We start from the raw sequence: 70,159 nt of genomic DNA on the forward strand, positions 1-70,159 counted from the left end.
AGACAGCTAAACAGATATTTCTGATAGAGAATAGAAAAATAAGTTGCACAAATTACAGGAGAATAAACACATAACATTTTTTCTCTTTGTGGCCATGTGGCTTTTACCCATGTTATAAAAAAGGCTTTAAAAGTATTGGTTAAGGGAAAGCTGAAAAGTGCAGCTTCCACAGAGAACCCTCCTAAGACAGGTTGGCTGCAAAACCTGGCCCAAATATCAGAGATTTGCTTCAGATGTGCAGGTACATCCCAACATGGGTTCACACAAGCTCGGTGGGTGCATTGGGACACATTTGTTTCAGATCCCCAACAAAAAAATGACATCACGGTTTGCCAGTTCTAAAAAAAAACAAAAAAAGAGGTTTATAGTCACCATGATTTGTATCATTAATCTTTAATGGCAGCTAGAAGCTACAGGTTTATAAATATATATATATATATTTTTCATAATTGTGACAACCAGTGACTAGATGTGGTTTTGGGTGGAAAATCATCAGAAATACCGTAAGGCTGGGTAAGGTACAAGGCATTCTTAGAAAACATTGATTTTTGACTTCTGGTGACATCACATTATTGTTTTTGTTTTTCTTTTTACAAACGTTAGAAACAAACATTTTCTGGTGAAATATAAACATTGCAGAAGACGCTACAACCAAAAGTAATTTCCCAGTCAAGTAACATATTCTTTTAAAAACAAAGTTAAAGCAAAGAAACAGTATTAAAAACTTGCATGTGGAGTTCAGGTTTGTTCAGACCATTCCAAGGACAGCAATTCTCTGTCACAGCAGGATTTTCCTGGGTTACAGCGTGGATTCACACCCAGATGTTGGCAGGTTTTGCACCCAGGTGGAACTCGGTTTGGATCAACCTTAAAATACCTGAACTTCACATCTGGGTGCAGCTCCCTGAAGTCAGGACAGGAGGAGCACAAACGCTGGTTGTGCCACAGTTTGGAAACTGGATTTATGAGTAAAACCAAGTTCAGTTTTACTGCTTTTGATCAGCTTCAAAAACACCCACATTAGCTCCTCGAATTTAAAAGTATAATACAAATTGGCTTTTTTTTTTTTTTTTTAAGATACAGAAATACCAAAAAAAGTTTAAAACTCCCAACAGTAACACAACATTTTTGTCCTGGAAGGTGGCAGCGTGTAAGGTGTGAGCCACTTTGATGACATATTGTCTTGGTACTTCCACCCAGAGGAGTATTATTATGATTCAGTGAAGTCAGATGGGACAGGAAAAAAAAGCCTAAAGTTTAAGACACACAATTTCCTTAATGACACTTTGAACAGAATATTCTACACACAACAAACACACTGATAACATCAGCTACACCAGTCACCTAAAAAAACCAGGTGCACCATAGAATTGCATAGAAAGAAATCCCTGGCATTGATACACTTGCACTGCAGATTAGAACTTTCTCCCTGCCTGACAAGACCAAAGCACATATATTTTTTCTTTTTTATAAAAAAAGCACATCTCACACTGGACATTTTTCTTAGCTATACTCTTTGGAATCACTAGTGCATATGTTATTTCAAGCAATTTTCAGGCTGCATGCTACTGTTTTGTGTTATAAAACTAAAACTGCGAGGGAAACGAGTTTTCCTGCCTTCCCCCTCCGAAAAAATAATGTGAAATAATCTTCTTATGTGGCATAAAATTAAAAATCAGACCTCTCTCAACAGTAGAGCTGAATGAAGAGGATATTCCCATGAGATGGGGAAAGCTAGGGTCAAAAAATCCTCTCTATGAAGTAAAAAGTCATATTTTTAATAGGTTGGATAAAGAAAGAATCCGAGCAATAGCCAGTGGTTTTATAGCTCAGCATCCACTTTGATCATGGAAGACTTACATTCAAGTCCATACAGGGGGGCAGGGATGAAATCTTATTTATTTTGGGGCAATTCTCTCCTAATAAGCTGAACCTGAGAAAACCTTCCTTCGAATCAGGTGTGTTCTGAACAGGTTTCATTTTGAAATCTTCCACCACCTTCCATTTTAAACAAAACACTGACCAGCTCCACAGAAGGCTGAGGGATCCATTTTACAACAATATTGACTATATTGACTTCTTGCCTTAAGAAGAAAATCCTTCATTTCAGTGCTCAGGAATACCTTCATTCATTCAATAATATATTTTGTTATATTAACTGTAGTCACAGATGTTTTCTTTTAAATTAACCAGACAACTGTAGAGGTGTATCAGGAAGACATATTTCTGACTGACATTTCTTTCATTGTAATATGGGAAAATATAATCAAATTCTTCCAGCTGCTACAGATTCAGGATTTCTGGCACAGCTGAGAATGTGTCAGGAATTCAAGTAGATTCTTATATTTTAGTATAAATTTCATTTTAATGACAAAGCCCTTGTCGGACTTCTGGTGGGAGAGCAAAGGAACACATGAGATTTCTTCCTAGGAAATGCTGAAAGGCACATAAAAATTTTAATATATACTCAATAATACATTAAATATCAGATTCTGAGTGTTTCTGTAGACTACTTTTTATTAAAATTAGCAGCTGCTTGCCTGTTGGCTCTATGGAAAAACACTTCACGTCTGTAAAGGGGTGATGCTTCTGCATGAGCAGACATTTGTTCATTCAAGTGATCCATTTTCCTCCTCACATCTGCTGAAATGACAGAGTGTGCACCTATTCTATTGTTTTCTGAGATTCTGAGGCACACACATTCACAGCAAAGAGTTGTAAAAGCTAAAAAAAAAATAATTTACCTAAAATTATGTACAATTATTCAGTTTTTCTGCTCATAAATAATATGCTTAGCCCGCTGAAATTCCATTTACAGTCCATAGCTTTGATTCCTTTCAGGATCCTCCTCAAAGTCATTGTTTATGTAAATATTATATAAATATCGTTTGATATCTTCATTTCATCTCCATTTATCGCAGTGCTTCCCGCAAGCCACACGTAGGTGGCATCAGGTTGAAATCCAACGGGTTGGGAACTCTGTGAATGGACAAAACACTCAACCCAAAACACGTGGTTGGGAATCTGAGTAAGTCTTGCTTGGAAATAAATTCACCTGATAGAAGTGCACACATGGGATTGAAGTGGTGCAACTTGGGCAGACACCACTGATAATTTCTATTAAAACACCTCAATGTCCTCCCATGGACCTCACCAAGAGCATTCTCAAGTCAAAGCTGGCTGGTGCAGCCCCACCTTTCCAGCCTGGAAAAGGAGCTGTTCCTAAATGCTTCCAGGAGGCCATGGCTGTCACTGGACTTGAATGTGTTATCCATAATCTCTGCTCAAGTCCAAGCCCCTAAAGTTACTCACAGAATTCAGTTTAAGCCACAGGTGTTCGAAGGAGATTTTTTTTCAGACTTTTTTTAGAGACCTGCAGACGCTGCATAAATCAAATGACAATGAGAACTGCCGCTCACTGGGAAATAATTTTGGAGTTCTGGAATTCTTCACTGTTAAAAATGGTTTTAGCCCTGCTTTTGTTTCCAAAGCCATTGAAACAGTAAACAGAAATCTTGTTAAAACTTCATAAGCAAAGCTGCAGCATCAGTTGCTCTAAAATGCACAGAAACTGCTTTTTTCTCCCAGCATTTTCATCAGTCCAACCCATCCAGCTGTTGGTTCACTCTTTGGGTGAAAAAGGCCAAGCAAAAAGTGCTTTGGAAAGCTCTAACACATAAATAAAAGATGTTTTGCTGTAGTTCTACAGATTTCAAAGTGCTTTCAAATGGAGACAAGTCCTTTTCCTTCTCTCCACTATTAAGGCTCTTATAAAAAATATCATTTCAACTAAAAGACACTTGGGCTTTTTTTTTTTTTAAATCAAATACACCACTTAATATGATTAAGTCATGAGCATTTGAAGACCCTAATTGTGCAATCCTAGCTTTGTGTACGTGTTCTAGCAACTTACAGGATTACTGCATTGCAAGATGGGAATCTTAATATTCTAAAATGTGAAATGCCCAGGAGATGCTGACAGTACATTTCTCTTATGTTCTGTTTCACTAAAAACACAGGGATTAGAAAACTGCCTGGGAAATTAAAACCAAGTTACCAGTGCTACAGAAAGCAGTCCTGCTATTGCTTCCATTAAATCAAAGACAGCGATCCAGAGAAATTAAATTAAATACTCTCTTCCCATCAACTTCCCAGACCTCTTTTTTTTCCCCCGAATTCAAAAGTTTAATTATTCTGACTGAACCAAACCCTCAGGAGACAAAAGTGCTCTCAATTCCCACTGAAGTCAAAAGGTTCTGTGAGAACTCATTACTCCAGACATTGCTCAAGCTGCTTGGGACACTTAACTCTTTCAAAGAACATAAAAATGAAGTTAAAAATCACATTTCATTCATCAACAACGTACAGAAGATCCAAACCCTCAAAGGCCTGACCTCACAGCCATTCATAACCAGAAAATCTCACTGACATTGGTTTTGCCACTCTCAGAAGTCGTATTTGCAGAGGTCCCTCTCCTGCAAACACACCCCCGCCCTCAATCCTGGAAAATTAGCACCCAGATTTGGCACCAGCACAACCTGCCCTCAGCTGAACTCCCAAAAACCCAAGTTTAAAAAGGAAAATGCTACGTTTACTGCTAATACAATTCAAAAACATTTTTAAAGCATACCTTTGAAGGCAGAAGTCAGCCCGCTCTGAGATTTTTATTGATGTATTTTCCTATGGCAAGGTACAACTTGCTTCGATTTGGCTGACTAAACTTTGCCAGGTTTGTGAAATCTGCCACTTACTGAAAGTATTAGGAAAAATTTGGAGCACTTAATTTTTCAGAAAGGAGGTTCCTGCACTGATACACCTCAAGAAATCCAATTAAACCGTCAACAGGAATAAAAAGGAAAGTGTTGCTTGTGATGCAGACCAGAATTATGGATTCAATTCCTGTTGTCTCTCTGGTTCCCTCAGTGCAATCCCACGACTTTCCTGCTGACCTGAACACAAGCAGCTTTACGGGCCCAATCCTACAGATTTGACACCAGACCCTGCCAAACCTTTCCACCAACGTACCACACGAGTTCTAAACCAAAACGCTTTCTTTTTAAAGTCTCTCGGAGAGTTACGTTTTCCATTAGGCTGTGACACTGTTTTTTTTCTTTCTAAGTATGTTTAAATACACGAAACAGGGTTCAAAATTTAAAACAAACAAACAACAAAAAAAAATCCAACAAAAAACTTTGCTTTGAACCGAACATTTTTACAGCATGATGAAAAGCAGCTACACCTCGGGGCATCCCTGCTCTCGTCGTTTTGGGTTGCAAACAGTTCTCTGTCCCTCAGCCCTGCGCGGTCAGGCCCTTAACCCCAACACTGACTCGGGAGGGTGAGCGCGGCTCTGAGCGCGGCTCCTGCCCCTCGCCGGAGCCGGGCTTTGCTTGAGCAGGATTAGGCAAATAGGGCGGCTGGAGGGATGCCCTGTGACCCTGCCCTCCGTGTCACCTGCTGCGGCCACAGCCGCCCCTCCGGCACCTGGAAGCATGTGCATCCATGGATCCCTGGAAGCATGTGCGTCCACGGAGCCCGGTCCTGGCCGCTCAATCCCGCACGTCCCCCGAGCCCCCCCGGCAGATACTGCTTTGGGGTGCTGAGGGGAACCCGCCCGTGAGGCGAGCGAGGGTCCCCCGGCATCGCCAGCGAAAATCCAAATCAACCCGCTGTAAACGGAACTCGGGGAAAGCCCTCAGCGGCTCCCGGGGAGGCGGCGGGCGAGTCCCCCCGGCCCCTCGGCTCAGATGAAGTGGATCCAGGCGGAGCTGTCGGGGTCCTGCGGGAGGCCGGTGCCGGGCGGGACGCGCTGCCGGCCCCGCAGCCGGTAGTTCTTGCCCTCGTTGTTGTCCCAGTACTCGGCGCCGGCCACGCGGTACCGGACGGCGAACTCGAGCGTGGCCTCGGCGGCGGCAGCGCCCAAGGGCAGCAGGAAGGCGAAGCGGTCGGTGATGCCGTCGGGCGGCCCGGGCGGCTGGTACGCGGCGGGAGCGTCCGCGCAGCTGGCCCAGCCATTGAGCGTGTACCGCACCGACACCACCTTCTCGTAGGCGAGGTTGAGGACGCGCACGGCTCCGCGCAGCCCCGCGGGCTCCGCCCGCACCCACTCCAGCCTCACCTTGTGCTGCCGCACCCGCTCCACGAAGCCCGGGCTGGCTCCGGGCTGCGGCGGGAACAGCGGCTCCAGCAGCGGCGGCGGCGGCCCGAACAGCACCGGCTCCAGGTCCCCCAGCACCGGCGGCTTCCTGGTCTTGAGCAGGTCTGCGGGGCGCGGCGTGGGCGGCGCGGGCAGCGGCACCCGCGGCAGGTCGGCCTCGCAGAAGAGGTGCACGGAGGTGAGCTCCAGCCCCAGGGAGTCGGCGAACCGCACGGTCTTGCGGCGCGACGGGCTCTGCTGCAGCGCGGGGCGCAGGCTGCGGTCGCCGGGCGTGGGCAGTGACTTGGCGCGGCGGCGCTGCGTGGGGCTGGGGGGCACGGCGGGCAGCGTGGGCTCCCGGCCCCGCGCCTGCGGCGGCTTCTCGCCCGCCGCCTCCCGCACCACGGGCGTGGGCGCGGCGTCGCCGTCGGGGCTGCAGCCCGCCCGGCACTGCTCGGCCAGGCTGCCATAGAGGCAGGCGCTGCAGCTGAAGTTGCGCGGCAGGTACAGCCGGGGCGGCGGCGCGGGCACCGAGCTGTGCAGCGAGCCCGCCTTATCCATGGGGCACCCGCGGCTGCTCCTCCTCTCGTGCGGGTGGCGAGGCGGCTTCAGCGGCCGGTCCGCGGGCTCTGCCCGTCGCCCGGAGCCGGCGGGATCCCCTCGGCGCTGAGCAGGTCGCGGCCGGCCGCGGGGGATGCCGGCGGGCGCATCTGCGCGGGGGCGGCGGCGGGGCCGCGCTGCTCCGGCTGCTGCCGCTGCTGCCGTGCCGCGGTCAGGCAGCGACGCACGCCCCGAGCCATCCTTCCCTGCCCATGGCTCCCACCCCTGCCCGGATCACACCCCGCGGCTCCCCCTGCCCGCGCCCCCCAGTACCGCGGCTACGCCGTCCCTCTCCTCCTCTTCCTCCTCCGCCTCCTCGCTGCGTTCTGGGTCTTTCCTCGAGGATCTCATCCAAAAAGAGGAGGCGGGAGGGATTCCCCGGTGGAAACATTAAAATTCATAGCGGCGCTCTCGCTCGCCCGACCCGCTACAGAAATAGCCGAGGGAGGAAGAGGCAAAGCCGGGCTCGGGGAGATTACACGGGCCGATAAGAAACAGCTGGCTGGCAAGTTGGATCTCGCAGTGTACATTTAAAGGAAGAAATCCAGCTAATCTGCTGTAATGCGTTTACTGTACATCTGCCGAATAAAATACACCTGCCGCAGTCGTGCCGCGCATCGCCCCCGGCGCTCGAACACAGGGGGACGATCGTGACACACAAACCCCGGTGGGTCCTGTCAGAGGAGCGTTTGGCCATCGCCGAGCAATATTCAGCTGAATTACGGTCTAATGACGAGCAGACTCCGGTGTGGCCAGTTCAAGGCGCTAAACCACCATTTTAGTAAGCCGCTTCATTCCAGACTTTCCGTAATCTGGGACTCGTTTTTAATTAGTAAATTGCATTAAAAACAATGATCCACCCGTCCTGCCAGAGCCTGAGCCTGAACTGTGCTGACATGTGATTCTGATTTAGCTTCTGAGCAGGAGCTTTTTACACCTCGAGCATTTTATCTGCGGCACTGGGTGTTCCTTTGGCAGTGGAAATGCGGCTGACGAGATTAAGAACGGGACAAGTAAACCCGATAAGGACCAAGTGTTAAAAAGCCAGTAGAACACAGGGAAGAATTATTCGCTGCCTCATATTGGAACTATCAGCTTTAATTCCTTTATTATTAAGTAGGAAAATAAGTCCTAGATTATTGCTGCTGGGTTCCAAATCTTTCTAATGACAGATGGTTCATAAACAGGGAATAAAAAAAATTATGCTCATCAGTATTAAATTTGACACCATTAAGCTTTGTCCTGCCATTGTCTCACATTCATAGGCTGCTCATAGGTTTTGAAAAATCAAATAGTAATAACATAAATAATTACATCTGAATTAATTAGCCCAGGATCTTAAAATTGTCTCCTTTGTGCTTTAACACCATCCCTCACAGACATGAGTATTTCAGGAAAACAACAGAAACTCACCTACTCACACTAATTTGGGGGAGAAAAAGAACAGACCCAAATAATTGTTCAAACAGGTTTTCAGGCCACATCCTTCTGAATCATTTTTAGAGTAATATCTCTCTGTCGTAACATTTTCTAAGGAATTACCACTTGTTTTTGCTGATTTCACTTTAAAACGAGTAAAGAGTAAGAACTTTCTTTTTTACATGAATATGAAAAGCCTTGGCGTTTTTACACCATTGTGGAACTATCAGAACTAATAAACTAAATTGGTTTAAACCCAATTCCACACTCAGTCAGGTTTGGGTGTCTTTGTGGTATGGATGGGGACAAGACTTGGGAATAATTTCGTTTCTGCTGTGCTTTACACAACTGGGGTGCCTTAGTACTTAAAACTTCCCTCTTCTGGTAGTTGCCTAACTTCTTCTTGTGATAAATTTGTGTAATACTCCTGCTTTTTGGCTCTCCCAGGCCTCCTCTTTCCTCCCACAACCACAGTACTATTTCATGGAACTGAAAAACCCCAAATTCTTTCTTCACTGGTGATTGCAGGTGATGTAGTTCATGTAACCACGTTTAAAATACAGAGTCCTCAAAGGTCATAAAGGAAACAGTAGCATAAAAAAAAAAAATAAAAAAAGGAGAAAATACAGTGAAAAGAAAGGAAAAAAAACCCCAAAGCAACACAATAAGCTTTGGACTAGCCAGGTCAAGGCAACATGAGATGCAGATGGACAGCCACATAAACTGACTGACATGATGAGAACACAGGTCAGAAATGCCAGTGAGTTCTGCTCTTGCCATAGTCAGGTGAAAACCAACAGTTCTTTAACCTTGCAAGAGAATGAGAGCACTGTGTGTGTGGGAATAGTGGGGAAAAGGGTAGAAAGAGACTTGATATAAAGGCATGTCTGCTGTGAATAATTCCACAGGTGACCCTTGTGGAGTAAGAGTGGAACCAAGCCATTTATAGGTTTTAAAAATCAGAATTAAATGGTACTTAAAACATCCAGAACATCAACTCACCACCAGTCCTGGGGGTGCTCACATTTTCACCTGCTATTTCCTGCAGACACCTCAAGTTCTGGCACACACAGGGACACCCCAGCCTTGTCTCTGTTGAGCACTGTCACTGTGTAAATGCCACCAGAATCTGTAACAAAAGCTATTTCTCACTTTTTTTTCCTCTTGATCTAAACATTCCCAACATGTCCCACTGAATCTGGGGATGCAGCTGCTTTCTTTTTACTCCTGCTCACTTGCCCAGGGTGAAGCTGTTGGAACTCTTACCCACACCTTTCACTGCTGGGGATGTCCTTACTACTGGGCTGCTCTTCCCCCTCTGATGAATTTAAGACAGACACAGTAAATGAAAGTTTTGAGGACTGAAATTCAACAAATACACTCACGCCCCATTTGTAAAAGGAAGTCCTTTGGGGTTTGCCTCCTGTTAACAATTGTAGACAGCAAACCCTTCAATCTGTGGAAGCGAGCGAGCAGCACCACACACAGACTGGGGTTTAATGCAGCAGTGGCAGCAGCCTCACACCACCCCCTCTCCATCCTAATTTAGCTCCCAAAATTTCGAACACGCAAGTTTCGAAGTCTAATCTGTCTCTGCATTTATAGTGCTGTGTTAAGGACATCAGCCAAGGCTCTTTTCTAAATGGTACTGTCAGTGACAGAGCTGACACAGAAATCATTAGTACCAACCTAGCCACCCCCTTTAAAGAAATACCTATTATCTTCTCGCTGGAAAACAGTATTTTCATGACAAGATAATTTTGAAGGTTGCCAGCAGGAACAGAGACCTCATCATTTACATTCTAGAGCTAGTGCTGTTGCTCTATTGTCGGGTAAGAGGAGCAGAAGGTCTTAAATCACAATTAATGTTGACAGGCTCAGGAAATGGTGCCCAGGCATTGTTTTCATTCCTGCGGATTCCTCTCCCTTCGCAGGTTGGAACAGCACGGTCACAGGATAAAGGTTTGTCCTAATTAACACTGTCCTAATAACACTTTGGTGACCTGTCTGTGCATCTTCCAGCTGACATCAAAAATGTGAGAGGCAGCCTCTCGTTTGCCTCCGCACACCGAGTGCCCCCGACATTTGTGCAGTGCCAGACTGCACCTAAAAACCCGCCTGATGCCTGAGATTTTCCAGCTAACTGAGCTGAGACATTTGGTCCCTACTTCTGTTGAGATTTAAATTGTTTGCAAAGGAAAAGGCAAAGAACTGCAGCAGACAGTGAACCAGGAGCTTTTTTTTTTTTTTTCCTGCTGCATTTATGGATTGTCTGGAGTCCAGGTGATCCAGGAGAAAGCAAACACGGCCGCTGGGGAGCATCAGGCACAACCACGCTGGAACCATTAATAGGGCAGTGTCTGAGTGCTGGGGCTTATCCAAAGTGGCCACTGTCACATGTCCACTTTAACTTTCCAGAACAGGTTTATATTTAGCAGTGAGAACGGCAGGCAGATAAAATGGATGTAAAGGCGAAGTGCATTACGGTTACATCAGCTCGGAGGTGAAGTGGTGACTCAGTCAAGCATCGGAAAGGTCAAGCTCTACTCTCATTTGTATCTGTGCAGCTCCTCTGAAGCTGATGAACTGTGTAGGTGCTGCATGAGAATATCACCCCCAAATTCAATCATCTTATGTGACTGCATGAACCTGGCAATGGTATTTACACTGACAGTCTGTGAGCCTCGTGTCAGACAGCTGCTCTGCACACCCGTGATTTAAAAATACCTTCCCACACCATTTCACGTTGAAGATTAACTCAGACTTTACTTATTTCCCTAAGAAAGTATCTTAGTCACATCTCTAGAAGTGCCATATTAGAATTAGGTAATATGCCTGAGGTGTATATATATATATATATATAAATTAACTATGCAGTTGATGAACAATGGGATTGATTTCTGTATCAAATATTATCTCCCCCTAACCAGGTTATACACTCTTTATCTATTAAGATGAAAGTCGTGTGATTCACAGAGTTGCATCAAGGACATTTGATGTCACACAAAGATCAGTGATTAATTTCCAAAAGGGCTGCAAGTTCTGCTAAACTGAGATGTGACCCTTGGAAAAGGTGCCTTGTGGTTTTTGGTTTCTGGGGTTTTTGTTTTGTTGTTCTTTGCTTATTTTTGGTCGGGGATGCAAATGAAGGTACAGAGTGCACAAGAAAATAGAATTGGAAGAGTTTACCTGCGTTCCTGACCTTGTGAATCTGCCTTACACTGTGATGAAGCTCACACACAATTTATTGGTTAAGCATTAACTGTCTCTGTTGACTCTTAAGTGACTTCTGAAGAGCATAAGCTAAAAAAAAACAACCACCAAACAACAATTAACACAGTGGAAAAGAAAAACACCCAAAGAGATACATACTCTTCCAGTCCTAGAACTTCTGACACAGCTTTTCATGCAAATAATCGAATAAATGCACTTCAGGATGTCCCCAGATCCCATCTTCTGGTAAGAGTCCTTGTGGCTCAGTCTTCATGCCCTGTTATAAAATAACCATAGGGCTTTCTATCAACTGCAAATGGTCTCAGTAGTCCCAGTTAATTATTTTAGACATAAAAATATGCTTGTTGCATATTTGATTTTAATATTTTTTCACTGTTAAGCCCTATTGGTCAGGCAGTGATTCCCTGTGATTATTTAGATTCCTCCCAGAAATCCTTCAGGTTTGGGGATGTTTCCCCCATCACTTTTGCACCCCTGGTGAAGAGAAGGTGTGGAGGGCAGGAACAGTGCCCACAAGTGACCACACCAGAGGTCAGATTAACCTGATTACCTCGGGATAGACCTGATCCACCTGCCAGCTTCCAGCTGCAAAAACAAGGCTGAGCAGTGCCAGGCAAATGGAGCTCCCAACGAGGGCCGGGTTGGCTCAGACACGTTGCAATCTCCCGGCAACCACACGGGTCAAGGAGCCAAGAACACAGGAAATCAATCAAAACCCGATGGCAAGGAAAGTGTAGGTGGCAGAGCTGACACAGCTCCAGACCAGGGAGAGATTTCAACCCAGCCTGGGAAGTCTAAATGTTATCCCACAACACATGGCACTAACATGGAGCTACGCAACAACCTGCACTGTTCAAACCTTCCAGGGTGAAACAGGGAATGCACCGATAAAAACACTGCATGTGGAATCTTCCAGATGTGCAAAATCCAGCAGCTGTAAGGCAGAAAGAAATGAATGTGCTTGATCTGTTTGGTCCAAACCACCCTGAGACTTCAAGTCTTCAGGAAGTGCTCCCACCTGTGGAAGGTGCCACTCCCAAGGACACTTCAAACCCTCCTTGGAGGAACACAAAAGCTCTTCTCTCTCAGAAGATGCTCAGTGGTACTTCAGCTGAGATTGCTTCCTGCACTCAGTGCTGGAGCAGCAGAGCAGAAGAGTGAAGAAGGAGCTGGCATTGGGAATGGTGAAGGGACACAAAACAGAAATTCCTGAGCCACCGTTTCTCTCAGGCCACACCAAGGGCTCTCTCCTGCAGGAAGGTCCTGAGCAGTCCCACTGGCACCGTGCCCCCCCATCAGATTAAAGCAGTGCAGCTGTTTCTGATTGCTTTTATAAAGAACAGTCCTCATGCCTGGGTGCAGATTCTACATATAAATCAAAAACCAAGGTAAAAACATGGTGATATCCAGGACCTTTTCACTGATAAGGTCAGGAATGAATCAAAAATGTGGGAGGTTCCACTGCTCCCTGGGCTCCCTCCCTTCCCAGTCAGCCATGCTGGGGAGCTGCAGTGCTGTCTACACTGACCTAACATTTCTATATTTAATTTCATGCTGGTTTAAAGCTTGTTAGACCGTGAGAACACCAATAAAATTTCCTTGTGGGCATGGGGGATATCTGTAGTTTTGCAGATGCTATTAATAGGATTATAAGCTGATGAATGCCAACTACTTACATGTAGGTTTAGCTTCTTCCTGACCATAAGATAGATTCATTAGAGCTTTAAATAGCTTGTTCTGGGGATGAAGTGCAACCTCTTCCTTCAGATTCCCTCTGAAGGACACCATGGCTGGCCTAGCACAGTAATCAGGTGTTTGATGCTGCTGAGCACTGGAGCAGTGCCTAACTTTAGGAATATTCTTAAATCCATGCCTACTCTGCAAGGCATTTAATGACATTATAAACTTTAACACTGCTAAATCCTACTGAGCCTCAGATAAACATTTGCATGCATTCCTTGCTCATTTATCACCCAAAAGAAATGGAAATGACCTGCAAATCAGGCAGTGGTGGCACTGCCACGATCAGTTTTTCTTACTCATTCCAAGTAGATTCATTCTTTAAATCCTGTTAATGTGTTCTTTGCTTGCTTCTGTTTAATATGTATTCTGTGCATTCTGGTGGCCACTTATTCTCATTTCATCTCATACCAAATAAGGGACTTTCAGATCAAGTTCTCTTTTGCTTTCGTGTTAAACAAAACACAAAATAAACCAGCACTTTCCACAGACACACACAGGTAACTGCAGTTCAGCTCAGCATTCTGAATTCACTGCAAATGACTCTTCCCTTCTTGTGATGCTTTGATAAAAACTTGGGATAGGGGAAGATCACACCTGTGCAAAGCTCCTGATGGCACATGGCTTCCACTTTAAAACAGATGCAGGAATTCAACATCTTTTTAGATTTTTTTGCCAATAAATATGTGCATCAATGTAGTTTTTCAGTGTCAAATCAGACAGATTAGACAGAGGTTTTACTACGACCTGATGGAAGACAACATTCCTATGAACCACCCTCAGAGATTATTGCTACAGGACCTGTGGCAAAAGGCCAGAAAAGCTACTGAGTAAAAACCTAAGAACATAAAGAAACAAACCCACAACACTTCAATCATCTTAATCAAGTGGTGTGCCCTTGAACACACTGGGTTTTTCTAGCACAGGAAACAGCAGCTTCTTGTTTTTGTGTGAGTCCTCTCAGGAAAAACACCATTCCCGTTCAAGGAAAGGAAACAAAGCTAAGGGCTGGACCAGCCAGAAGTGCTTCCTGCATCCAAGGTGCCAAAACACAACAAGTGAACTGTTGACAACAATTAAAAATACAATGGTGCAACACCTGAAAATTAAATCAACATTTTTCTCCTATTGTTTTAAGGTCCAAACTTTAAAAGGACTAAATCCAGAGGACTCGCTGTCAAATCCTGGAGCCAGAAGGAAAATGTGCCTCTAATTCCATTGTTGTGAGAGGAAACAATCACCTTGCCAGCAGGCAATTTCTCCAAGTGAAGGAAATCCAGGAACTAAACCCAAACCAGGCAGGGACACTCTCACTGCCAGCAGAATAAATAATTCTCAGCAGCAGCAGGCAAGAAAATAGTTCATAAACACAAACTACAGCAGAAGCATCCCTGGGAGGGGAATACGGCTGTTAGTCCTAAAAGGATCTCACACATCTGACTGTTCCATAATTTTAAATGCTCTGAATAGGAATTTAGTTTCTAGATATTTATGTGCAAACACCTGAATGCTGCTGTGTGTAAATGCTTACCTTGGGGCACGACAGGACTGAACACAGCCTGCTGCTATCCATCTGGGAATGCTTCACTCATGGCTACAGCTGATGGAACAGTGCAGATGAACTTCCACTCAGTGAGCTACTGCTCATTCACCTCCTCTGACTCACATCCACAAGGTTTGCAGGGAACAAGAGAAATCAGCATTTTATATCCTGCAGCTAACAGAAAATGGTGGGATCATTGCTAAGCATGGGAACTGTACAGGAAGAAAAGGGACAAAGTATCACCCATATTCAAACCAAACAATATTCTGTTACATAAAACATGTTTCAAAATAACATAAGCCATTAGAGAGGACTGTAATTTTATAGGATACTTTGAAAACTAATCATGTCAATGCAGCTGAGTTTCTAGTTGATGTTATGACAATGGAGATCTTAAAAACTGCAGGAGGGGGGGACAGTAAGGCAAAGGAATCCTGTCCTGAGAGTGTTGTAGAGGTGAGGCACCTGGCAGAGAGCTAAAACTGCAGAGGTTTTCATTCCACTGCACACACAAGGCAATTAAAGATTGCATTTTGCACATGCAAAATGAGGTTTGAGATGGGAGAACCTTTTTGCCACCTCTAGAGATCAAGGACTGACGTTGTAATAGCTTTAATTTACAAAACCTCTACCAATTCAAAAGATGTCAAGGAGCAATGGGTGCTACTTGCCAACAGGCACTGAATCCCCCCAGGCCTCTGCAGGCAGGAGACCATGGCCATTAAAACAGAAGGCAAAAACTGATTGAAGTTAACTTTATTCCAAAATATGTATAATTTACAGGACTAAATAAGTGCTTCATTTGTGAACAAAACGTTTCAATACCTGTGAATAACTTACTCGTAGCTTTGTGTAACACTTCAGTTTCCAACAGAGGGAAATATGAAACAGTATTTTGGCACAAGGTTTTCTCTGCATGCAATAACATACTTAAAAGTTTCACAGTTACTAGGACAACATTCCTTCTTTGGGATTGTCACTTGTAAAATAGGTCTAAGAAATGAATGCTTGACTTTGCTCATTGCAAGTTTACTGGCTTAAACAGCAAGAATTACACGTGAACATCCTTTGGAAACTAAATTTGTCCACTAAATAAAAAAATCCCACTGGTGATGAAAAGAAAAATATTTTAAGGACATTTCTCAGCCTTGCTGAGATCAGCTCACACATGCTTGGGGAAGGACTCACCCATGAGGTTTATTACTCATCCATTCAAAACAATCCCAAGTTTCAGCAAGATCCTAATCAGCTGCTGAATTCTTTAAGCTGTAGAAATATGGCTTTCATATCTAGCTTTGTCACAGATGCACTTGCAAGTACCTGCAGATGGAAGTGCTGCCGCTGTAGCTCTGCATGCAGGTGCTGGAGCCAGGCCTGTAAGGCACTGGCTGTTGTGAAATGCACAGTTTGCATCAGCACAAGTCATCTGTTATCTGGCTGAAGGTTCTGTAAAGCCAGCATGTGAGAAAGGATCCCAAATACAGGGATTTCTGTTATTTAGCTCGGCAGTTCCTTCAGGAGCTCCCGGCGATCCGGGCCGTTCGCTGCCGTCCGCGCTCGAGGGGAAGAGCCACTCACACAGACACAACCATTCCCTCACTCATTCACCTCCCTGGCTTCTGGTCATTGCACAGCAATGGCATTTTAAACAGGAGAATTCAGGCATGTCCTAAAGCAGCCAAGTCCTTCCAGCACACACTGAAAAAAACCACACCAGCTCTTAAAAAAAACCCAACAAAACAAACGGAGGATGCACGTTTGCACCTTGCACTGCAGATTGCTACCACTCAACATCCTCCTAGTGTTCACAGGAGGCCCAGTTCTACCAGGACACATCATAGCAGCACCTTAAACCAAAAAAAGGAATGAGAAAAGCTTGCAAGGCCCAGAATGTTACCAACGTTTTGGTGTGAATGTATTTGGAGCAGTGAATTGTACATTAAGATCATGTTTAAAAAACCAGCACAAGTCAGAAATGTATTAAAGCAAAGGAAGCTGTACAACCTTAACAACAAAGGCAAGTACATTTGGTTCACCAAAGCTGTCATTTCAGGAACATGTTTCTTTTGCAAGTTGAGCACCCTCTGTTGATTCAGTATCAGTTCTATTGACTTACCCTACATCTGAAAGGATACTGAAAAAATAAATAAATAAAATCTCCTAACCCTTTAAGATCCCAATCCTGCCAACACTCACATTTCTACCCAACCTCTCAGGAAAATCAATCAGCCATGAGCAGGTGCCAGCAGCAGAAGGACTGAGCACAGGGGAAGGCATTCTTTGTTCTCTTGCCCCTCACACACAATCAAGGTCCGTGTGACAAACAGGGAAATTCAGCCTCTTGTTGTCAACAGAAAAAAAATGGCTGTGTTTGAGCCTTGGAATAAAAATCTGTAAGCAGTTACTTACATTAAGTTACAGACACTGGCTGGATTGTTCAGAACTAGACGAGGTCTCACAAGGCTTGTTTTCCAGCTGTTTAATTTCCAGCTGCAGGTATATATACATTTTTTTAAATGCTGTCATACCCTTTGGAAGTTAACAATTTCTAGAAACAAGCAGCTTTGCATAGCTAAGAATGGGTAGCATTAGCAAACTCTGACTTGAAACTACCAATTTTTCTAGGCCAACACAAAGAGTTGGGGGTGGGGACTCCCTCCCTACCCCCAGCAGAAAGTATTTATAAGTGTATTAGCAGAAACAGATGGAAATAAAGCCACAAGCAGAAGAAACATCTCCTGTCATCCAAACTTTTAGCATTGTGACAAACAAATATTCAGTTTTAGAACAGTGTTACACAGGCACCCAGGTCAAGATGCAGCAATCCCAATGGGATTGAGCAGGAAATGCACAGAGCAAGCACAAGGAACATTTGCATCCCTTCCAGATACACAATTGTGCTAAAAAGGCTGTGGAGAATCTGATGTTGCTTTCTGAAGAGCAGCTCTAAGGGCAGCAGAGGATACAGAAGAGAGTAAGTAAAGGAGTCACTGCTGAGCAATCCTTACAACAGAGACAGTGCCTCGAAAACCAAATCAGAGACAAACTGCAGAGGAAGGGAGATAAATATCATTTTAGCTCTACCAAGAAACACTTCTGACTGAAGTTTATTTTTAACAATAATGGTGAAAATAGAAAATCGGCCCTTTCCAAGAACTTGTTCAGATGGGAGGAAATCACAATATTCAGCATTTCAGATCAGGTTTCACGGCGTTTACCGTGGGAGTCACCAAACTGTGAAGTCTGGTGGCAGTCTCCACATTTTCACAAAAATACTTCATAAACCCAAACTGAGTGACTTAGGCCAGCAACACAGGATCCAGACCTGTTTCTGACTGCTATGAATAACTTATGGAGAACCAAATCTGCGAAGAAAAACGTTAATTTTGGTCAGAATGAGCCACTTCCCTAAGATAGTGCAGACAGATTTAATTACTTCTTAGTACTGCAGTTTCAGTAAATGGTTTCATGTTGTAGCACTGTGTTCACCAATTTAAAGTTCAAATTATTTTAAACCCATAGGATGAGTGACACCATTCTGATGTGCATGTTCTAGTAAAACACACAAAGCTCATAAATACTTATAAAGAATTACAAAGTACAATAATTGGGTAATGATTACATTGTAAAGTTGTCCACATAAACCTGTATTTTTTTTTCTGGAGGTCCCCAATGTTAAGAATTATGAACTATGGCTTTCACCATAAGAACATGGCAATTATCACTCTAATTTGTAAATTAGTTTCAAAGTACTTTAAATGCCAGCTGGTCTCTCAGATGGCTACAACTCAAACCTCTCTGCAGTTCTGCTCTTCAGCACCTCAGATTCCTTCTCTTGCAGAAAAGAAGACTGATTTTCTAAATCCAGAGCTAAAGAAGTTCCTCATTCTTGCCAGTTGAGGAAAATACCCTTTTCCCCAATCAGATTCATAGTAACTCCTTCTCTTTCCTCCATTTCTGTGGGAAACATAGAAAGAAGTGTTCTCTGGTATTCCATCCAGGGGAAGAAAGGAGTAGGAAAACCACTTTGAAATGTAGAGATGCAACAGAAAAAACCCACAAAATAAATTAACCTAATTTTGTTATCTTATTTCCCAATTTCAGAGTAGGCAGGTAAATATAAAACAGTCATACCTTCAGAACAAACAAAATTACAAGTGATCCCTTCCTTTTTTTTAATATATCCCACCTTTCAGCTCAGAACTCAGGGAAACCTGGGGGGGACTTTTCCCCCAGCAGAATTACTGTGCTCCTGGGGAACTGCAAGATTCCTTTCTCCAGTTCCTCCAGCCAAAGCCTGGAAGTGCCTGAACTCGTACCTAGAAATGCTGAAAAATTAAACAGGCAACACAGCTGGGATTTCAGGAGGAAAAATGTGAGTTTCAGGGTTAATCTAAAGAAATGATTTCCAGTAAGGGTAGAAATGCTCACCATATTAGCATGTTAACTATGGCAATTTAAAGCATGTTAGGAAGAGACAAAAAATAGGAAAGAAGAAAGGTATTGCTCATTTTCAACCAAAACAAGCTGCCTGCAATGGATGAGTAACTCAACTCCCACATCCTCGAGTTGAGAATGTGCAGCACAAAGCATTGTGAGTCCTCAGAACCTAAGGCTTGGACATCCATCTGCTGATGGGCTGCACAGCAAAAACACAGCCAGCATTTCTCCCCTGACAGCGGAGGAGTAAACTCTGTTACAGGCCCAGGGATTTGACACGAAGAGGTTTCTCTTTCCTTTAAGGTTACAGAAGCTAAAACCTGTCCAGGACAAAACCTGAGGCCTACATTTCACAGATATTGTAATAAAAACTACTTAAGGCCAAGTTCCAACATACATTCACGAGTTATGCATTCTCACACGAACGGAAAACACCGCAAACAGTGGCATGAGGGGCAACATAAACATTAAAAAAAGGATTCCGAGAGGTTTTTATGTTTCTCTGACAAATCAGGTTGTGTGAATTTGGCTACACTCTACAAGCTGCAGGAACTGAGGGCTGCAAATCAACGTGCAAAAAGCAAGATAGAGCTGTTCTGAAAGGGCTTCCGTGAGCTGATTTCCCAGCTCTGCCGTGTGGATTCCAATTGTTTTTGGAAGCAGGAAGTCCAAAAACAGGAGTCGAGGTGAGTGGGTGTTTTAAGGAATTTAATTTCCCATTTTTAAAGATTTCTGTGAAGGTAATAAGAGGTATAAACCACTGTAACATTTCTCAACTTGTATCTCAGTAAAGCTAAGAGAACTTCAGCGAAAACAAATGATTCCAGTCTCTGAGGCACACACATTGTAACATTTGTATCTTACAGACAGAAATAATTTAAGCAAATCCTCCCCTGGAGACTCTAAAAAAAAGTTAGTCCCATTTATTACCTCAGCTAAAAGGACAACAGACTAATTATTTTCCCTAGAACTACGAACTCCAAGTTCTTTTCCTACCCTTCAAAGGGCATCAGTGCCACTCAGGGAGAGAAAAAAAGACAAAAAAAAAAAAGTACTGCTTTCTAGATATTTTAAATAATAAATATGTTCAAAGATTCGAGAATCTCTCTGTGTCTAATGTGTAGGACAGGTATTTGGGAAGTGCCAGCTTATGCAGGAGAAAGAGCTGTGGAGGCAGAAAGTAAAAGAAGACAATACGGCTTACTATGTTCACACCGGATTTAAAACACAAGCTCCTAAAAAAAGTAAACAGAAGTAGCTTACACTAAAAATAGAATCCTCCCCCGTAAGTTCAGGGAAGCATCTCAACTGAACAGGTCAGGGTTTTGGTCCAGCACATGGGAACCCTGCATGTAAGCCAGGAATAGAGAGAGAGGGAGATAGAGAGAACAACTTGAAAAAGTTCTTCCATTTAAATGAAAGCAGTAACAGCTTTGTAAAGAAGTTTGAGGAGAAAACATAGGCACCACATAATTTTTAAGGTTCAAATGTACATCGACATGTTACAGCCCCCTCCCTCCCCTCCCCCCCCATTTATACACACATAGTTTATGTAAAGTTACATATTCAATGAGTACCTTCAGCATGAAAAGTCTCTTAGGTCAACTGCTCGTGACAACTACATTCAATAATGCAAAGTGGATCACTTGGTAAAGCCATTCTCTCCCACCCCAATAACTTAAATTCAAACCATCACGTAGCACTCAGTGGCTGGGCTTGTCAGAGCTCTGGAACAAGGAGCACAGCTCTTCACAGGTCTGGGTCTCCACGGAGCTGAACTGGGACTCCATGGTGTTCCAGGCTAAGTCAGCCAGCAGGAAATCATCCATTGCTGTCTGTGTCTCATTGCTGGTGAGGAACAAACTGCCCAGGTTCTCGAAGCAGCTGTCCATAGTCTGTGTCTCAGCACTGCTGAGCTGGACTTTGCTTTCCATGTTCTGAGCAGGTGTGGTTTTAGTAGCCATCATATACACTTCTGTCTGGGTCTCTGTATCAGATGAGTCAGTGCTCATGGAGAAACTGGACTGCTTCAGAATGCTTCCTAAAGGCAGGTGGGTAGTGCTGTCCAAAAAGAAATTCAGGTCTGTCTGGGTCTGCGTGTCAAACATCTCCAAACCTAGGAAGTTAGAACTGCCTCGGCAGTTGTAGGATTGAGTGGCACTATCTGAGAACAAGAAATCAGTCTGAGTTTCAATGTCCAGTGACTCCAAAACCGGCTCAGAGTTCAGGGTACCAAGCTCACTCTCTTCAGTCTGAGTTTGGATATTGGATGCTGAAAAGAACTCTTCAATGTCGAAGTCTATGCCCGTGCTCTGGGAGGGAGCAGATGGCAGATGTGTGTCAGCATTAGAACTTGTCTCGGACAAAAGGCCACGATTATCCAGTGTCTGGCCAGACATGTTTCCTGAAAAGATGTTTTCCAGATCACTTAGCAGGTCCATGGTTTGGGTTTGATTATCTGTTGTATTTTGAGGTGGAAGTATATTAGTCTGTGAATTGAAGCCGATCAGGGATTCGGACTTCACCGTGTCCTGATTCAGGCTCTTGCAATTAGTTCTTTGCAGCAAGGTTTGATCTATATTTGCAGGCATTAAATTGTTTTCTGGAAGTTCAATGTGAGTAGAAACATTGTATGACGGAGGAACATTGTCAAAGATGTCACTGCACGTGACAGCCTGGTCCATCTGAACTCTTCCATCAATACAGTCCTGTGACCTACTGGTTTGAGTCTCTCTGGAAATGCCACACGTTGGGAAGCACCCCTGACTGAAAGCATCAGTCTGAGCAGCTATGGATGAAGTCAGTTTGGAAGCAGGCAGCAGTGTCTGTGTCTGCACACTGATGGGCAAGGAAACCTGGGAACTGAAGGACAGATCTGTCTGAGAGCAAGAGGACACACAAGAGTTGGGAGTCCAGGCTGCAGCTGGGACAAAGTTCTGGGAAATATAAGATAAGTCAGTCTGTATATTTATGGAAGAAATTTTGTTCTTGTGACAAACGTTGCCCATCTCTTGCCCTGTGTTACTGGATGGAACCTTGTCCAGCTCCACCTGCACACCAGTACTCACCGGCTCCCGACCACCAGCACCTGTCACTTTGGAAACAGGCATACTGTCTTTGAACACCAGGGTTTCTGCCTCCAGGGCTGGAATCAGAATTCCTATAGACTGAGGCAACAGGTGAACAGTACTTACAACTGAACCTCGATTATCCACAGCCACCACAGCAGGTTTGACAGAAGGGTCCGTTGCAGACACATAAACAGGCAGGTGAGCAACCTGCATCACGGGCACTTTAACCAAAGCCACCTTGGGCTTGGGCAAAAGCATCTTCGGGGTGCACTTGGGCTGCATTTGGTTTGTGAAGCTGGAGCTGTGGGAGCCTTCAAGAGAGGCCACTGCTTTCACTTCAGAGGACTCCAGTTCCTGAGCGCCAGGAGCAGCACTGTGAGTACTGAGGAACGCCTCGTTTGCTTTCTCTGCCAGCTGCTGATTATGAGCAGAGGTTTCCATTTTCCTTTTCTTACTGGGAGGGTCCCTGTGAACAGGAGATCAATTATTTATACTTCTTTCAAGCACAGAACATCTGCCTTCCATTCTTTTGCGTCACTGCACTGAAAATACAACCTCAAGTCACAGATGAGGGTGGATATGAGAAGACAACCATGAAGTTCAGTTTTGTTAAATGTCATCCCTCACTCATTTAAAGAAAAGAAAAAAGGAGACCTATTTCTAAATGGAGGTGGAGGGTTTAGATGGTTTCTTGCCTCTTGCACATTAAGCACTCTGAGTTGAAGATTTAATGTGTTACTTTGATGATAACTCAGACTGAGCATTGAAGGGACAGGGCTCTTAAAATCAGTGTACAGGTAAAGGTCTGGAAACTGCACATACAATTAGCACTCCTTCACACAAAACTTAATTTTGCAGCAGCTGAACCTCCAAGAAAGACAGTCCAGGCCTCAGAAAGCAGAGTGCCCTTTATGAAATATATACACATGTTAAAACAACTGTGAAACTAAACATACAAAGAGAGGTGGTAAAAAAAGGAATCCACTAATAATTGCAAAGACAACTAAACTATAAAAGAAAACAACCTGAATTGCATTCCACCCCTTGTTTACCATAGAAACACTTACAAATCATCTCTACTCCCAAGGAACTGCAAAAGCAGATGCAACAAGTGCCATCAGCACTCACGCCAGGCAGTGCAGTGTCATCAGTGCTTTTTGTCTGATACACAGGGAAACCTGATCTTACTGATTGCACAGATCACCACTGCCTTCAGCAAAGCACCCACTCCTAAAAGCAGCAGAACAAACTGCAAACTGCTCCCCAGCTGAACACACTGTGAGCCATTTTCCATGGGACCAAGGGGAAGGAGACAAAAAGGCAGGACGTGGGAGACGCAGGACATGGTGAGGAACGTGACCGTGACAGAACTGCTTCACTGTTACCTGTGCTCTGCAGGGATTTCGTGGCCAGTTCTGTAAATGTGAGACAGCAGCGCTGTTCTGCTGGCATAGGGGCACCCACAGGTACACTGGAAAGTCTTGCCACAGACCTCGATGTGGCGTTTCAAATACCACTCTGTACCGTAGGAGTTACTGCATTTGTCACATTTGTGCTTCTTCTCGGCGTGCATTTTCATAAAGTGCTAGAACACACAAGGGAAAGCAAACATCAGGTGCAGGGAAGATTAAAAAAAAAAGAAAATCACGTTCAGTTGTAATTTTTTAGTTGTTCAGCAACACTGAAGAGTAGCAATCTTCTTTAAAGTCTTACTATTAATAAGTTACAAGTTTAAAGAAAACTACAGAAAGAATTAAAAGTTGGCTCATCTGCTTGTCCTAGATGTATCTTAAACTTATAAATATTTAACCCTCTTAAATCCACTGAAAGCTTCCTGTGGAAATAGATTAATAAATCTGTAGATCAATCTTGCAGCAGAGCACAGCCACTCAAACCCTCCAGTCTCCTCAGCTCATCTCTGGTATCAGCAGCACCAGCTCTTTTTGCTCACTCACTCAGAAAACAAACCTTACACATTTCCTGAAACAGGTAACCAATAAACAAATGCATTTTGATAATAAAGCAGAAAGAAACTCTTCGTTTGTGACCACTTGAAAAAGCAGTTAAAAGCATCAGCCACATTTGAAACCTTTATTGGTTGCTACTGTGATTCCTCCCCCCCTTTTTGATCTTTCTCCATCTATTTTAATTTGGGGGCAGGGGTTGTCTTCCAGTTCAGCAGAACATACTGGCAGCTGCCTGATCAAAAGGCTCAACTCCTCTAATACCAACATGCAAACATGCAAATCCATTAACCATATGAACATTAGGAGTTCTCTAACTTCTGCAGAGATGCTGAGAGGCTCTGATGATATCTGAGTGCAAAAGCAGAGTAGAGACAGTCAGGACTAAACCAGTGTGAAAATAGTTCAGGAAACAGGAATACCTGTTTGACAAGAGAAAACTGGGAAAATGGTCTGTTTGGTCCTCTAGGGCAGCCTTCAATAGGACAGCAGTAGAATTTCTGTGACGTTTTCAAACCCTTCCTTATTGGTGCATTAAGTTTTCCATCCTGAAAAAGAAGCAGGTGAGAAGTTGACGATTCTAGGGGTTTGGATTTTACAGACAATATTCAGAACACACATCAGCTGTGGCTGAGTTCACACACCTCAGGGAGCTGAAGGCACTTTCCCAAGCTGTTTGAAAGTTCACATGCAGCTTTTCCCCTGTGGTTGCCACTCTGCAAATATCCCACCCAAAGTACCAAGTGCAATTACAACAAGCTCTAAGGAGTGGTGGTTCTGTAGTGCTCACTTTTACCAAGACACACTCACTGCTCCAAGCCAATGAAACCCACATTTTGTATTTTTTTGATCCCCAAAAAGTTTTCCATACAGATACTACACTAGACTGGTGTTACTTGTTAGTAGCACAGTAGTTGAAGCTCCACTGTGTAACACAACACTTCTGTGATGTTGGAATTCTGTTGCCACTACTCACAGTAACAAAATGAAAATAAAATGCAAAATGCCAAGTATGTTTGGCATTAAATTAAAATGCCAAAATGCCATTTAATTTACATCATAAACCAAATGTCACTAACACCTGTGAAACAACTGGTATGCAAATTCTGAACCTCCAAACACTAAGGGACCGCTCCACCTGGGGTTTCCATGTGATCTGTCTCACTGATCCTCACATGCACACAACAGAAGAAAGCAACATAACTTGCTCAGAGGACCTCAAAAATACATATAAAAAGGACATATTAATGTCCAGAACCTCTTGCCACTGAGGTCACAGCTGTGGAAAGCAGACAAGGTGTGAACCTCTAGACACACCCTATCTGAAAGGGTCTCAGTGGAAGCACCAGGTATCTGTGTGTCTAAGCACAAAATTAAAAAGATCAATTTAAAAGATCAGTCCAAACCCAACCACGCTGTTCTGAGTCACTTCATTCACATTCCGAAAGCTGAGGAGGGGGATATTTCAATGATTATTTGGTTTTCCCCTAAATCCCTCTGTTTACTCAGTGTAAAATGTAATCCCTTCAAGGAATATTTCAGTTGTGTCTCCACACTCCCAACACTGCTATTGCTGCCACTGCTGCATGTTCATTGTTGGTAGTGCCAGCCCATACTCATGGAAGCAATGATTAGAGAGCCTCTCCACCAAAATAATCAGCTGCCATTTCATCAAGAAAACGTGGAATAAGGCTCTAAAAAGGGAGTTTTCCTGTAACATTTTAACCTTCTAAGCATCTTTATGCACAGCAGTTTTCCCCACGGACAGCCCATTCATAACCAGGCCTGTTTTATCTCTGCTGAATCATCACTGTGATTGTTGTTGTGCCTCCCACAGCCACTGCCCAAAACAGGATCATGACTCAAACAAATCTCGTTGTTCCAGCCCCAATTACACTTTTTAACCCTGAGTTTACCCAGAAACACTTTGATTCCATGTCAGGCTTGAAGTCTTCAGGAGAAAAAAACCATTTGCCTTTAAGTCAAAGCTATGTTTGGCCTCTCCCACTGCAGATGAAATCAATACACCAAGTGGCAACTGGAGTTACTTATTCCTAAGTAAAAAGTTATTCATTGTGTTACATTTAATGTCACAACCCAACAAACGACAGGGCAGTATGGCAAACATGTTCAGGCACTTAACAGCTCAACCACAGTCAGGTTATTTAAAACTCCTGAAATATCAAATCACAGAATAATAAGTGTTTAAAAGCTTTATAAACATCAGTGAGGTGCTTTTTTTAACAGCTGGAACACACTTCAGTGGCACAGACCACAACAAATTTGTGGTGGCAAGTTGAGAGATGCTCTACATTTATAAGAAACCCTATATGGACAGTAATCTTGTTTTGACCTCTCCCAAATCCTCCTGGACTGATGATTAATCTTGCACCTTCTCAACCCCCACCTGGTCAGTCATATTTCAGACATTCTCTTCTCAGTTCACCACTGACTCCAACCTTCCTGCTATCCCAAGAATCCACAGAATCCTCACCTTTACATCAACTCTTCTAGCTTCATTTAAACTACACAGAAGTCTTCCCCTTCTCCCCATAAAATAATACAGACAAAAGACCAACAAATTAAAATGAAAAAGTCAAGTCTAATATAGTGCATCATTTTATACCCAGTGCTCTCATTTATTTTTTTTAATTGGCTTAATTAAGTCACAAAACCAGAAAATAGAAACTTAGATATCAACACTTCATCATATCTTCTTTTGTTAGGCCGAGCAAGCCAAATTCTCCTATTTCCCCTTTGTCAGACACACTTGTGCCATTCATCAGCCTGAGCAATTCTTTTCTACACCTTTTCTGGCTTCATTTTAACTTATTTAAATCAGATATTTACTCTCCAGCACTGACAGAGAACATCCCTCTGACGTGTTTTGGGACTGCCCCTCTCACAGCAGCACTACCCCAAAAGCTCATCCCTGTATGACCAAATTGCTTTTGAAACTTTTCCCCATCGAAAGTTATTTCTGTTACAAACCAGGACCATTCAAATTCTTTGTTATCACCTCCCAAGACTATAATCTTGTACTGCTGCACTTGACTCTGTTCTTACAGGGTAATCTTACCCTCCTACATAAATGTCCTTCCTCTGCCATGGCAACCCCTCGTGGTTTTTGGTGTCAAAAAAATCCTACTGGTGCTGCTTTTATCCATGAAAACTAACTAAGCCAGCCTGCCTTCTCCTCAGCAGTACCACCTCCTCTCCTTCCCCAAGAGCTTCTTAGCCTCTCCTTTGCCAAGTTGCCTCCTCACTAATTTCATGTGTCACTAACAAATGCAATCCACTAAATTCTTTTTTGTCTGGGGAATCAGTTCTCTCTTGAAAGGAAATACCAATACTAAAATATTTAGCCTCAACAACATTTTTACTCTGAATTACGATGCTCTTGGAACAAATCAAGAAGTTCTTGAGAATCTGCATCCATGTTTCAGTATTTATTCCAAGCTGCCCCAAGATCCAGTAATGAGGTGTATGAAGCAGGCTGTGATTCCACAGGGCACAGGAGCTGGGGAACAGAGGCTGGGTGAGAAAGCAGCGTCTCCTCACCCGTCATCCCCTGGGTTATGTAACCCACCAGCTGCACTGCACTGCCAGAGCATCAGCTCACCACCAAAATGCCCCTGCTGACCTCAGAGAACACTTTCAACTCCTGCTGCACCTCCCCTGACACCGACACATAACCCACACCGAAAGCTGTCAGTGCATGGCAGCAAACGTTTCAGAAATGAAAACATCTCACAGATAGCAGCCAGCAAGTGCTGCTTCCTCTGCTTCATCACCCACCAGCACCAGGAGCCCTCCCTTGGCCCTGCCACTCCTCATCTCACACCACCAGGCTGTTCATTGTTCCCTGCCCAGGCTGCACTTTCAGGATGCAGCCACCAATGCCACAGTCAAAGATTTCCAGCAGCAGGATCTGTCCTGGCAGGCTTGACACTGTGATTTTGGGAAGAGCAAGGATATCCTTCTGGAATCTGTGCCTGCTGAGCTGTGGCTCTCCTCCCCCACGAGCACATGCTGTGTTTTCTCAGGAGTATTATGGAAATGAGGGCTTCTTTCCAAAATGGCATCCATCTGTGTTGTTTTGGTGGTTTTTTTTTTTTTTTTGGCTCAGACATTTTTAAAAAAACAAACAAAAACTCCACCTAAGAGCCCTGGGCGCTGGGATGAAGGTGGATTGCCAGCTGATAAGGGTAGGAAATGCTGCCTGTTTGCACAGCACCTCATAAACGGTGCTGTAAAGTCTTAGTGCAGAAAGATAAGGGATAAGCAAGTGAAACAACAGAAGCTGAGCCCTGAAGAACTTTTAACTGCCTGTGATATGTTTATAAAAATGCTTAAAATTCGTTATTTTCTGTAAGTAATTTCAGAGGAATCCTCAACACGACTGGTCAGGCCGTGCACACACACACACAGACACCTGCAGGGGCCTTTCCCACGGGGGAGATTTAAACGGGAGACAACGAGAAACACTTTGTTATTCCCATTTGGAATCACAGAATGGTTTGGTTTGGAAGGGATCTCAAAGACCATCTCATTCCACCCCCTGCCATGGGCAGGGACACCTTCCACTAGCCCAGGTTGCTCCAAGCCCTGTCCAACCTGGCCTTGGACACTTCCAGGGATGGGGCAGCCACAGCTTCTCTGGGCAACCTGTGCCAGTGCCTCACCACACTCACAGGGAAGGATTTTTTCCTGATATTTAATCAAAGCCTACTCTCAGTTTGAACCCATTGCCCTTGTCCTGTCACTCCATGCTCCTGTAAACAGTCGTGCCCCATCTTTCCTCCAAGTTCCCTCCAGGTAGTGGAAGGCCCAATTAGGTCACCGCAAACCCTCCTGTTCTCCAGGTTGAACAATCCCAGTTCTCCTCAGGGTGGGGAATCTCTCCCCCCCCGAGTCTCACTGCGAACCAAACCCCGGCACAGCCACAGCCACCGCCGCCCCCCGGACCCACCCCCGGGCCGGCCGCAGGCCGCGGGGCCGCCCCCGGCGCTGAGGGAGCCGCGCAGCCAGGCCGAGGGGCGGCCCCGCGGGTGCCGAGCGGGCGGGGGCGGCGCGGCCTCCCGGCGGTACCTGCAGCGGGTGCGCCTTGCAGAGGTGCATGTTGAGGGCCGGGCTGTTGGGCAGCACCTTCCCGCAGCCCGGCACGGTGCACAGGATGTTGGTCCGCACTTGGGACAGCTCGGTGACCGAGGGCCGCACCAGCTCGGCGGCGGGCGGCCCGTCCCGCCCGGGCGCGGGGGGCCGCCCCAAGCCCCCGCCACGCCGCCCGGCCGCCGCCGCCGCCATGTTGCTGTCACCGCTCGGCCCCCCGCGCCCCTTCCGGGGCCCGCGGCCAATCAGCGCCGCCGATGCAGAATATTCATGAGGCACGTGGCGCGGCCCCGCCCCCAGCTCGTCAGCGCCTCCCGGCGGCGGCTGCGGGCAAGGGGGGGGCCCTGAGGGGAGAACACGGCGAGCGGGAACACAGCGAGACAAACACAGGGAAACACAGGGAAAACCGCGCGTGCCCGGCCTCGGAACGGCACTGCCCACGCGCACACCCGGCTGGGGCATCCCCGCTGCACCACGGAGGGGCTGCGGGTGTTGGGGTGCACCGGGAAGCGGAGGGGCAGGCACTGATCCCCCCTCTGGCACTCGGATCCCAGGGAAGGGCCGGGAGGTGTGTCAGGGAAGGTTGAGGTGGATATTAGGTAAAGGTTCTTCCCCCAGAGGGTGGTCGGGCACTGAACAGGCTCCCCAGGGCAGTGGGCACAGCCCCACGGCTGACAGAGCTCAAAGAGAGCTTGGACAATGCTCTGAGGCACAGGGTGGGATTCTTGGGCATGTGATCCTTGTGGGTCCCCCCCCAACCAGACTATTCTATGATTCACTGATGTTGGAACCAATGACACAACACTGTGGTTTTCCCCCTGTAATTTGTCAAGTTAAAGGACAAATTAAAGTTAAAATGTGCACCATTTACTGGGGAAGGGTTGTGCCATACAGAGCTCCCAGGCTGTGCGTCCATCCCACAGCCCCTGTCCCCACAGCTGCACGTGGTTCTGCTGCTTGGGATTATCCCAGAACAGAGGTCATCTAGTCCAACCCCAAACTTCCAACTTATTGGAAGAGACCCAGCTGGAGTGAGGAAGACAAGTTTGGTCTCCACATTCCCCCCTTGCCTTACCTTCTCCACAGGGACACCTGCTCAGCAAGAAGGAACGCAGGAGTTGCAGACATGTTTTCTGAAAAATTAATAAATACTCATCTGCTTGCCTGGAAGTGCTGCATTAGTTCCTGTAATATCCCTGCTTACAGAAAGTTAGAGATAAAACACATCTCTGAAAATCAGAGATACCAATGTTTTGGTTGTTAAAAAGGGGATGGAGCTTGCCTTTCCCAGAAACAAGAGGCAAGCACAGGCTGTAGGCCAGGCACTCACAGTGTTTTGGAGCATTTGGGAACTTAACCTTTATGGTAAATCATTGTCATCTCAGGCATTTAAGTTATTTGGGAGAGAGCATTAGGAAGAACAAGTTGTAGAGAGTGAAATGCACACTGGAGTCTTAATGGACTTGAATCCTGGAAGGCTCTGGGAGGGTGAGAGAGACACATTAATGGCCAGCTCTTAACGTCTATCACACAAACCCTGGAAATCTTTCAGAATCCTAACATGAAGTACTTTGTCAAACTAAGATTTAAATCACGCAGGTGGAATTCCTAAAAAACCCTATCACAAGCAGAGAGTCCTAAACTAAGCTCTTTTAAAGAGTGAGTTACAGAGAAAAAACCAAACCAAACATCAGTATGTGAGAAGTCATATTTTTAAGTGAGGCCAAACAAACTTTTATGAGAAGACTTAATTTACACGTTTATTTACAGTTTGAAAACAAAAACACGCCCATACAACCTCTCAAAATAAGGCTGCCTCTGAGCACTGAGGTATCCAAAGTGAATTGGAAATTCCACATTACACAAAGTACACACAAAACTGTCCAGGTAACAGAATTAAAGAGAAACACTTGGACTCAAGAACTGAATCTTGGGATCAACTTCATCTCAAAAAAACCAATGCAGCAACTATCTATACAATTCCCAAAGTTTACCAACTCCAAGGAACTCCAGTGCAAGGCTGTTTGCCTTAGTGACTGTTGCCATCTTGATCCTGCAATCTTTGTCCCCAAGCACAAAAAAGTGGCAACATGCAAGGATTTCAGAAGGATCAAATATTAATTGAAATGAGTCTAAAGAAAATATTGCCTGTTTCATTGTATTCCTCCAAGACAAAGTTTCCTAAGACATTAATAGCAAAGATAGATTTTTCCTTCTTAAGTATTTACTGGCATCCACATTCCAAGAGTCCCTTCCTCCCTGTGCCCTGTATTGGTCTTGGAATACAAACTTGCCCTGCTTGGATAAAAAGCTGCCTGACCTGCAGGCAGGGAGTCCCACCCATCTGAATGGGACATTCTCAACTGGAGCCACAAGAAGAAGGGCCACCAAAAATATTGGAGTCACCTGCAGCTCTGAGAGCAAACTGAGCAGCTACAGCTCTGTTATTGCATCTTCATTAAGCTTTAACTTCACAAATGCTGTTAAAAATACAGTTAGGAGCAGTCATTACATTTACATTTACAATAACCACGATCTCTCTGTTGAAACTTTGTGATTGAGTTTTTTATTAGTTAAGGGAAGGGCTCATTTCTGTCAAAGGCAACTGTGGGGAGAATAATTCAAAGAAGCCATAACTTGGAAAAAAATGTAAGGTATTACCAAAGAATAAGTTATTTTCTTAAGGTCTGTTTTAAAGTTTATGATGATTGAGATTAATACCGGTAATACAAAAATTGCATTTTTCTCTATGACTCGGTTCTCCGTTAAGGGCTTACCAAACTTTCTGGAGATAAACCCCTTTTCTCTCTTACTCTAAAATAATTCCTAGCTTTTTGTGGTATACATGTAAGGAGTGGTGAAAGTGGTGCATCAGCCATACCTGGAGAGAAAGACACAAATGATTACAGCTTGTACTCAGCTATTATTTACCTTTCACAAGTGTTACAAAACTAAACCACAAAACTAAACCCACAGCTTGAGTCTCCATAGACAAACCAGTCATTTTAAGAATGAACTGTTATGTATTTAGATCTAAGTTTTTAAAGTGGTAACATTTTTGTTCTACTACACTTCTATCAGTTTCCAAACAAATCATGAGGTTTTTCTCCCTTATGCAAGATATTTAAATTAAAAACAAAACAAAACAAAAACACAACCACAAAAAGCCAAACTGAATTTTCCCTCCATTTTATAGAGTTGGGACACTTACCTGCTGGTGCCAAGGATTTCAGTGATTCTAAAAGATGTGGACTAGAAAACTTGACCAGACATCTGAATGGTTCTCTTTTATCCAAAACATCCATTTGAGGACTACTTTTAAACATTGTCTCAAGCTGTTAAACACAAAATTTTAGCAGGGAGTATAAGCAATGAATATATTTCATTTATATGTTCTTAGTTGCATGTAATATGCAATTAAGACTGTTTCTCATTTGTAATGAACATAATTCCAGCTGGAGGAATGTTGTAATAAAATCAGAGGGTGCCACCCTGTGGCAGTTTTCTGCTGAAAGGCAAGAGGCAGCTTGTTCAGTAACACTGTGAAACATGAAGTATCTCTTCAAATTGTCAATATATCTGATCACCAGCTAAAACTCAAGTTAATGATGGTGTTATATGGAGAATGAGCTTTGCATGTGCTTCAGATAACCCTCACTGCTCCTGCTCCAACACACTGCTGGTCCAAGTCTACCTTTGTTCCAAAAACAAGTCAAAATGCTGAGTTCACCAGGCTGAAACGTGAGCTAAGACTGACCAAATCTCAATGCAAATCTGTTTGTTAGAGAGACCTTTAACTAATTTATGTTAAAGTGTCTTCCTTAAAGTTTAAAAAAGCATAGTATTTCTTCAATTTGAAATTTAGCTTAACTACCTGCTACATGAAAATTATAATTAAAAAATCCAAATTGGTTGCTTTTATTACCTTGTATTGTGCAAACTGGAGTATTGGTTGGGGACCATCACCAAAAGCTTCCTGGTTCAGTCTGTGTATTCTTTCTTTCTCACTTCTGTTTTCATTAATTATCCTTAAATCCACTGCAGGGCAAATGAGTAGGGAAGAGAAAACAGAAAGGCAACTTTGGCAGCTGCTGCAATGCTGTTCTTCTGATCAGATCACCCCAGGGAAAAGCTGAAGATAATAACTTTCACAAATTCATCACCATCTTTTTTTTTTTTTTTTTGAATAAGGTAGTTATCAAATAATTACATTTTCAGTGCTTGCCAAGAGAAAATCACAATCTAATGTGAGCTACTGGGCACTGAGTGTTTTTGGTTTCCTGTGCCCAGTGCCAGTCATGGGGAATTGCTGACCTCTCCCAGTGCAGCCAGTTATGGAACAAGGAATGGATAATGGAGTGGGAATGTGAGACTTGTAAATTTCCTCTTACAGATCTCATGGCACAAGCCAGCAACAATGACACTTCAAATATACTTACCATTTTCTGGTTCTACAGCCCTTTCTTGGAGAGGTTTTGGACAATAAGTTTGGAAGTTCTAAATGGAGAGAAAAAAATATATTTTAAGTTCACTTTTAGAAGCTGTAGCTGAAAAGAACTTTATAGATTTCTTTTTGCTTCTCAAAGTGAGTATTCCTCCTGTTTTTGACCAGGACTAGAAGTCAGAAAGCCGACCTAATTTTGAGGAAAAAAAAAAGTCTGTCCTATGATATTTGTGAACAGTTCTCTATTTAAATAAAGTTTTACATGGACAAGCAGACTAAGTGCCCATTTTAACAGCCTTCAACTCCTGGCTCTAAGAAGCCCAGGGAATGATGCTAAAAAATCCTAAACCTGAATTGCTCCTATAATTTTTAGCCATCAGGAATAACAATAATGAAGAGCAGGTGGGATACCAAGTGATCACACGCCCAATGTTACCTTGGAGAAAGGCTGTCCACCTCAGTAGTTCAATATTATTTTAACTTGATGGTCTCTTGGAAAAGGTGAATTTTCCCCCCTTCTAAGGGGTGAGAACTAGGCCTGAAACAAAAAGCAAGACTTATCTTAGGGTTTACTTGTGAAGTGGCTCACCTGGCTATATCTCTTAAACACAATATCTTTAAGGGAGTTTAAAGAATGACTTCGAAGCTCCATTTCACGGATGTCATGGTAATTGGAAGCAACAATCAGGGCCTTTAAATAAAAATTGAAATTGGTTTAACATCATTCTTAATCACCACTGTGCTTATAATATGTCAAAAATACAGTATTTCTAGACATTATGATGTTCTTGTTTCAAGGGAAGAAACTGCCCCTCAAACAGCAGGATGCTCATATCTGAAAAAATCTTGCATAGACTCTTATTAAGCTCAGGTTAATATTTAAAAGCATTCCCAGGATTAACAAGATAAGCCCCATAGCCTTATCAGATGAAAAATAAACAAGCAGAGTAATAAAATATTTAGATTACTACTGCAGAAGTTTGCTGAATAGAAGAAAAAAAAAAGACTACCAACACTGATCACAAGTTAACAGAAAACATGGTTTAAAACTAATCAAGAGCATTCCCTGGTGAGCTCATGTGTTTAGTTCTTCAACTTAACCCTGTTGATGTAATATTCTTCAACTTCTATGAGACAATTTAATCAAATACTGCCTTACACTTTGCTAAGAAATCAGAACAATTCAGGATCAGTAAAAATCCCCATGAACTGAATTTATTCATGAGGTGCCGATCCAAAGATTTGGGGTTTGCCCCATTTTTATCAGGAGGGATTAAAAAAAAAAATAAATACATAATGTAGTAAATTGTGTTCAGTGAGGAATCTGTCCCCATCCTCTTGGAAGCTCACAGAGCTCTGGCTGGCCATGGTGAAATCAGGGTCCCAGCAGCTCTGCTGTGTACCTGGCACAGCAGGGGCAGGTTGCTCTTGAGCACCGAGGCAGAGATGAACACGTAGGGAGTCTGCGAGTGGTACACGACGTAGCTGGGCTTGTACTGGTTGGGCTGCCTGTAGGGTGTGCCCCAGGCAACTCGAATCCAGATGGCATTGTCCTCATATTCCCTGAAGGTGATGGTGACCTGAGAGGAAAAGGAAAGCTTTGATTTACCCTCATGTTTCAGTGTCCACAAAGATTTGGTTATCTCTTAACCCCAACCACCATTTAGTGCCCCACTGCTTGAAGAAGAAACAAAACCCACTAAGTGTGGTCAGGGTTGTATTTGAATCGAATTTCCACTGAAAAACAGTGGCCTCACCAGCTGGGATAAGAAGAACAATCACCTTTTGAACTCTAATATTACTTTTCTTCCTGTCAATGCACATTTTCTTGTGAAGGGTGACAATAAAACCAGCTTATTACAAAAGCCTTGATTTCTCCTTTGGGAAAATATCAACACACAAAGATGTCTGTTTAGATGGAGGGTTGGTGGCAAAATTCCAATATGTCCATTTTTGGAGAAACTAAACTTTTGATCAACTTGTGATTTTAGACCCAAATATAATATTTATCACTGCTCAAGAATTCACAATCAGAAGGCTGAAGATTCCCTTTGTTATTCTTGTAGATTTGCTCCTTTTTTACTTCTTTTTACCTTGACTCAATCTGGGTGACTTTGGAGTGGAAAAACTTCCTTTAAAAACAAACAAACAAAACAACAACTCACTTTTTGTCTGAGGCACAAGTAGGGCATAAACTGTTGAAATTGCTGGGCCAACAATACTTCTCGAAGGCTTTGAGAAACCTTCTTTTTTAAGAACAAAAATGTTGCAGGCTTTTCTTATAAGAGAGTGATGTGAAGTGGGAGCCTGATTTGTGTTTGCTGTCAGTGGGAATGCACTGGGTGTCAGTGAGTGACATAGGGAATTAGCCAGAGGCATTTTCTATTATCTGGCCTAAATGAAGCTGGTGAACTAAAGGAAGAAAAGGCTTCTGCAAATTCCTTAGTAAAAAAGTGAAATGAGAGTATTCCCTTCCAATTTTTATCTTAGCACGCTCATTTCTGCACTTTAGAAACCGCTGCTTGCTATTGACAGTGCTTTTTGCAGTCATTTTGTAAAGAAACACCAGAGCCAAGTTCTCAGAGCCATCACAAAATGCCATTTCAAAGCCAGAACTGAAAGAAAATGAATACAATGTTGTTACTAATCTAAATGTACTCCTTTGTCCTGCTTAATGGCTACTTCAAACTCCCTCCATCCTGTTTGATAAGATTTTTGTTGTGTGTTGTTACTGAGTAACAGGCAAAGAAATCCCAACTTACTGTGCACTCAAATACAGCAAGATTTGATAAGAAGACACCACCACTTTCTTGAAGTCAGTCCCATTTTAAGACAAATTCACAATTTTAATCCCCTCCAGCATAACTGTGAAGTTGCTAGAACAGATATGCAGTACATTTTTGCTATTTCACATGCAGTTCCTACCATTCCCAAATGAATAACTCCACTTAATTTTTGACACCAACTGTGAGGAAAGGTTATGAAAACAACATATTGACACCAGAGCTGTGCAACAAAACTTAGAATGGATTCATTCTTACGTTTTTCAAGGTTGACCGAAGTCTCCTTTTAAATTTCTTTTTGAAATCTGTTAAGTCAAAATATTCCAGTTCTTCTCCTGTTACATGAGGGGAAAAGTCAATCCAGAAATTAGAATTGTCTGTAAAAGAACTAGTTCAGAGTTGGTTTTAGTTTTGCTGCAAGAAAATTAAGCAGAAAAGGCTGAAGTTGCATAACCTTATACAAAGAGTGTGCTAAGTCTGACTCTCATTATTGCCATATACAGAAAAGGTTAATATTTAATTAGTAGTCACTAATTTCTAATAATTGCTTGAGAACTCAACAGAAAGTATTGTAAAAACAATAAAGATATCTCCATTGAAAAATTCATACTAAACTGCAGTAAAATATTCAAAATCTCTCTACAGAAGAAATCCATGTGAGACTATATTTATATTTAAAATGTAGGATATGAGGCAGCACAGCACTAAGTTGCTGAGAACTGTGAAAAGGAAGGAAAGGAAGCAAGGAAAGACATTTTACCTGTTTTTCTCATCTGGTAAACACTCCACATTCTCTTATTTTGGTAGATGTGGTTGTCTAGAAAAGGCAGAATTGCTCAATAACATAATGTATTGTCAAACAGTAATTAAAGGAACAAAGAATTTTACAATACTTTTACAGGCAGGTTACTTTAAAAAAAGATTACTCCTGCTAATGCAATGTAATTTATTCAGCATTTTTAAACTACTGCTCATAGCAAATATAAACCAGTTTTTTTATGAAAAGAGATGGGAATTAATACTGGAGTTAAGAGTTCCAACTGGAGCATTTGCTGATAGGTTTGCCTGTCACTCCCTGTTGGAGCTTGGAATTATTTGCTTTAGTGCACACTGGAGACAAACCTGTATCTCTGTTTATAATTGTGTGCTGGATGTGGGTTCCAACACTTTCCATCTATTGAGGCCTCAGGAGAAGCAAAAATGCTTTTGTTGATTTTGAGCTTTTCTTAAACAAGGTCACCTCCAATAAGATTCATCTCAAATGTGATCTGCTTACACCAAGTGCTGCCCCACAGTAATCACTATGTAATTAAGGGCATTATCAAGTTACTAAAAAAAAAAAAAAAAAAAGAAAGAAAGCTATTTTAATTAATTTTTTACTTACAAATTATGTCTAGGACAGCTGCTTGCTTTATGTCTGCAGAATTCTCCTAGAAAGAACAGTGCATGGTGAACTGCAGGTCCACGATGCTCAATCACACTGCTCAGCACGTGAAAACTCTGAGTATTGGGGGTTTAAATTCCACTGCTACTGGAGCCCCCAGCACGTCCACTCTGCTCAAAGACACCACCCCTGGTCCCAGAGTGCACACATTTTTCAAAGGTGTAACACTCTGAGCTTTTGTCTAACTTGTGTAATTTAGAGCTTAAAATATGTATTTTCATACTTAGCATGGGGCAGTTCTACACTCCCATAAACCAGACAAAACTAATGGTATTACCAGCTCAGCTTTGCATTTTCTAGACTACAAACTGCCATTTGATGCTGTTTTAGGGCCAAAGATGATTTTTTTTGATGGTGCTTCACTGTGCATCCTGTCTGTCACTGACAGTTCCCAAAGGGGAGGATTTACCTCACAGAGCTGAACAACTTCTTGGGAAATGTTATCCTTTAGCTGATGGAAGTTGAGGGTCTGCAGCTGTTCCTCAGAGAGAAAGCCCCACTTCTGCAGCATCATCTTGATTTCATCCCGGGGGATTTTCAGCACAGTCCTGCGGATATACTCAGCCACAGTTTCGTCCATGATGGAGCCACCTGGAAAGCTGAAAGGTTAAGGAAGTTAAAGACCAAGGCATTGGCAGGCTCGGGGGATTTGATCCCTCTGAAGGTGCACAAAGCTGACCTTGGCACGAGTGGCAACAGGTTGGTGTGAGTCCTAAACGTGGCACTACCACAGACTCAGGCAGACACCACCAACAGCGAGTTAAAACGCTTCTGCAACAACTTTCACAGAACCGCTGAACCAGAGAACATTCTGAGTTGGAAAGGACCCACAAAGCTCATCGAGTCCAACTCCTGTCCCTGCACGGGACACCCCAAGGACTGTACTGAGTGCCCGAGAGCGTTGTCCAAGCTCTCCTGGAGCTCTGTCAGGGTTGGTGCTGTGATCACTGCCCTGGGGAATCTGTTCAGTGCCCGACCACCCTCTGAGGGAAGAACCTTTTCCTGGCATCCAACCTAAACTTCTGACACAGCTCCAGCCATTCCCTCGGGTCTGTCACAGGTCACCACAAAGCAGAGATCAGTGCCTGCCCCTCCCGAGGAAGGTGCAAACCGCGATGAGCTTCCCCCTCTGAGCAAACCAAGTGCCCTCACTCCCGCCCTCAGAAGTTCCCCTTCCTGCCCGAGGCCTTGTGTGAGGTGAGAGGCGGGGCACTGGGACTCACCCAGGGCTGTTCCTGCCTGTCTGGTCCGGTGAGTGCCCTCAGACAGCGGGCACGGGCGCGCAGAGAGCCCCAGGCCGAGCAGAGCAGCAGAACTGAGAGGAGCGGTCGAAGCAGCGGGAGCGGCGGGACCGAGCGGAGCGGCGAGAACAGCAGAACGGAGCGGAGCGGTCAAACCGAGCGGAGCGGCGAGAAGAGCAGAACGGAGCGGAGCAGAGAGAAGAGCAGAACGGAGCGGAGCAGAGAGAACAGCAGAACGGAGCGGAGCGGCGGGACCGAAGGGAGCAGCCGCCCCTCAGCGCTCCCGCCCTGCGGGTCCGGGCCGGGCCGGGCCGCGCCGCGCGCCGCCCGCCTTTCGAACCAGCCAATCAGAGACCGCGCCGGGCCCCGGCCGCCCAATCACAGCGCCGCCCGCCCCGGCGCTGCGCGCGCCCTCCTGGCTGAGGCGGCTTCCGGCCGGGGCCGCCCGACACAGCGCGCCTGCCCCTGTGCCTGCCCCGCGCCGCGGGCAGAGAGTGAGGGGCGGCCTCGGGCGGGGCCTCGGGGAACCCTGAGGGGAAAGAAGGTGTGTAGGGAAATCCTCCTTCCTTCTTTCCTTCCCCTTGTCGCGTTCTTCCCTTCCCCACCGCCTGACCTTGGGGGGTCCGCGTTCTGGGACCCTCCGCTCGCCGCGCGTCTCCCCGCGGGGCTCAGGGAGGGCTCTGGAAGGGCGGCTCTGAGGGGGGCGCGGGTCTCGCCGCTGTGGGTGCCGCCAGCCGCTGTCCCTGTGTCCGTGTGTTGTGTCCCGCCGCTGGGTGAAGGCCTGCAGGAGCAGTGAGGAGCTGCGGACAGCGCGGGTTCGAGGGGACCCCCCGCCTTCCCCTGGTAACAGAGCCGGCCCCTCGCAGCCACCCCGTGGCACAGCCGTGTCACTCGGACAGTGTTTAACCTTCTGCCTTTCGTCAGGGGCTCTGGCTGCCCGAGGGGTCTGTTTTCCAGCAGGGAAGTGTGATCCTCTTGCTCCCTTCCCCAGCTGTTTCACAGTAAGCGGGGAGATCCTGCTGGCAGCACTGGGGTTATGGCGCTCTTTGGGAAATCCGTGAAACAGGGATGAAACGAAGCCCGGTCTGGTGGGTGCAGCCAAAGTACAAGAGCAGCTGGCAAAACAGGACTTGGGTGACAGCACCTTGTGCTTACAGGATCATAGAATGGTTTGTGATGGAAGGGACCTTAGAGATCATCTCATTCCAACCCCCTGCCATGGACAGGGACACCTCTCACTGGATAACGCTTTTCTTTTATGGTGGCTGGGTCTTGTCATTCTTGACTGCATATTGTTGTCTTCACAGGCATAGCAGGAATAGGAAGAGACACCTTCAGTCATCTGTGATACAGTGTTATATTGTGCAGTGGCACTGGCTGTATGTCAGAATAATTGTCCTGTAATTATGCTGATGTTTGTTATGTGAACACAACCTTAATGCCCTCTTGTGCTTTACTAAGTCCCTTCATCTTAGAAATAAAACTGTAGAAATGGATTGATATTCAAGCTGGTGTTCAACCTGCTTTATTCATTAGGACCAACACCTTCTTGCTTTACTAGGTGTGAAATCAGGTATGATGTAGTTTGATCAGACACTTATTACTAAAAGTGGCAGGTGAGCTCATTCTGCTGCTGTCAGGGATGTTGAAATGGTAGCAGAACGTGGTATGAACCTCATTTTTCAAAGTTTTTAAAAAATACTGGGTTTTAGAGTAGTTTTAGAGACCAAAATTCAAGAGGTTATGACTAATTTTTGTAAGACTTGGGTAAAAGTGTTTTATTAAAGAGATCCCTTCCGTTTTGAGATTGTGTGCATCAGCTGTGATTTCTCGTTTCACTGAATGACTGATCCAAGTATTCAAAGCTTGTCACCAAAAATCCTTTGCGTATAAAAGGTAACACTGGGAATGCAAAAGTTCTGCTGAAGTGACATCAATGATACCTTTGGGTGTGGAGCTGAACCCTTTTTTATGCTAAAACTTTGTACAGTCTCACAGAAAACACCAAGGATTTGAATAAACAGAGTCGTTTGGATTGTAAGTATTTTTTTCCCAATGCCAAACAGAACAATGCTACATAACTGAGAATTTAAGACCCCAAATGTTTGGTTTTGCTCAAGTTAGACAGTGACATGAAGTGCAAAAATAAATGTTAAACGTGGAGAGTGGCTCTTTAGAGGAATTCCAGGTTTGTTCCCCAGTCCCTGCTGCGAGTCCACGTTCTGCTGTGCTCGGTTCTGCTGCCGCCTGGTGGGTGTTGTTTGAGTGTTCGCAGCAATGTTTGTGTTCTGTGGCACCGCGCAAAGCAAAGCTGGGCCCTTTGATTTGTAGCTTCTGTCCTACAAGAGGGGCCACTGGAAGATGCTTTTGAGTTGTTGGAAGGTTTTCATTGCTGAAGTGCACACCTCACCAAGTCTTTCCTTCAAGTGCTCCGTTTGACTTTCTGGCCTGTGCTGATGTGCATATTCCCTGTTTCCCTGGGATGCTGCTCCTGCTGCCTCCCTCCCAGACAGCCCCCTGGGGTGGCTCTTTGAGGAGGCTGAATGATGAAGAGCTTTAATAATCATCTGGGTTCACACGTGTTCCAGTAAAGCAACAGCCACTGAGCAGGTCACCCTCCCCAGGGAGCACTAACTCCAGTGCTATCAGAAACCTCCACTGATAAATTTAAAACATATTGACTTTGTGTGGCATGCAATCAAAAGCTGGTGGCAATAACACAGCAGGGTTCTTAATCACTTTGCTGTTCCAGTCGTGCTCCTGCTGTCATATTTCCAAAGGTTCATTTGTTAATTTGTCAGATAGAATGCTTAAGGAACTTGTACAGTCTCCAACAACTTCTGTGCCAGGAGTAAGTGTGGTGTAATATTAGACTTCCAGATAGGATGGGGGAAGATTTTTGGAAGAAATCACTACATATGTTCACAACACTCTGTGGAACGTGATTCTCGTGGTTCTCAAGAGGCTTTTAAGTGTTTGGAATGTTAAAATTTAGTTTGCTTGTGGGAATCTTAACTCTTGTTAAGCTGAGCACATGATGGGAAGTACTGGGTACTTTAGTGTATGTACCTCTCCAGGCTGAACATATTTCCTTGAGCATCCTAAAAACAGCAGTGTGGATTATTGCTGCCAGCACTGCAGCTGAATTGGGGGGATTTTGCAATTGTAGAATCTGACCACTGGCTATTTGTATTTGCCTGGTCTGTTCAGGTGGAGGTTTAAGACAGTGATGGCTGTTCAGTACAAGCTGTAGTGGTGTTTGCCTGATGTACTGCAGCAGGAAAGGTGATCTCCTTGGGAGAAGAGGGAATGACAAAATATTAAGCAAACAAACAACATGGAGTTGCAAGAAGGGACATTCCAATTATGTGTAATTAAAAAAAAATCATTACTCTTTTGATGAAGTGATTAATTACTGGTTTTTAAAACATCACCAGTGTTTGGATTAGGACTTATTAAAAAGCCTGTAGATAAAAAAGGTGGCAGTTCTCAGAGTGCTGTAATGAAAGTGCATTGTGCTTCCTGTTCTACTTCAACTCTGTAGAAGGTAGAAAGAAAATCACATTCACTTCACTTTCTTAAAGCAAGAAAGCAGAAAATTGAAGTAGGAAAGTGAAAAGATAATCTGCAGTTCAAGAAAGATTAATGCTGCTGGAGAGTCCCTGAAAATGAAAATCCCAACTGTGTGCTTGTGTCCATGATAGCCAAGATTATCAACTTCTAGTTGACTTTTAACATTTGGGCTGTGTGGAAGATCAGACATGTGCTGGGTTTAATAACTTTAACTGTGTAATATAAATTATACATATTAAGCTGCATTTTGATCTAAAATACATTTTGTTAAAATACTGCTGATAATATGTGTTAAATCAAGCTTTCTAGTTATACTTTCCCATTTTAGTGTTGGCAGGTGGAAATTTTCTCGGGTTCTTGTCCCCTGTGCTACTGAAATCATCCCTAACTAAAGATGCATCCAGACCTGTCTCCTCATCTGCACACTGAAGAGTGTAACCTAATTATCAGTCTGCTCAAGAAGTGTCACAAGGAGGTAAGGAGTGCTGAGCAGAGAAAAGAGTGGGTGGGTTGGGGAAACGAGTGTCAGATAAATTAGTGAGAATATTACATGATCATAAAGAGCAAACCCTCCTCTAGGCAGAACAGCCATGAAATGGAGCTGGAGTGTTTTCACTGAGGAGGGATCTGATGACTGTGTGTAAAACCTTGCCAGGGTTTTTTTTTACAACATACCTTAAAATTTCCTGTGCTCCAGCTTGATACATAGGGACCTACTTTAAGGGCTGAAATAACTTCTGCACCTTTTAGTACTGTGTGCCCCTCAAAAAAACTGTAATAAAAGCAACTTCACGTGCCCTCTTTTTGTAGGGTCGTGGCACTTCCATATTCCAGCTGTCCCTGGGGCAGATGTTTCAGTCTGTTCTAAGCAGATGTGTTGATGGGGATCCCAACATGCCTGGAGAGCTAATTGGGAATTACTGTTGGATTTCCATCTTCTTAATAGGCACCTACCCAAGGGTCTGAAATGCTGAATTGTCTGCAGGCTCTTCATTGCTTTGAGATGGTGGAATCTTCCCCTCACTTGTTTAAAAGCCTCTTCTTTTAGGATCTGCTCTGTAGTAAATCTGTAGATGTAGAAAACTCATCCCCAGCAATGAAATCTTTCTGCAGCATTACTGCAATGGTGTTATTTTCCCAGTATACTCTAAATGGATGTTCTGAACAGATACCTTGTTGTACTAGTGCATGCAAAAGTTAAATTTCATAGCTGCTACTGACACCAAACTGAAGTGTTGACTATGAATGTGAAAAGTGATTTACACCAATCCTTACACACAATCTAAAATATTTTCACCTCCATGTTCAGATATGATGTTGATAGTTTTTTCTAATGCAGTGATCCATAAATTCTAAGGTTTTGATTTGCCTAAAAATGCTTTAAGATAATTTGAGAGATTGTAGAGGCTTTTTCTTTCCTTTTTTAGTTTTTTTTTGTAACAACATTAATGTTGTAGTGTAGTAAAAGTGGAATTCAGTGAGAAGACCCTTCTTGTACATTTGCTTTAAATGCATGTCAAGATGCAAGTATCATGGGCTTGTTGTGTTATGTAGCTGATCAGCCTGCCTTGAGAACAGAACTTGTTCTGGGGGCACTTGAATTCCTTGGCAGCAGGTGTTTCAAAGGAATCCTTTGCCAGTGTGACTTAGGAAGGGACCAGCAGCAGCAATAATAGCCATGCACGGGGTTATATTCTCTTGGCTTTGTTTGAAGTTGGTCTTTACATGAAGAGGAATCACTTTTGTCGGTCTCGTGCTCAGCTGGATATTTGGGAGGCAGTCTCGGAACGGGAAGGGTGAGGATGGCTCCTTTCACACTCACTTGAAAGGAAGCAATACTTTTTCATCTGAAATTCAAGGGGAATGTACTGAAATATTCTTTTTAAATCGCAGTCAAGAAATCTCAGCTCAGTGATCTTAATGAGTTATTGGTGACTACTTGCTTTTTTCTTACAATGCCAAAATATCCCAGGAACCTTCATCTACAATTTAAATTACTATTCCTGAGGGATGAAAAGCATTATTTTTTTAATTGGGTGTCCTGTATATGTATTTTCACAACAGCCAATTTGATTTACCTTATTCCTGATCTGGAACCTGCCCTGCATATCAGGTTTTGCATCTAGTGAGGAGAGGTTAATGGGATTCCTATTTGATGTCACTATTTTGATATTTTTAATAACTCCACTCTGTTGCCAAGGATGTGCTTTAAATAGACTTACTTTTTATAGGCTGCAGCTGAAAGAAATGCATATTGTCTTGCAATTGTATCACTGTAATAGGTGTAATAACTATTTTTGAGAAACTGATTCCTTTTTTTTTTCCCTCATAATCTGAGCCAAGAAGTGACATCTTAGGAATCTGGTTAAATAAACACAGATGAAACAGCTGCATAATCAGAGTGGAGTTGGCTTGAAATGTGAGCACTCACCTTGAGATTTAACATGCAGGTATGGGAGCAGAATACAAAATTAAATCTGTATTAGCTGAAATGAAAACGTTGTAAGAGCCAGATCAGTGTGCACTGAAGTGACCATTTATTTCATGCAACTGCTTCAGAGTCACCTGATGCCCTTTACAAAGCAGAGAGGTGTAAACAAGCTAATTATAGCACTGCTAGAGTTAAGTGTTTGTCATAATCTTTATTAACCCACTCCTGCTTCCAGTCTTGTTCTGTTGGCTGAAATCTTGGCCCCTGTTTGAATCCTTTCCAGTGTTCCTGCACCCCCTGTATAAATCCACCAGCTGCTCCTCAGCTGGAAATGCATGGAGGTCTCCTCTGCCATACAAAGTGATTTCACTCTCATCTCTTTTGTTCTTCCTGGTGTTTTTTTAAATTCATTAGTTGTGCACAAGATTGGCCGAGTTGTCTCCATTGATTGTGTAGCTGCAAATATCTGGTAAAACCTCCACTCCTTCAGATCTTCCAAAGCACTGGGATGATCTGCTGCCAAATTCCATCATGGGATCCTGTGGCATGGCAGGAGACATCCTCTGACAGAGCAGTCCTAGAACAGGCACTCTGGGAGTGATCTGATGGCTGATAATATGGAATTGCTTCAGGAAATCCTTCACAGGAGAACAGATTGTTATGGTGAATATGCTGGGAATGCCCATGAGGACGAGACCTGCAGTTTTGCAGAAACTAAGGAACACTTAGATATGTGTAAGGCCCACAGTTGAGCTGTGTCATAAAGGTGCTAATTGCCTCTTATTTATTAACCTCAAGATCTGGAGAAATTTAATCCCTCGTTTTTTTATACTCATTCTAATGTTTCAGTCAATTAAGCCCAGTGCCTGCAATTTCTGGAACAACAACCCATTCCTCATGTGGTTGGGATGATGGAGCAGGGAGTCCTTTGGCTCCCTAGCTGTGAAGAAATAACAAAAACTAAAGCAGGGAGGACGTTGCCTTTTTATCTCAACCTGGAGTTCAGAATATTTATTTTTAGTCCATCATTCAAGGTAGGGTGAGAGTTGTAAGACTGACTTCTTAGATCCATAAAATGTATGTTCTGCATTAATAGCTTGAGCTTAGGTGCCCTTGTTTAGTCTGGTTGTACAAGATGGGGATACCTTCAACCTTCAGCAAGGTGGGGGTGGCTCAAGTGAGGGTCAGGAGTAGCTCTGAACTTTTGGCTGGTCAGGAAAAAAAGTTACCAAACATCACTTTTCACAAAAAAAAAAAAAAAGGAAAGGAAAAGAAGACCAGGATACATTGTAAAATGCAAGAAATTTAGAGCTTCAGAAGAAGAAACCTTTGAATTGTAATTCTGGTTTTCCTCCCTGACTCATCAGCACAACATCTTGAAATTTTTTGGCCATTGCAACGACATCGACCGTGAGATGAGGAAATGCTTAAGGAAAGAGGTAAGAAACAAATATACAGTTTATAGAGTTCAATGCTTAATAAAAAGTGGGACAGGACTAGAGGTGCTTTTTACTAAGTAGCACAAATCAATAAAAGTAACCACATTCTGCTGTGGGCATTTGAGACCTTTTTTTGGCTAAATTTGTCAAGTAAAATCTGGCTTTAACAAACAGAATGGTGTATTTTTTGATGCACAAAAATAGGCAAACAGACATTTTACCACAACAAATACTGCAGACAGGAACTGCCACTTCACAGATGGCTTCTGAGCTTTTTTCTGATTTTTTTTGAGCAGTGATAGTTGCACAGAGTAGGATATAAAGCAGTAATGGTCACTTCTGCATGAGTAACACCTACAGCTGAAGTCAGTGGTACTGACTGAAACTACTCAATGAGTTGCTGAGTTAGACCCTGGATGAAAATATTGCTGTACTACATCTGCAGATATGAAGGAATGAAGATTCCAGGAGTTTAAGTGGATTTATTGTCTCAATGGGCAGGTTTTCAGAGGAGTGTCCACTGATCTTTATATTCATGGTTGTCAGGCCTACATTCAGAATGCAGAACTGGACTTTTCACACACCTCTGGACTTGAAATGGCACCTTCTGATTTTGGCATAAATTTCACAACTGTAAAAAGTTTCTCTCCATGTAATCTTGTCAATCTTATTTTTCTTCCACTGAAACCTTTACATTAAAGGGGTTCTTGATGAGTATATGTCTGCCTTCTCAAAATGGGGGTACACTGATATGCCATTACTAGGAAGCCCCTGAAAGGCTGTTCACAAGTATTGAATGTAGCTTTGTAACTGCAGCTTTGAAAGATCCATTGTTCTCATTCTACGTAAAAACACGGGCGAGTTATTGAAAAATTAAATATTGGCATGGGGAAAAGTTAAGCATTCTGTAAATGTTAAGTAATGTTTCAGGTCGTTATCTCAGTTATAGACCAATCAGTATAATGGATGAAAAACTGCAAATCCTTTCCAAAATCAATTTCCTTAGTAGTTTATTACATTATATAGAGAATTGGGTAGTTGTGGGTTTCTTGGGTTTTAGTCATGATACTGGTTATTAAAAAATTGAACAAATATATGCTCTAACTTAAGGACAAGAATAATTTGCTTCTCTTGAAATATATATCAAGTCATGCATTGATTTTTAATTTTTCATTTCTTTTAGCCATGAAAATGTTTCCTTTTTGGTTGCAGTGAAAGAAAGGCTCTTCAAGCTTCTGCTGGGGCAGGGGCAGACTTGAAAGCATGGTGGTCTTACACACATATCTAACCTGTGAAAGCTTTCTTGATTCCATTTTACATTTTAAGTGGAATCCTGGAGTCCTGTCTCTGTTGTGCTTCTTGTTTAAACCACTAAAAAAACCCCAAATGCCTTACCCTCATTCAACCCAAATTTGCCTTTGTTCGTTTCATCTTGGTATACTCTTTATCTGTGCGTATAATTGATGTCCAGGATCAAAAGTAGACCCAGTCTGTGATGACAAATCCGTGCTCCAGAAGGCAGACACACATTAATCAATATTTGCAAAGGAACAGAGCCTGACCTGTGCTCTAAAGTAGCACCAGTGCAACTTTTGGCCCAGCCCACGTGTGAAGAGTCGGACGTAAAACCGCTGTATAATTAAGTTCCTTCCTTAGATTAACTGAGTCTTCTTTATTAAAGTGTTCTAATACTCTTTAGCTTAATAACCTGAAACTTGGAAACATTTTATTTTAATGGAGTAAATGTAGATTTCAAAGTAAAAATGAACCTGTGTGTAGATATTAACCAGAGCTCTCCGTCTGATGCATCAGTTGGTATATATTGTTTCTGTTCTTGGGTAACAAACTCTTTTATATTTGCCATATCTGTCTAATGACAACAGCTGATCTGTTCATTTCCTTATCTGTCTTCCAGTATGAAGAAAACAGGGCCATGAACCGGGTGAAGCGACAGAGGGTCATTAATGCTCACAGGAGCCCTGAGAAGTGAGCGGGGCTGGGGCTGCAGCTCCACACGGACACTCACTTGGAATTTGACTGAACACTGTCTGTTCCATCACCAGTGGTTTGGGCAAGGGTGAAAAAATAAATGCACCTACTGCACACTCGTTCCCAGCAAGGCAGTCAGTGTGGAAATAAATAAATAAATAGATCACTCACAACTTAATTTTTGACCTCTAAAAGGAAATTATCATGGCAAGTCTTTGTTCTGCGTGGTTTTATGATTGGTAAGTAATGAAGAATTGGGGTGTGTGGAGTGCTGTGTATTCAAGGCTGCTGTGTTCCCCAGTTTGTGCTGAATTGCATTTGTTTCCTCGTGTTTAGCAGTTTCTCCCTCATTTCTCAGGGTTCTGTGTGGGTTTTTTTTGCAATGTTTTTTCATTGCAAAGTGCTTGAATTACTTTCTCCATCGCTCTTCGTAGCATCGTGATAACAGTTCTCAAATGGATTAGGAAAAGGAAATTTTAAACAGATGTGGCTGGAAATTGGAAATTTCCTATCAAGGAATAATTGGGAGTTCTAGTATTTTTATTGGAGCTAAAAGGATGCAACTACTGTCTTCAGCTGAGGAGATTAAAAACCCTCCCTGCCAACCGTGTGAACAGTGTCGGCTGTTGTAAGACAATTTGTTCATCGTACCCAAAGCAAGCGGCTTTAGAGCCTCCCAGTGGAACATTTCCAGGGATTTACAAAGCTTCCCCTTGGTTTTTGTTGAGCACAATCAATGTGTGCTGAGTGATTTTTTTTTTTTTTTTTTTGAAGAGGAGCACTGCCAAAAATACAAAAGCTAAACAGCTCTTCTATATTCCCTGGTACAAAGGTGAAGTTATGACTGTTGCAGTTGGAGAAAGGAAGTGTAATTTGCCTTTCAGGTGGGCAGGAAAACTCGTGTTGTGCTCCCAAGTTGCCTCTTAAGCTGTTTATTTGCCATCAGATTGCAGGGAGTCCTCGAGAAGTCACCGAATTCAGAAGATTTCATATCAAAGCGTTCACTGGTTTGGCCTGTGATGGAGCTGCTGCTTCTCTGTGTGTCTGCTGCATTCACCTCACTTTTAAATGATGCCTCTGTTCTACCAAGCAACAAAAGACTGTTTTAAAAAGATTAATTTTATTCAGCCAAATATACAAAGTGTCTTGGAACCTTTTGAAAGAAGGGTGCCTATTCTACAGTGAGCTGATGGTTTGTTGTAAGAACCATTGCTGATAGTCTTGAATTTGGTACATTGGATGATGCTTTGGAAGTTTTGGAAGAAAACTGTATTTTGTGCTCTATTTTGAAGGGTGAATTATGTATTGTACTTATTTTTCAATACCTGGATGGACCCAGATAAATTGGTAAAACATAACCACAACTGTTTTCAGTGAAAGTTCCAAGAAAAGCTGCAGCAATTGTTTCTGCATCTTCATGTGCTTTTTGCTTTCTTAGAACAAGGAAATGATGCACTGTTTGAATTAATACTTGAATGGTTGGAAGTGCTACAGGCTTTATTGGTATTTTTCAGAGTATTTTCAAAGAGTACTTTATAGAGACCCCTGTGTTTGGGAGCTCTGCATCCCTGATTCTTCCATTTGAGATGACACAGCCTACTTCAGGCAAGCTCTTAAACAGGATTTGTAGTCTTTAAGTAAATAAATAAACTGAGAATTGTTCCAGAGATTAGGTTGAGAAGCTGACATCTGAGTGCAGAAGTACTGAAGCTTTTGTTTCTTTCCTCAGCTTCTGTGAGCCCCGATCTTTCACACAGCAACAAAACAAAAATCCAAGAGCCACTTAACACAGCTCATTAGTCAGAATCATGTTTTCAGAGATCAATGTGCTTAGTGAATGAAAGACCAAATGGAACACACCATTTCTATTGATACTTTGAACTACATTCAGCAATAATTCTATTTTACAGATAAGCTTTGTTTACTTAGTGAAAGTCTGATCTTGTTCATCCTTCTGTTTCTCTTTGCTAATTGCCCACTAGTAGTGTGAGATGAGAGTGCCCATTGACCGCTCTGGGTTTTGTTCCTTTTGTTTGAGAGAGTTTATGTTGCTAATTTGATCTTGAAGTGGAGAAACACTGGTGCAATAATACTTATGATTTCACTGACAGAGAAAGGGGAAAGGGTGAAATGGTAAATGTGTTTTTCTTTTTTTTTTTTCTTTTTTTCTAAAGTGAGCTGAGTGGTGGGAGGGGATGCCTTGGGTGAAATAAACTTTATCTCTAAGGACTTTGAAGACACTGCATTGTAATGTCATTTGTCTGTAGGAGTATTTCCCCCAGTGTTGGTTCTGAAAAGAGCATGTTTGAGAGAGAAGAGAAAAAGAAATTGGATGTGATCTCGTGTTGTGTGTGAGAAGCTCACTGGCATTTCACATGGGGAAAGTGAAGAAGGGAGAAACAGAAAGGGAAATGGCAGCTCTGATACAGACCTGGCCACAGCAGTGAGGATTTTCCACACTGAAGCACCACAAAAATCTAGGATTCATGGACAGGAGGAGTACAGAGCAAAGGTGTGATAACTGCCCAGCCAATCCCCCCAGCTTTACCAGAAATATCTGATAACCCTATTGGCTGTGTACTTTCTCCTGCTGGAAAACTCAATGAGGATATCTTGTTCTCCTTCTTTTCAGTTTTATTGTTTTATTTTTTTAGTAGAAGGAAAGATAGTCTGCTGGGTAACAGCACATGGTGTCAGAGCAGCAGGGCCAGTTCTTGCTCTGGTGTTAAGTTCTTTCCACAACAGCACTTGAATCTGGTGTTGCTGTTGAGCTGCAATGCTGAGTGCTAATATATTATGAGTGTTCCGTTTGTCTTTCCCTGTTCCACTTCAGCTGGTAACACCCTTGAGGAGTTTTGTCCTTTGTGCAGATAAAGACTGTGTAGTTTCTGGGCCTTGCAGGAAAGCCTTGATTCAGCTGAGCTGGCTGTGCAGTGTGGGTGAGAACTGTAATCCTGGCAGTGTTGGAGCCACTTCCCTTTTCCCATCCGATTCCCAGCTGACACACTGGTTATTCAAGCAGTTGGGTAGTTGCTCACCAACACAGGGATGAGCTGATTGTGAATTTTCTGGGCATGCAGAGTGTACTCAGACCCCGTAAGAGATGTAGCCTTGGTGCACAGTCCACAGGAATGACTAATGTGAATATTTCTAAAATATGCAGCTGGGAAGTTAGTTATTCCTACCCTTACTGGGAATCACTGTAATGGATATTTCTGATGTGTTAAGCACTTTGCTGAAGCTCTACACCACATTCAACAGTCAGGCATTTCTTAATTTGGCACTGCCCGTGCTTCAAAAGAATGCACGACATCTAATACAAAATCCTTCTGATATAACTGAAAACACATTTCTGTGGAATACCTAAAAGGACATGAACAACAAGAAAACTATGATACCAGAATGTGATAGCTGAGTTAAAAATGAATTGTTAACACTTGTGCTTGAGCAAAGTGGATTGTCTACTTGGGGAACATAATGGATTTTACGGCTGTAACTTAAGTTACACATTAATTTTTATTAACATTGACTAAAATGGAGTATCAGCAAGTCTTAGTGGTCCCATTAGATTGTTTAGTTTACAGGCTCAGTGGTAACTGTGCTGCTCATCAACAGAACCTGCCTTGTGATACGTGAAGGTCTACTAATAAAAACTTTGTAAGTGAATACTGAATTCACATTGGGTTCCCCAAACCTCAAATTACTGTGTAGCAGAAAATTTATCAATGGGAACAACATATCTATTTAGCCTAAAAATGGTTCTCGTGAACCACTAGGCTTTAAAATTACTCTTTTGAATATTTGGTGACATTTTAAGGCCTGGGAACTTTGATACGGAGCTTTAACCAGTGAGACTTTTATTGGGGTAGACCCTTAGAAACCTTCAGAATGCTTCAAAAAGGTAACTGAGCAGAAAAATCTTTTGGCACATTGATCATCTGGAAGGTTGTTACTGATGGCTTGACAGACCTCATCCCCAGTACAGCCATCAGCCATCCAGAACCTGGAGATTCGTTTTACCTCGGCAGAAGCGTCAAACGCCTACAGGAACACGGATTTGTATCGCTGAGTCCCGGGAGCCCTGACGTGGCCGTGACATCCCCAACACTGAGGTGCTGAGAGCACGGGGTGCAGAGGACGTGTTCTGTTTGCATGACATCAGCGCTCTCATTTTTACGAAACCTTTGAAAAGCGTTCCTGACCTCTCCTGCCGCAGCCCGGCCTTGACCCGTTCGATGGCGCTGAGCCGAAGGGGCCGCTCCCCGCGCTGCCATCACCGCGCTCCGGCTGTGCCCCTGACTGCGCCTGGAAAACCCTTCCGTACAGCCTGCCAGGAAGAACACTCGGAATGTTTTAGTGTTTTTCCCGAACCCTGGCGGACCCGCCAGCCAACAGACGCCGGACGTGACCGTGCCCAGAGCGGGACGGCTGCGGGCACGGAGCTGCCTCCCGGGGCCGCTCCGGGGCGAGCCGCCAGCGCCCGGCGCTGCGGGATCAACGCGGCCGGCAGCGCCGGCTCCACTCGCCGCCTGGCAGCCGGGAATGCCGCCAGGCTCGGCGGGCACAGCCCGGCCCGTCCTGCCGTGATCCCGATCCCCTCAGCCCTCACCCCGCTCCCCTCATCCCTCAGCCCGCTCCCCTCAGCCTCGTCCCTCGCGCCGTTAGCGCCGCCCAGCGGCCGCGCTCTGCGGGGAGCGGGGCTGTGAGGCCGCGCCGCCATCTTGGCGGGCCCGGTGTGGTGGTGGTCCCGCACCTCGGTGTGTGGGCTGTGCCTCGGGACGGGGCTGTACCTGCAGCTGGGGCTGTACCTGCAGCTGGGGCTGTCCCCAGGCGGTAGTGCTGTGCCAAGAAATGGCCTCAGCCCTCCTCAGAGCAGCGTGCTGGGTGCTGGCGGGGTGCCACCGCCCCTGAACGCCGCGCGGCCCTGCCTCAGGTAAAACACACATGAAACGACGCCCACGCTCTTCCCTCAGCGAGTCCTCGTGGCCATGAGTTCTCACAGATCCCCCCCCCCCAGTGCCCTGACATACTCGTATGGATTGCTATCGATAGCTCGTTGATGCCAAATTCTCTTGCACAATCCAATTTTATTTGCCACCCACCGTGTTTTTTATTTATTTAAGTCGAGTGGATGTTGTGCTCAGAACAGTGCTGTTGAAATAAGCAAACGTGGTTGGACTTTGCTGTGTCCTGAGCAGGGCCCTGGTCACAAACCCCAGCAGGCATTGGTGCTGACATTCCCAATAATCCTGTGTTTGGTAGGATTAGAAGTCTATACCTCCCTGTCTTCCACCCCCTGGAGTGCTAGTTACACCTATAACAGGTATTTTGGAAACAGCAATGTTGTACCCTAATACAGGCATTCCTGTTTTCCAGAGTTCAGCAGGATATTGGAACTGCACCTGGATCTGGGAGAGGCCAGGAATATAAGGCCCTCCTCAAAGACAACTAATGTTACAATTTGTTTTGTTAGTGACTCCTTTTGGGTGGCATAGTGGTTGGTTTGTCCCTTGTTTGGGATATCCTACAGTATTGTAATTATTCATTCAGTGGCGCTTACACAGTGTGTGCAATTCACAGAACGATCCACCTCAGCTGTCTCTGTTAATTGACAATTCCAGCTTTAATTTTTAAACTTTCCTGTAGCTTTCAGAGCTAAATATTTGTGTGAATTACTTAGCTGCGTTTTGGTTTGGTTCATATTCTAGCATTCTTGGTAATGAATACATAAAGTACTTTGTGTCTAAGTGGCATTAGTTAGACAGCTGCGGTTACAAACAGCCCACATAATCATGTTAAATCAATATTAAATGTGTGCTGCTGAATAGTTGTCTTTGGGATGCTGATGGTCCCAATTTAATTTAAACTTCATCCCACTAGTGCTTCCAAAAAAACCTCAGAGGAAAACAAATCAAAAATCAAATCCCCAGATGAGGAAGTCCAAATGGAATAACAGAGTTTTCATAATTGGCCCACGGTGGCTTCATTTAGGTGGATGTACAAGTGTGTGGCGTGTGGCAGCAAACAGCCCAAAACCTGTTGGCTGTTCCCTGTCACAGGGGGAACAGCTGTGGAGAGTGGGATTTGAGATGGCCATAACAAGAGCTAAACATTCTCCCTTGAATTTTTTTGGGCTGGGCTCGTGTTCAGGAGCTTCTGTCTTTGTACTTGGTGCTGTGCTCAAGGGGAGGGTGAAAATGAAGCAGTGGAACTGAATCTCCTGGTTGGGAAGTTGAATTGTTGCTGCAGGGAGTGGTGCATCGAGTGGAAACCAGTTCCAGTGTCCAGTCCCGCTGGAGATGTTGCAATGTTCTCTCTAGTGGTTTGTTAGACCTCACCATGTGTTGGAAGATGCTGCATCGAGAAGTTGTGTCCTACACGTTATATTTGGGCAGCACCTGCAAGGGAAGTGAGAATTCTCCCTTAGAGCTGCGAGAACCTCGTCCAGATTAAAAACATCTCTGTTTTAATAGGTTGGATGTCTGGGGAAGAACTTGGGACGTTAATCACTTGTGACTTTTATTTGGAGCTTGTTTGTGGCCATAGATCATCAGGCCAGTGCGTTGTGGTCCTGCTGAGCTGAAGTTTCCTCGTGCCCTTACACCAAAAATAGAGGTGGAAGTCACACCAGACAAGTGCAGCTCAGGTCCACCTGGGGCTTTCCTGGCTGGGTCTTTCCTCAGTTGTTGCGTCCCTTCCATTTGCTGCCAGGGGGGTTGCAGAAGTTGCCCAGCAATTCTTGTCTGTTTTATGGGAGTTATTAAGGAAGGGGAAGGGGAAAAAGTAAAGGTACCAATGTAGGTTTGTTGAAATTACTGGTGGCATCCAAAGCTGTATTTGAAGTGATGAGGTGTGTGTGTATATATTATCTATTTATTTATTTATTTGTGTGTAAATGTGTAAAAAATTGTACAGTGAAAGCAAGGAAATGGCCAATTTAGCCAACTTTTCCAATATGGAAGGGTTATGGTTCTTGTTCTTCTCCCCCTGCTGTAGCAAAACCCAGCAGTAACACAACTCTGCAGCTTAGTGAGGGCGTTTACTTCTATTTGGGGATTTTGGTCCAGCATATGAAAAGTGAAAAAGTATTACCAAAAACCAGGAGAGAAAACAAAATACATTAATCTTTCTGTTGTCTTTTGAGACACCGCAAATAGGCATTTTAATTTAGGTGTGTTTGACTTGGCTTTGACAGCCAGAGAAGCTAAAATAGCTTAGCAGCAGCAAGAAGTTTGGAGTTATCATCTGTTTCTGTGCTAACCTGCATTTTAGAATTATTTAAGCTAAGTGCAGAATTATGTTCTGAGCCTTGCCATTCCCAAACAAATCAGATCACTAATATAGTGAAGGATGTGAATGGTGTGCAAATACAGCAGATAAGGAATTTGCAATTTTTCAGCCCAGGAGAAAGAATGACTGACTGGTAGATTTGCATGCAGACTCCACAGATGCTAGGTATTTTTCCATAAATAAGTATAAACAATTTCTTATAATAAATACCTTTATTTCAGCTTTACCGGCGATGACAAGTAATGCAAGTTATTTTTGTTGTTGCCATAAAATCTTTTTAAGTCATTATGGCTTACTCTTCAAAGTCAAATCACCATCTTCCCATCTTCAGTTCAGCTTCCTACAGAAGTGATGATGGATAAATACTTGAGCGCAGCCCCTTGGGGTCTGTGGTACATTGCAAAGATCCAGAATTTAGCAGATACAGCCAAAAATAGCCCAGGGAAGCCTCAAGTCTATCAAGACCCTTAGATTTTAGTGGTACCTCTCAACCCTCCAAAATCCCATGGACTTGAACATCTGTGAACTTCAGTTCATATTCAGATCTGGTTTTATTTTACAGCTTCCTCTTATCTCTGTAAGCAGAACCAAAACCATGATTTCAAGTCTCTTTTGTCCTGAGGATTAGAATGTGTGAGCTTGAAACTTGAATCCAGATTCAGTGGTTTAGGCAGTGAAACCAAGTCTGAAGAACCACCTCAGCAGCTGGCCAGAAAAGCTGCCATTTTCCCAGAGCTAAATTCGGATTCTCTGTTCAAATGTCAAAGTTTCTTTCCTTTCTCAGGAAAGGGAAGAACAGAAGGTGCTGCCCTGAGACCGTTGACAGGTGGCGAGTTGACATCACTTTTTTCTCCCAGACCTTTACTGGGCCCCTCAAAGTCGCCCTGAAACCCAGTGCTGGAATGCTGATGTGTTATTCCTGTTGAGCAGGGAGTGCTTCCAGCATGGACAGCAGTTGCACACACACACACAATGGGTGAAGGAATCAGAGATCCACCAGCCATTTTCTGTCCTATCAAGTATGGAGACAGGGAATTAGTACTTGCACTTGGTTTTCTGCAGAAATTGTATTCTACTGCATTCTTTTCATAGCAGCACTGGGGAGCTCTTTGAGTCAGACATCTTTTGAAATTGGTTTGAAGGAAATTGTATTCTTCTTAGCTTACAAATAGGCAGTGGAGCCAGGCTGGTGGTTTTGTTTTGCATGGTTGTGGGGAATTGTTTAATTCTCCTTTCTGAGTCCTCTTTCTCTAGGTCAGCAGCCAGCAGCGAGGAGCATCAAGTAAAAATAAAACTCCTATTTTTAGTTCAGCTACATAATGTCCTATTTATAATACTGAAATTTCAGCTACTACCTGGCCCCCTTCAGTTCGATGAACCATCTCTGCTGTGTTAGCCCTCTTTGCTCTTTTCTCACACCTGCCCCATTTGATTCTTTTGCAGATATTTTTGTAGGTTTGGGGATGCTTTTCCAAGAGGGCTCTTAATTGTGCCCAGTGCTGACAGCAATCAGTTCAAGCAGTTTGACTGGAAGTGAGGGCAAGGAGCAGCTAACAGGGGATACTCAAAACTTGACATAATTCATCCTCAAAATTTTAACACCATGGAACTCGAGGAGGGGGAAGAAGCTGCAATCATAATGATATATCAGTTGATCCAGATAAATGTTTGCTTCTGCTTTTAATCCCTCATGATTACTGCAAGTAAGACACACTAACTTAATTTTCCTTAGGATGATACATGACAGTAATTTTCTTCCCCCCCTTTTGTTTTGTATAAATTTTAACACGGGCCAGTGAGAGGGAGACAGAGAAGAGCATGAACACAAACATCTCGTGGCTGGCCAGTAAATTGCCTGCAGTTTGGAAGTGAAAGAGTTAAAATTGTGTTGAAAACCTCAGAGTGGAGCTGCAGTCTGGGGTTTTGGCAAGTGAAAGATGGCCCTCAGCACACAGGACCTTAGGAAAAATGCATTTGTGCAAAGGCAGTTTTTACCCTGCCCACAGTGTTGGAGATAAGGCAGGAACTGGAACAGGAATAGTTCCAAGGTACATTTGTCAGAGTGAGAAGGAAATGCTGACGTGCTCCTGGGCCAGGTCCTGCTGCCATCAGAGAGGGGCTTCCAAATGGGGATTTCACCCTGGCTAAGCCAAAACCGACGGAGAAAAAAAATGCCCAGTTAGGAGCAGCTCATGAAACCAGATAGACCCAATTATCCCCCAGGGAGCAGGCACTGAAAATAACTTTTGTAAACCCTTTTATTTATTTCCTCCATATGATGTATCTCACTTGAAAGAAATGAAATGACTTGTAAACCTCCTGCTTTTCACCGGGGTTGAGTCACTCTGGAGACTGATGAGGAGCTGGGTGGGGGCGGAGGAGGAGGGAAAGCAATTCTGGTAATATGGAGACCTTGTCATTGTGTGGCAAAGTTGGAGTTTTAAGAGCCAGGATTATGCTGGAGAGACATTTTTTTCGCAGGATGTGTGTGTGAGCCATGGTGCTGAAAACCGAATAAACGGAGCGAGGGGTTGACCAGGCATGGTAATGTTGCTGTAGCAGAGGTGTCAAAGTCTGATGGCTGGAAACAGCAGCTCTTTAGGAAAATGGGGAGCTGCTTTAAAAGAGCTGAAATAATCTAAACCCACAATTTAAAAAGCAACGAGCAACAGCCCTGTACTCGCAGCATTCAGTGGCAGAGGTACAGAACACTTTATGTAATTAGATTCCATGAACAAATAGCTCTGCATTCCATGAAATCTCAGTTATCTCCTGAACAACAACAAAAAGATGTTGTTTCTCCGTGTCCTGTTTCATCTCCTTGTTTGAATATAGATCCAAAGAGATTTCCTCCTGCTCAGACAGCTCTTTTTTCCCCTTCTTTAATATGCAGAAGAACTGATATAAAATGAAAATCAGTGAGGTATAAACAAAGGAAAGAATATCTGTCTTACTGCCCTGTCTCAGAACCTTCCTCTGTACTTGGGTAAGAGATTCCTTTTGGAGAGGAAGGCGGTGGTTGGAATGAGGTTAGGTGGGATAAACGTGGAATTCTGTTGTTATATTTAGTGCTGCAGTGTCTGTGAGCCCAGAGAAAGGTGGCAGGGTACAGATGTGCAAAAGTGGAATATTTGAGGGCTGTAGGTCCCTGAGGCCACGTGTGTGAATGGGGTCAATAGAAGGGTAAACATAGAAAATGGGAGAAAGTGGAGGGGTGAGAGGAGCCCCTTGGAAAATGTCCCCAGTGTGCGGAGGGAGGAGGAGGAGACTGAATGAGCTCTGAGAAGAAGGGCAGGGAGGAAGGGCATGAACTCTGTGCCAAACTGAAGCTGTGGTGAGAGATGGTTAATTTGGGATATCAAAGAGGGGTTTGTAAGAGAAAAAGACAAGACAATGTTAGGCCTCGAGTTTACAAAGGTCAGCAGTGATGCCTCAGTTGAGCAGGAGCTGGAAACTGCATTTCTGTGGACCTGAGGTGGAGACTCACAACACCTTCCTGAGGGAAGAAATTCCCATTTTTAACCTTCTTTACCTTGAACAAGTTATGATCCTCTCACGTCTTGTAACAGGCACCTTCCAGCTCTTCATGAAATGAATAATATTGCTGCACTTTATAATCATAAATAATGTGGGGTAGATGTGACCATTCCTGGCAGAGCTCCAAATTCTGTTGCTGCAAAGAAGCATTTGTTTGCCTTCTACTTAATAACAATCAAGGCAATGAAGATGCTGCTACAGTGTTTTTTAAGATATTTGGAATGTTCACTGCAAGTTAGTAACTGCCTTCCACTGAGATGGAAATAATGGAGCAGAAATGCAGCAGAATTTAAGTCTGACAAACAAACAGTGGCTTCAGAATCCAGAGCTGATACCATTAAATATCTTGGATACCGAGAGCCTTCAACATCCTGCCTCTTCCTAGAATAGCTTTGTAAAAATTCAAATATCAAATTAATTGCCAGCAGCCAAATGTCCCAGAACACATGAAATTCCCAGGTTTGATTGAAGCCACTAAAGCAGAAAAACTTCCAGTTAGTTAAGCAGGAGTTTTTCTCTCAGGAGCAGCTCTCAATCTGCTGTTTCTGCACACTATTTTTGGGACACTAATTCACGTTTTGCAGATGCATAAGCAGGACTTGTCTGTTCTGGTTATTGGATGTCCCAGGCTCTAAAAGGTTCTCCCTTCACATGGAGAACTTGAGAAAAGCACTAAAATTACCAGGTAGGTGTCTCCTTTAATTCAGCTGTGGAAAAACTCCTAGTTCCATCAATCTGAGTGACAGCTTTGGACAAGAAATTCCCATGTTTGTTTTACTCCCAGTCATCTTCCTCATTGTTAAAGGATGTTGTTTCTCGGATGGGGATGTTCATGGCAGCGGAGAAAATGAGCTTTAAGTAGGTGTATTTCTGAACTGTATGTTTTTCAGTCCCTGACAGGGATGGGAGTGTATTGGCTGTTATGGTTTCGTTGCTGGTTAGGATATATTTGTGGTTTGTCCTTGGGACCTGTGTCACAGATACCTGGGGCTCATCAGCCAGCGCTCTGTGCGTGTTTTGCACGGTAAAATTTGGTACAAAAATTAGGCTTGTACACAAAATCCTATTTGTCAGGCTTTTTTGGGGTCTAAATAAGAACAGAGTCATGATTGTAAAAGTTGTTGTCCTGTTTGCAAATGGTTAAAATTAATTTATTCTACACAGAAACAGAATGAAAGCAGATAAAGATCCTCTTCACTTACTCCTCCTGTCATGGTCTGCATTAACAATGGCACAGTAGGAAGAGGATGAGCAATGCTGTTCCCTGTTCCTTTGCTGCTGGCATGAGACACTTATTCTTGGTTGGACTTTGGAAAAATCAGTGATGTTTCTCCCTGTGAGGGAGAGTTTTTGCATTCCCCTTAAATGTGTGCACATCTTGCAGGTTTATTGACCTCTAGGACAGACAGAGCTTTTCCTGTGCAGCGGAGCATAAAGTGTGGAACAACAACCCTGCCAGCCTTTCAGCCTTCCAACCCTTCCAACTTTTCCAGCCTTCCAAACTTCCAACCTTCCAACCCTTCCAACCTTCCAACCTTTCCAACCTTCCAACCCTTCCAACCTTCCAACTCTTCCAACCCTTCCAACCTTCCAACCCTTCCAACCTTCCAACCCTTCCAACCCTTCCAACCCTTCTGACCTTCCAACCCTTCCAACCTTCCAACTCTTTCAACCTTCCAACCCTTCCAATATTCCAACCCTTCCAACCCTTCCAACCCTTCCAACCTTCCAACCTTCCAACTCTTCCAACCCTTCCAACATTCCAACCCTTCCAACCCTTCCAACCCTTCCAGCCTTTCCAACCTTTCAACCCTTCCAACCCTTTCAACCTTCCAACCCTTCCAACCCTTCCAGACCTTCCAACTCTTTCAACCCTTCCAACCCTTTCAACCCTTCCAACCTTCCAGCCTTCCAACCCTTCCAGCCCTTCCAATCTTCTAACATTCCAACCCTTCCAACATTCCAACCCTTCCAACCCTTCCAACCTTCCAGTCTTCCAACCCTTCCAACCTTCCAACCTTCCAACCCTCCCAAGTCTTCCAACCTTCCAACTCTTCCAACCTTCCAACTTTTCCAACCCTCTTGCTCTTCTGGTTAATAATAACTCTAATAAGTGTTGGGTCTTTCAGCCTTGGCTGTTTGTCTTCGTGCTGTTCCCTTTCCCAGTGGATCTAATCAATAGCTAATATTGATGATGCAGCCATCGAGCCACGTTCAAATGCTTGGTGTAACTCCTGCTGATGGAACAATGTGTGTGCCATGTTCTGCCTCTCCTCTGATGTGTTCCTGCTTCCAGCCCCATGGAATCCCGGGCTGCCCAAGCTGTTTTCCTTGGATAATTGTGCATCACACCTGATTCTTTCCCTACTTCTCCCTGAGCTGGCAGCGATTCCAGAGGCAACAAAGCAGCTCATTGGCAATCATCCAGGAAGGATGGCTTTGTTTTCTTTATTAAACTGTGAGTTTATAAGACAGAGACTGGAATGGGTTTAGTTCTAGGAGGTTAGAACAGCCTGGAGGGTTTTCTGTGCTACCCCAGCAGTCTCCTGGGTGCCACTGGTCCCGTCCCCACCGTGGTGTAAATCGCTGGGTAACTCAGCACACCTTTTATTTAGCTGAATATAAATAAACAGCAGGATACTTAAAAGAAATAACACTCCAGAGAAAACACAATCCTAGTGCAATTAGAGCATTTCTATTTAGATAATTGCTCACAGAAATTATAAGCTTGGATCTAATCCTCAAAGGATACAGAAAATTGGCAGTTCCAGGATGATGTGCTTCTTTCACTCCTTTTTCCCCCCTTAATGCGTTAATATCTTTGTTTCTCCAACCCTAAATGCTGGGATTTTTTTGGCCTTTTTTCCTACTACAGTGAGAGTGATACTGAAAATGACAAAATAGCAAAGGATGCCCTGGAGATAATCTAATTTTTGAGGGAATCTGTGTAGAAAGTGATAACAAGCATGGTAATTTACTGCTGCTTGAGAGAGAAACATGACCTCATGCAGTGACAGAGGGGCTTGCCCTAATTATGGGTGCAGACAAGGTGGTCACTGGGGTATTAGGGAGACAATCCCCACAAACAAGCACTTCCCTCAGGGACACTCTTCTCTCCTACCTTGCCTTTTATAGGAATTGGCTTTTTGGGAATATTTGGTCCCTTTTCTAAGAACTGTAGCTTGGTGCTTAGGCCGGGAGGTAGAAATAGGGTTCTGTTCCTGCCTGCCCTGGTGAGTTGGGCTGTGAGTTTTGGGAGGCTCATTGCATTTCCTTCATTTTATCTCATATCTCTAAAATGAGGATTGCCAGCCATGGGCATTCTGGCCAGAAAGAACCTGTTTTTAAATACTGGTGTATAAACCAAATTACCCCTGTAATCCAGGTCACTGCTTTGTTCAGTTGTGTTTTCTTAAATGTCTCCTCAGTCCTCTGTTTGCAGCTCTTTCTGTGAGACATCTTTACACTTGCAGTTTATAGAAACATTTGCTGCCTTGAACACCTGCCAAAAAGTAGATTTTTTTTTTTTTTTTTAAAGGATGGAAGTAGAATAAAGATCTCAGGTTATGGTGCAGTTCATGAGATTAAAATCAGAATTTTTTAGAAATGACATTTCAGCACATTAATTATTGAAAAATGATTGAATTCATTGATAAAGCAAAATGTTAAGTCAGTGAAGCTGTGTATGAAATACCTTTATTGGTATTGGAAACTAACTTTGTATTTCTGTGAGGAGATTCCAGATCGGAAAACTCAAACATTGCTCTGTGTATGACTTAGAAATACTCACTGGCTGGAGGAGCAAAATGTGCCTTGAAGTCATTTGTTCTGTGTGCAGTTTTTTTTCTGTGGATTCCAGAGCTCAGATTTTTTTCACAAATAGATGAAAAAATGGGTGGGGATCCATATGCAGTTTCTGTGCACGAGGCCTCTTCAACATTTTGGGGAAAGGAAAAAGTGTGGGTGTGAAAGTACGGGGGCAGTTTGAGAAGGTGCTCTTTAAATGGTACGGGATTGTGTCATTCTCTCTCAGAAATTACATCCTCAAACCGCCATTTCCTTCTTAATCTTGCTTTGAGTAATGAATATTCATCTGATGTGTTCTTGGTTCTCCATGGAGCTCCCACTGCTGAAGAACATCTTTCCACAGCCACCAAAGGCCCTCTGGATCTCCCTTCTCAGGACCCCTCTGGACTCGGACTCGCAGGGGCTGCTCTGCTGTGGTTGAACCAACTCTGCTGTGGTTGAACCAGCCTGGAAGGTCTCTGCAGGAGGAGGAGATGAAGCTGCTGGGGTGTGATGCCAGGGATCTGTTGCTGTCCCTGTTGGGAACTAAACCCAGCACAGCCTCGGGCTCTGCTCTGAGCCTGGTTTAAATGGTTAGGAATTGGTAAATGCAGCACTGCGTCCTCCCCGTTCAGTGTCTGGGGTGACACTCCCACTGGGTGCAGAGTAAAAGCCACAACAATTGGGGATTCTTCTGAGCTGAGGAAATGCTTGTTGACAAATTTCCTGGATTTCAGTTTTGAATGATGCTGTTAGATCAGGGCCCAGCAGACGTGGTGGCTGGTGAAGTCATCCACATTTTCCTTTGTTGCTTGTGGCCGGCTGAATGTTCACTTGTGCTCCTGCAGGACCCAAGTTTATGAAGTTGATGTGTTGTTATCAAAGCCTTTTAATGTGGCCATTATACACCTCTTTTTTTTTCCCTCCTCTTTAGCAATCAGCCATCTGCAAGAGCTGTTTGTTGTATCCAAGTGATGGTGAGAGCAGTCAGTGAGTGAGGCTGTAAACAATGGCAGAGCTGCTTTCACTAGCAAAGGTCGTGCAGAATCAATGTCTGGGGCTGATTCCTTCCTCCTTAAACTTGTATCAGTATAATTCACATTTAAGTGGTTAACTTCTGATTTACTTGAGCTCAAGTGAAAACAGATAGAGGTCCACACACTGACACTATTCATGTTGATGGGAAACCATTTATATTGCTGCCAAAATGTTGGGGTTTTTTATTACAGTGGTAGTGAATAAAAGCCAGAGTAAATTATAAAATTCACTATCTATAATATGCGAGAAAACTGAGCCATCTTATACTAGCAGCCCTAAACTAATTCACAACAGTCATTTATCTTCGTTGTTTTCTGCAAAAATTGGCTGAACTTTTTAATAGACATAACTTTATGTGGGCACTGATTAAAAAATAGTGCTACCTTTCTTAGTGTTAAAACTCTCTGCACTGATTATATAGTGTTTGTCCCAGAGAGGGAAACAGTAGAAGGGCTCCCATGTCAAATTTTTATTCCTGTAGCTTCTCAAAGAATATTAAAAAATCCCACCAAAATCTCATTAATCAGAACCTTGGCTGCTTGATTTCCACACTCCTGTGGGGAATATATCACAGATGAAGGAGGCATTCCCAGGGGGATTGTACCTCATTACTTGGGAGAGTTAATTGGTAGTGCAAACCCCGCAGAAGCATCTACAAGGTACCTGAGCTGTCCACAGTGACCTCATTTTTTAGCCTTAAAAAGGAAAAAGGAGAGAGCCCTGTGCACTTAAATATTGTGAATGTAACTAGGGTGACTCTACAGGCCTGTTTTCCATGCAGCTTTTAGGTTGAATTTTGGGGGGAGGGTCACCCTGCTCAGCACTGAGGAGCACGTGCACGTGGATGTTCTGGGAGGGACTCTGCCACCAGAACCAGCTGCAAACTTCCCTGTGTCATCAGATTCCTGTGAATCCATGTGAAAGGCAGTGGGACTGGAGAGCAGGGGCTTGTCTGTATGGAAAAATACACAAAGGATGTGAGTCAGAGGGGCTCGGACACAGCAGCATCTTCTGTCAGATCACACAAAAGGCTGTGCCTGATCTTGGAACAATGTACCTGCCTCTCCACTGGTGTTGGCTTTTCTGAACTGCAGCTTCCTTTTGCTCTGACTCTCCTTTAATGCATGTGTTGGTCTTGTTATGGGAGCAAACAGAGGCCTTTTATTTCTGCACGTCCGTGGGGAAGGTCCCCTGGTCTGTTCAGCATTGCAGCTGAATGGATATTAAAACTGGTGCTGACAATGTCATGTCATCACCATTCCTTTGGAGCAGGGCTCGTGCTCATCACAATGATGAGTGTTTCTCTGCATTCTAGAAGGCATAAAATTACCAGTGCAGGAAGGGGGCTGGATTCTGTGTGAAAATAAAAGCAAGATTGTATTAAAATAACACAACATTTGAAACGACAGCAGAGGCTTCTCAGCATTCACTGCTGTAGCTGTTGTTGCCTCTTTCCATGCCTGGAAAGTCTCTGTCATTCTTCAAGAGCTTTATGATTTTTCTTACTGCCAGTGGTTAGTTAGCATGTATCCATATCTAAAACTGTCCTGAAAATACCCTTTCTTCTTATAACTCTTCAATCAGGGGAGTAAATGCTGACTGAGGTGCTTCAGGCAGGTTTTGGGGCACAGGAGCTGCTTTTGTGAGGAGACATCAGAAAGGGCAGAGAATGGCACTGAGATGTGGCTCTAGCAGGTTAAAGGCCTTTGTTAATTTGTTGTCCAGCAATTTGTACCTGTGCAAAGTCCAGGTAAAATGGCACTAAGGCCAAGAAGTTGCTTCCACAGTTGCTTCCCTGCACTGGGATGACGGACCAAGAGCGTTGTTACTTCTTTCCTCCAACTCTGCTCTGCATTGCCTGGTGCACTGTCCCACATCCTGCTCCCAGGAGCAGCTCTGTAATTCCTGGATCCACAGAACAACTGAGTCTGCTTTTACATCATTGCATCCACTTCAGAGATTCTTGGGCCACAAACTGAAGCTCATCTTGCTGGGAGAGTCTGCTGCTCCCAGGAGCTTATCTGTGCCAGAGGTTTCTGCAAGAAATTCTACCTGGAGTGTTAATCCACCTTTGCTGGAGGGTACAATCCTGATGGATATTGATGAAGAGATGGGTGCAGACTTGAGCTGAACCTGGCAAAGATGTTCTGTCTGTGGTTTTCCGGTAGTTTGTGGACAGGTGGCCATTTTCATCCCTGCAACCCATTTCTGTCAGATTAGAGGACTCTGCCACAGCTTTTTCTCGTAGCTTGTCAGGTTTGGTTGAAGCATTTGGGGCAGTGCTTACTGAGCGTGTCTGAGGAGATGGGGGCACTGACAAAGAGCTGAAGGGTGTAAATCCCTTCCAGACACTGGTGTGTTTACAGGGTTTGTGATGCCAGCCCTGTGTAAGCAGATGTAGCCTGTGTTGGTTCACACCTACAAAAAACGTAGCCCATCATCGTGGAGAAGCTGGGAAAGCAGATCAGAACGAGGCAACAGGAAACTCTCACTGTTCTGTCTCCTTTTTACTGTTTAACTCGGGCTCTTTTTCTCTGCTGGTCTCTGTAGCTGCTCCTTCTTTGGGACAGTAGTGCAGAATTTGAGAGTTTTAGAGCTAAAATATAAGATCAGGACAACCAGGCAGTGGGAGGACAGGGAGGGATTTCTGGCAGGGGGGGAAGGGACCGATGTGTTCTGTAGGACAGCAGGACACGCCACTGGCAGGGCCAGGACCGGGAATGCTCCTTGGAACCACTGACTGTCGCCTGTTCACAGCCAGCCTGAGTCAGATTTGTCTTCCTTTGTGTTCCCTCCCTGCCCTGTGAGTTGATCCTGAGCTCTGCACTTGCTCTGGTGGAATCAGCAGCAGCTTTGAGGAGGAGGAAACACGCACAGGACACGTCACACCCCAGGAAACTGCGAGTGGGCAAAGCAGGGAAGAGTCAGCAGCACAAAGTCAGAGTGCAGGGAAGAGGGGCATCTTCAGGAAATCTTATTAGGAGTCCTTTCTGAGACAAATACATTTCAGGGATGAACCCAGTGAAAGATTTATTAATCTTACAGCAAAGAAGCAGAGAAGGAGGAGATTCTAGATGGTGCTTGCTTTCTTGACCAAGCAATGTTGGGATGAAGAAGACTTTCATTGTTTTGAAAATAAACAGTGCTCAAAGCCGTATTTGGTTTAGCACTTTTCATTAGAGCATTGAAAGACTCCCCCAGCTTCTGCTGTGAAAAGCTCACAATAAAGTAGATGAGGCAAAGGGAGAAGGGAACACATGAAATGATGTTTATTGTCATTTTTCAAACACATGGAACAATAAAATAATTTGCAAGGCTTTCTGCAGCAGGGATTTTTGGGGGAGTGAGTGTTGTTTAAAGGGGTTCCTTCCATCAGGACCAAAAGAATATGTAGTTCCAGGGCACTGTATTTGTGAAGTGCCTCGACTGCCAGGGATACAGGTTGTATCTGCACTTTGCTGATTGTCAGTGAGCTCAAGCAGAATGACCCTCAGGGATCTGTTCTCCTCTTGTCCTCTGGATGTTATTGATCCTGCTGCGATGCTACTTGTACATGTTCTTTCCAGGTATTCTTTGACTGGCTGAAAAATGCATTTCTGGCTCAATAGTAATATTTTGGCACTACAAAGCATTTTGTTAGGCAGCTTTCAAAGAGGAAGAACGAAATGATGTTTCTAGAATGGTGTACTGGGAGTTAAGACATAGAGTTAAGCAATTCTGGTTGTGAGTCACTGTGAGATTTACCCAGAATGCATTAAAACATGTTAGTTATATTTAAAAAGACCATCACCACTTCATAAAACAGTTATTTCTGCAGTGGCAGGAGAAAGTGAAGAGCTCAGAAAGTTTTGGTCTGAGCTTGTTGTCATGGTGCTGATGAAATGCACTTGCTAAGGTGTAATCAGCTTTTAGGTTAATATTGTACAGCTTTTGAATTACCTTTCCTAAAACACACAGCAGTTCTACCTTTTGTTTTGTTTTCTTGCCACAAAGTAGACACTGCCTGTTAAGAAATGCACTTACATCCAGAACACACATGCACTGTTTTTTTCTGTCTTTCTTTTCCTTTTAACCAAGCAAACACTGGAACACAGATATAAAATTAAATGCAGGACAAATGTTGTAGTTATTACATGCATAAGCAGTAAGTATAATTTTGAATATGACAGCATTATCTGTTGTACTCCAGAGCAGGGAAACTACATCTTTTCTACAGTGACAGAAGCAATAGGAAAAGTTAAAACATCATTTCTCAGGTTCTATAAACCAAACTGACTGATGTGCTGTCTGCTGAAATACACATTGCTTCAAAATTGATGCTGCTGTTATTTTTTTATATGTCTAAACTCCTTGTGATTTGTCTTCCTGAAAGACAGAAAAAAGAGGTGGGGGGAAGAGACTCCTACCATCTGCCCATAATGAAGGATTCTTTTTATTCTGTGTTTCAAATCTTTCTTGATCAAACCGATGCCACTCTCTGAGCTGCTTCTCCAGAAGGAAAAATAGTTTTTTAGCCTGGAAGACAAGAATTAAACAGCTTGCCCTAGAGGGCCCTAAAACTAATAGCAAGGGTGAACACTCTTCTAATTATTCATTCTGGTGTTTCAGGGTTGAAAAATGGAAAACAAACCAGTCTGAATAGTCTTTCTAAATGGTTGCACAGTAAAAGATTTTCTTGTCGTGGGAAGAGCAGGAGATCTTGATCTTAAAATTTCGAGAGGAAGCCCTGAGATAGTTCAGTGCTGTCTTGCAGTATGCTTGGCTTACTCTTTTCTGGCCCATTCTGTGTTTTATCTGTTGAAGGGGAAATACAATATTTCTCCTCAGGTGAGAGAAATGAACCTTCCTTGTCCCCTTTGTGTCCCAGAGATGAAGCTGTGACTTCCTGGTGACTGTAGCTCTGGATACACCAGGACTGCAGCTGGAGAAGGCCTTCCTGCTTTCTCCCTTCCCCCCTTTTTCTCCCTTGTTCAATACAAAAAAAATCATTATTTGTCTGTTTAGCATCCTGTGGTGCCTGAAGGGGTCAGTTATCTTATCCTTTCCTCTTTGGCAGCTACAATATTTTCGTTTATTGGAATACAGAGCACAGGAGAGCTTTGCTGTGATGTGTCTCAGAAAAATGCACTCAGACATCCTGTGAGTTAAAGGGCTGGCAGAGATCTTTTGATTTGCAAGAGGATTTGGAGAATATTCTGCTCTTTATTTTCTTGTTTTCTCATTAGTGAAATGACCTGTTTCTTCAGCCCCATCTTCCTTCTCTTCCCATCTCTTGGTCAAGGATCTGGAATAAGACAAAGCAGAGAGGAGCTGGTGGCAGAAGTTGTTTTATGGTATTGCCACTCTGGTCTTAACAAGGCATTGATTAAGAACCCATGGCTTTGGTTCACCAGAGAAGATGAAATTATAACAAAGGGTGTTACTTCTTTTCTCCAGCCCTGCCACCAGAGTTCTGGAGGAAACCTGGCTATGAGTAAATATTGGGTCTCTCCACAGTGCTGAACCATCCCAGCAGGAGCTCTGCAGCAGCACTTGTCTGTTATGAACGTTATTATTATGAAATAATAAGATAATTAATTAATCTGAACTCCTGTCATTGCAGGAGTTCAGTGCACCCAACACAAAACGTACTTAAGGCAGGTAAAAAAAGTGACAGAAAGATTTTCTTAGATCTTCACCTTCACCATTCTCTTTGTTGTCGTTTTTCTGTTGTTGATTTTCTTTTTCAGAAAATACTGTTAAATGTCAACAGCACAGAGCTTGGAAATTAAAACTTGGATAAATTATTATCTAGCACAGCATAAACCGACGTATTGAAAATTATGGAAGCAAATATCTTTTATTAAAGCAGAGTCTTTGTGCAGATCAGAGCAGCTGAAGTTGGTTATTTAGCCTTTCAGGGAGC

The 70,159-nt window shown here is 43.7% G+C and overlaps 4 protein-coding genes across 7 annotated transcripts; 1 reads left to right on the forward strand and 3 right to left on the reverse strand.

Annotated features, from left to right (window-relative positions):
• Positions 1-377: 377 nt before the first annotated feature.
• Positions 378-6,956, reverse strand: PPP1R3E (protein phosphatase 1 regulatory subunit 3E). Its single transcript, XM_050311035.1, has one exon. It carries the CDS (start codon positions 6,695-6,697, stop codon positions 5,744-5,746), a length of 954 nt encoding a protein of 317 aa, XP_050166992.1. The 5' UTR covers positions 6,698-6,956; the 3' UTR covers positions 378-5,743.
• An 8,457-nt stretch (positions 6,957-15,413) lies between these two features.
• Positions 15,414-29,444, reverse strand: ATMIN (ATM interactor). Its single transcript, XM_050311381.1, has 4 exons — positions 29,239-29,444; positions 24,570-24,695; positions 23,569-23,768; positions 15,414-22,649 (listed from the first exon to the last, which is right to left on the reverse strand). The coding sequence occupies exons 1-4, from the start codon at positions 29,266-29,268 to the stop codon at positions 20,816-20,818; spliced, it is 2,190 nt and encodes a 729-aa protein (XP_050167338.1). The 5' UTR covers positions 29,269-29,444; the 3' UTR covers positions 15,414-20,815.
• Positions 29,445-30,853: 1,409 nt separating this feature from the next.
• On the reverse strand, positions 30,854-39,912 carry CENPN (centromere protein N). 2 transcript variants are annotated; one of them, XM_050311284.1, is made up of 11 exons: positions 39,785-39,912; positions 38,340-38,529; positions 37,871-37,916; positions 37,247-37,303; positions 36,745-36,821; positions 35,107-35,283; positions 34,293-34,394; positions 33,699-33,756; positions 33,185-33,297; positions 32,471-32,594; positions 30,854-32,140 (listed from the first exon to the last, which is right to left on the reverse strand). In XM_050311284.1, the coding sequence occupies exons 2-11, from the start codon at positions 38,508-38,510 to the stop codon at positions 32,025-32,027; spliced, it is 1,041 nt and encodes a 346-aa protein (XP_050167241.1). In that variant the 5' UTR covers positions 38,511-38,529; positions 39,785-39,912; the 3' UTR covers positions 30,854-32,024. The 2 variants fall into 2 exon arrangements, with proteins under 2 accessions (XP_050167241.1, XP_050167240.1); XM_050311283.1 differs by lacking the exon at positions 39,785-39,912 and adding an exon at positions 39,154-39,298.
• On the forward strand, positions 39,595-51,159 carry CMC2 (C-X9-C motif containing 2). 3 transcript variants are annotated; one of them, XM_050311285.1, is made up of 4 exons: positions 39,595-39,715; positions 43,073-43,219; positions 46,543-46,614; positions 48,530-51,159. In XM_050311285.1, exons 2-4 carry the CDS (start codon positions 43,139-43,141, stop codon positions 48,602-48,604), a joined length of 228 nt encoding a protein of 75 aa, XP_050167242.1. In that variant the 5' UTR covers positions 39,595-39,715; positions 43,073-43,138; the 3' UTR covers positions 48,605-51,159. The 3 variants fall into 3 exon arrangements, 1 of the variants encoding a protein (XP_050167242.1); XR_007628443.1 differs by lacking the exon at positions 39,595-39,715 and having other exon boundaries at positions 48,530-48,842; positions 49,038-51,159; XR_007628444.1 differs by lacking the exon at positions 39,595-39,715 and having other exon boundaries at positions 48,530-48,842; positions 49,550-51,158.
• The last annotated feature ends 19,000 nt before the right edge of the window (positions 51,160-70,159 follow it).

Source organism: Myiozetetes cayanensis, unplaced genomic scaffold, assembly GCF_022539395.1.
Source record: "Myiozetetes cayanensis isolate MyiCay16 unplaced genomic scaffold, myiCay2020 scf16, whole genome shotgun sequence".
Lineage (NCBI taxonomy): Eukaryota > Metazoa > Chordata > Aves > Passeriformes > Tyrannidae > Myiozetetes > Myiozetetes cayanensis.

Excerpts from the sequence above, each read along its gene's own strand:
- PPP1R3E (XM_050311035.1), bottom strand. The coding sequence starts at position 6,697 with ATGGATAAGGCGGGCTCGCTGCACAGCTCGGTGCCCGCGCCGCCGCCC.
- ATMIN (XM_050311381.1), bottom strand. The coding sequence starts at position 29,268 with ATGCACCTCTGCAAGGCGCACCCGCTGCAG. Across the intron at positions 24,696-29,238 it reads GCAAGGCGCACCCGCTGCAG|GATGGAAAACTTAATGCACC; the intron begins GTACCGCCGGGA and ends CTTCTTTTTCAG. Across the intron at positions 22,650-23,568 it reads GAAATCCCTGCAGAGCACAG|GGACCCTCCCAGTAAGAAAA; the intron begins GTAACAGTGAAG and ends TCCTGTTCACAG.
- CENPN (XM_050311284.1), bottom strand. The coding sequence starts at position 38,510 with ATGGACGAAACTGTGGCTGAGTATATCCGCAGGACTGTGCTGAAAATC. Across the intron at positions 34,395-35,106 it reads ACCTGCCCCTGCTGTGCCAG|GCCCTGATTGTTGCTTCCAA; the intron begins GTACACAGCAGA and ends TTTTATTTAAAG. Across the intron at positions 32,595-33,184 it reads TCCAGTTTGCACAATACAAG|CTTGAGACAATGTTTAAAAG; the intron begins GTAATAAAAGCA and ends TGTGTTTAACAG.
- CMC2 (XM_050311285.1), top strand. The coding sequence starts at position 43,139 with ATGCATCCAGACCTGTCTCCTCATCTGCACACTGAAGAGTGTAACCTA. Across the intron at positions 43,220-46,542 it reads TCAAGAAGTGTCACAAGGAG|CACAACATCTTGAAATTTTT; the intron begins GTAAGGAGTGCT and ends CTGACTCATCAG. Across the intron at positions 46,615-48,529 it reads GGAAATGCTTAAGGAAAGAG|TATGAAGAAAACAGGGCCAT; the intron begins GTAAGAAACAAA and ends TCTGTCTTCCAG.